The sequence below is a fragment of the Rhipicephalus microplus genome, chromosome 10 (genome assembly GCF_043290135.1).
Source record: "Rhipicephalus microplus isolate Deutch F79 chromosome 10, USDA_Rmic, whole genome shotgun sequence".
Classification (NCBI taxonomy): Eukaryota; Metazoa; Arthropoda; class Arachnida; order Ixodida; family Ixodidae; genus Rhipicephalus; species Rhipicephalus microplus.
Genome location: NC_134709.1, coordinates 64,727,060 through 64,799,148, shown reverse-complemented (window position 1 = coordinate 64,799,148; position 72,089 = coordinate 64,727,060). Strand labels below are relative to the sequence as shown.

The following is a 72,089-nucleotide window of genomic DNA, read 5'->3' as shown; positions in this document are numbered from 1 at the left end:
CTTAACCCCCTCCCAGTAAGCTTTTCTTCACTTCCTACTCACTTCCTTCGCAGCTCTCGCCTCAGCGTGGACTAGGGAACGCCATACAAGTATATACATCCAATACAGATAAGCAAAATACTTGGGGGATAAAAGAAGCCAGGGTAAAAAGCGGCTGATTGCGGTGTGGATAGCGCAGCAGCGACTATGCGGAATGCTACTTGGGAGGTGCTTTTTTCCGGAAGGCGCGGATGGGCGCAAGTGGTGCTCAAAAGGACGTCTTCGGCGCCGCGCAAATCGCCGACGCCATCACTCATTCAGCTGGCCACAATGAGAGGAGCCCGCCGGCGTGTGTTCGGCCAGGCACTAAAAGTGCGCGCGCCCTTAAGCCGCTCTCTGCTGTTGTAAAGTGCGCGTTATGCCGAGTTTTCGATGCACCGATCGGAGCGGCAGCACCACGCTTTCTGTGTGCAGAGCTTTTGTGTCCATGGATCTCTTGCTGCGAGGTGAGAGCTGCGCCTTCAAGATTTTGTACATTGCGTTAATCAGGTTTACAATAGTTAGTTCAATGCCTCGATTACTAGCCCTTGCTCTCAGTGTGTAGAATGGTGCGTGGATGGTTACAAGCGAAGTGGAACACAAACAGCGTGTTGTGTAAATGTGTGTCAAGTTGAGCTTGGATACTTAAAGCTGCGTCCCTTTGTACAAGCAAAAGATAGAACCGATCAAAGTAAACTACACTTTTTTGGCAGGTCGCGAAATTTGCATGTTCTAGAGTGTCGGAGAATTAGGCCCCCAACACCGCTCTCCCATTTTTTTAGATATTTGTGTTTCGATAGATCAGTATACAGCGCAGCATGGAAGCATTGATCTTTGGCAGATTCAGGATTTGTGTGCATTGCGTTCTCTTTCTTACTCCACTCACAATTGTTATCGCCGAAGATGGAAATCGTCTCTGACGCGACGCGCATAACGCCTCTCCTTAGGAAAGCCTTCATAGATCCCGGATTGACCGCCAAAGCAGCGATCCACCGACCGGCAATGACTTCAGATCTCCGCGCGCTCGATGTGCGGGGGACGAGTAAAAGGCCGCGCATCCTCCAACCGATGCGACGTCCATTCATACCCCTCCTTTATGACGGTCACAAGAAAACCGTTACCTCTCTTACACCCCCCTCCCCTTTCAATGCCCCTGCTTTGCCCACTCCTCCCGCCTGCTCCGGAATTACAGCGTTGGCGCGCGTGTTCTCGAGAAAAATTGTCGCCGAATCGTCCCCGCTTTAAACGTTTACTGAGGCGAGCCGCGCGGCCATCAATCTGGTCTTTGTGGACAAGTTTAAAATTTGAAGAAATTGAAAGAAAATAAAAAAGTAATCTAGCTACGAGCGATCACACGGCGTCTCTACGCGGACCTCGCGTTGTTTGCTGCCAAATTTATGGCTATTTGTTTGTTGTGCCGTTCATTTTTGTTTCATTTGTATCTGCCTTCCGTGGTTTGACTGATTGCTCTTGTTCGGTGGTAAAAGTGATGACGACATTTGTACCGCATGGGCACTTGCGTGGACGGTCGGCAACCACCGCGTTAAAGTCATTCGGAAGAGAAAAGTGAAGAAGTGCTGGTGGAGCGAATGCTGACTTGAAGAAACAAAGCGAAAATGTTTTTGAAGTCTCATTTATTTTGTTGTGGCCTTGTTCAATCGTTCAAGTTTGAATTGTTTCGAATCGTTCAAAATGTTTTGACTTGCGACTGCGAGAGCTGCCCGAATGGCAGGCACATCAGCCCTTGTATTTTCTACAAGTTGTAAACAAATGATAAACGTGAAGGTGCAGCTGATGAGCCGCACCGTTTATTGACACAACGAGTACAACAACGGCTGTGGCGAAGCGCCGAGTTCCAGGGCGACATTTTCTATTGTCCCAAAAAGTCTAAACGTGCAATACAAATTGAAATACGAGAGCTGTATGGCGCAAGGTGGATGCCTAATATGGTTGAATGGAAGCTACTTCCGCCTATGAGAGTGCTAAAGTACTGATTCTATCTTGAGTGTTGTATTTAGTCAGATATTGTTTGAGGTACGAGGACTTACCTATGCCGAGGCAAACCTGCCAAGCTTATAGACTGTGGCAGTGTGATCAGTGCGCGACATGTGACTCTCTCAGGCCTGTAGGGTTCAAATTAGCATGACCTTTACAGTGCCGTATGACACCTCATATGAACATGGGCATAAACAAAATAAGCATACAACCATTGATCTAGCCTGGAAGTACTGAGAGTGCTAACTACGCTGCTTTCGAAGTAAGATCAACTGCTGCTAATTGAATTCAAAACTACACAGGTAAACTTTACCAAGGATGCACTAGGGATAGAAGTGCTAGCCGAGAGAAGTGCCAGCCACTTTTGGCCGTCAGTGAATTGACGGTTTAAAATCCGCGCGCCGTGCAGTGAGTGCTATATTTGTAGGGAAAGTTCACAGGAGACCACACTGCTCATCTGCAGTGAATTACGAGTTTGTTCAAATAGTGTTGCAATGACTTATTCAAGTGGCCATGTGAGATCGAGACAATTTCGTTGACAAATCCCAGGCGTCACCCGAAAAAAATTGTTTTTTCTCCCCCTTACCTCTCACCTCTACACCCTCCGCGGCGAGTCTGCCGCTACTAGAAGTCCCAAGGTTAACGTGTACGCTGTAGAGGTTGCTCCGCCGCAGAAGGATTGTTAGTGTGCGGAAAGTAAGCCTGCTGAATGAAGATAAAAAGCGAGGAGGACCGAAACATTATTGCCGAAATCTTGCGGCCTCGGTGGCGCTGATAACACGCCATGGACTCAGGGGGGAGCTCTTGGGCCCTGACGATGTTCTAGGCCCGTAAGATTGGCCATAGCTGTTTCTCCAGATTTGTGCTGAGCATCACGGTCTCCCAGTGCTCGTCCTTTGTAACTGCACGGACCCTGTCGAGCATGCCGGACAAAAAAGAAAAAAATTTATTACCCCTTATGCGCCTGTAGAGCGTGCTTCACTGCGCATATACTCCTAATGTAAAGATGCCGACCTTGCCTCATGAAAAAGCAAATAAACAGGTAAAATTGTATTTTTGTAGATATGCCTGTAGAGCTTGCTTCGCTGTGGATAAATGTAAACTGTAAAGACGCCTATAATTTGCGGGGAAGGAGTAAGTTAACGAAAAGTGCCGGAATAAATATTATTTTGAGAATTCCTTGGCTTCGATGGCGCAAATCTCTCTTCTAGGTGTCAGCCTGGAGCCTTTGGGCCGTGGCGGCGTCCTCGGCCCGTCGAATTGCCCTGAGGTGTTCCTCTGCGTCTAAGCTTAGCAGCATGGTTTCCCACGGAAGGAGGGCCCCACCCGCAATGCACCACTTTTAAAGACGATAGTCTTTCTTTAGAACCTCCGACACCAAATTTTTGGTCTGCCTGTCTTTTTGTCTGTCTGTACATTTGTCTGTTTGTCGGTAGTTACGATTCTTTTGAAGGCATGAAACAGTACCTCAAACTGCCAAACCTATCCGTAGCGCCCACCAATATTGCTCAAGTTTCGGCGTTCATACGTGTATGATTGTCAATTAAAAAGCGATTACTACGCACATCTGAGGTGTCATAACAAGACGTTGATGTTTTTTATGTGTGCCTTTATACTAGAGAAGGCACACACAAGTAATTCTAAAGACCATAGCTTTTATCACGCTGCGCTGACACTGCAACGCGATGCTCAAAACGACAAGTGTTTCATACGCTTTGCTAAAACGACACGGTGATTGCGCCTGCCTTCGCTTAGCGTTCTATTTTTATAACTTCCGAGACAGGCGCACATCGTTCTCCGTGGGCGCGCACGCCTTCCTTCGTTTTCGAAGATAACTGCCAGATGGCGCTCGTGTCATGCGTCGATGCACTCGTTCGCCTTCGCTGCACGGTTAGAGACTATCTAATGCAGCGCTTCTAGAATACAATTCACCAATTTTCTTGAACAAGACATCAAATCAACGTTTTGTTCACTCTCTCCACACGCAAGACTATCGTCTTTCGATGACATTTGCAGTGAAACATGCAGATACGGGGCCGATTTTTTTTCTTAGACAAATGTAATTTCTCTTTGCTAATCAGTATCAGTTGTGTGACTCTGTCGAACCGCCTTTAGACAGACCCCCCAGGATGTGAGGTAAGTCCGCGCTTTCTTTACATAAATTGCACCTATCGGTGTATTGACATAAAAATGAAATATCCTTTGTGCCAGGCCTGTAGAGCGTGCTTCACCTCAGTTGTAGTATTAGTGTAAGGAAGCCAACGTTTGGCTAAAAAGGAGCCATCGCGGAAGAGGTTTGTGACATTTTAATATGTTATTGCGTATTTTTCGCGCAGCACATTTACTATCAGTGTTGTCAATTGATAGAGAGATAGCGTGAAGAAAAAGAGGCAGGCCGTTAATTAAGCTGCGCCCGGGAGCAAGCAGTCGAACTGGGGTGGCCCCTCTACACGACACACCCGGGTCTCGACCTACTACGCCTCTTCCCGAGAGCGGACCAGAGAGAACAGACTGTCGTCACCGAGTCGCCAGTAAGGGTGGTTGGTCACAAAAGAAGAACATATTGGCCAGGGATCCGCGCAACTCCGGCCGCGCGTTCGGCCGAACGATGCGGGAGGTTACTAAACGATCCGGAGGGCGAGCATACTTGCCGGGTGACTCAAATGCGGGGGTCGGCCGTGGGGAGGAAGGTATCGGTCGCTTGTTAACCGCTGTTGCTGAGACCACCAACAATATAATCGCCACGTCGCCATCCATCAAAGCAGGCCGGAGCTCCCCCTCGCATCATAACAATGCGGACAAAAAATGCAGAAATAAAGGAATACACAGCATACACGCAGTAAAACTTGGAAACAAAAGCGGATGATTGCTAAAGAAAGGATAAAGCGGGTGCGCTGTGAGCTGGAATAGCAGGCAAGAAAGGTTCGAGCTTGAAAGCGCTGGTAGTTTGGCAACACTGCAGCGTTTACGTGGAACCTTTTACGTGGCGCTTCTTGCAGAAGAGTGCCCGGGAGAGGAGCGTGGATTATGGAGTGTTTTCTGAACCGGAGCAAGGTTGGCTCCCGAGCTCAGCCGCCCAGCGGTCTAAGGGAGGATGTTGGTGGCGTATAGTAATGAGGCCTCGCCTGGAAAGTGGGTGGCAGGCTCTAGCGGTCACATCTGCCGCACTTGCGTTGAATCGCGCATCTCTTCGCCACTTCTTTCTCTTTTGTTGAACGAGCACCGAAGCCTCAGAAGCCGAATGGGGGGGGGGGGAGGTGAAGAGCGGGTGCGTGACGTCGTCAGGTCACGGTTACGACCTGCGAAGAGTGAACCGCGGACGTGCCCAGACTCCGCGAACGAAATGCTCGTGGAGGAGTGCGCGCTCCGAAAGCAGCTAACGCTCGAACGAGCGGTTGCAGCTCGCTCGGGCTTCCGTGCTTCGTTTTTCTCGGGCGCTCATTCCCTCCTCCACCCATCGCCGCTGTCTTGCACCATGTTTCTCGGCATCAGAGGGAGAGGGAACAGGAAAGTGGAGCAGGCTTCTCGCTGAGTCAGCCCAACTGACAGGCTGATGGATTCCCGTGATTAGCTCTGCCGGGTCCTTTTGCGGAAAAGAGGACTGACCGCAAGAAAGCCGGAGAACAAAAAAAAGGATCAAAAGAAACCTCGGACTCTGACTGCGTGTCTCGGCTCCGTCATAGCTTTCGCCATGCGCCGGCTAGTTGGCGACGTGTGTAGGGTGCGCATTCCCACCGTGACCCTTGGCGGGCGGTCCGGGCAATCTGTCACTGGGTGCACTGGGCTCTAACCCCTCAGCCAAAAGAGGAAAGAAAAACGGTTCTTGTTCGTTGCCTTCTCCACTGCTTTCTTTTTCTGCCACTAAAGCTTTCGTTTAAGAACCACTCCCCAGCCACGTGACCCCCCTACCCTCCATCCTCTGCGGCTGCGGACTCCGCTGGCACTGCTGTTTCCACTTGTGACCTATGGTTCCCCGAGCTCAGGCTGCGGTAGGTGTTACCGTAGTTCCAAGCAGGGTGAAGACGGTAGGCTTGGGGTTAGGGCTAGGGGACGCAGTTGGAGGGAAAGAAGAGTACGGGTTTCTTCTCGGCGACCCTGTCCTGCGACTCGTGCCACCGAGGTGTAGGTGGAGGGCTTCTCACTCGGGTATAGAGGCTAAGGACGCAGTCGACTCGGGCTGCGTCGTAGCCTCCCTGCGAGCACACGAGAGTGCAGACAGATTCCGTGCTCTTCAAAGCGTCGTTTCGCCGCCGAGTCCTTTTTAATGGGCCAGATTCCCGGCATACGTGTTTCTTTGCGGGCGTAGTTCGGGAGCGCTGGGAAGAAAGAGGAGGCGGAGGACTTGCCGCCTCTCTCTGGGAGGCCTTTTTCCCTACTTTCCTTTCCTTCCTTCCGTGCGTACCCTTTCTCACCTCGGAAGGTCCTCACCCTTTCCCTCTGCTCTGTATCTCCAGGTCGTGCGGCGTATAGAGAGGTCTACAAAAGATACGTTCCTTAGCCACTACCTAGGCACACATTGGAAAAGATTCATAGAGAGAGAGAGAGAGAGATAGCTGTCAGGCAACGCAGGAGGATTAGATTGTGCGTCGCCCTCGCTACCGTGTCGATGCCTGCACGTGAGGTAGTTCTTTCTCTACCCTCCCTCTTCGTTTCCGTTACCGCGGGTGATCTGCGATGCGCTTTTCATGAGGCTCGTCACGTGGCGTCCCGACGCCCACGGATCCCTTAGGCGCTGGCACGGAGAACAGCTCTCACGCGCTCCAAAGCGACTTTCCATTGAGGCTGCAATTAACGGCAGGCCGTTGCCGCGGGCTAGCTCAACGAGCTGCCGCATCCTGAAGGGAGAGAGTGAAGGAGAGAGAGTGAAAGACAAGGGGGTTTGACTGCGAGTGAACGAGGGTGGGTGAAGTGTGCTCCCTACGCTGGGCCCAGGGTCCTCAAAAGCGCCGCAGGCGCAATTAGCGGCGGCAGGCGTCGGGGGTGGCTGCGGAGATGGGTTTTGGAGCCCGCAAATGTGGCTCTCCGCTGCTCATCTCCCCATTTATAGGTTTTGACCCCCGTTCCTTTTTTTCCTTTCTTCATTTATGAGCTTGGCGCACTTTGAGATCTTTGCTCCTTGCTGACGAGTCGCGTTTGCCTCGGGTGATTGCTTTCAGGATTTGTCGCAGAAATCCGACTTCTCAGCTTGTTACACAACTTCAATCGCACCCATCGCCAGCCGTAATGTTTTTTTTACTGCGCGTGAACGCACCGAATAAGTCTGCCTTATGGACGTTTATCGTTGACGTTAGTATTATTTGAGACATTCTGTCATTTTTTTTGTGCGTATGCGCTATGCTGACACACGAAGATCAAACTAAATCATCTCGAATCTTCCTGTTTTACCGCGGTGAATATTTTCGCTGATCCTGTATGCCATAGTTCACGCCCATAAATAGTGCGCTGTAAAATATAAAAGGGATAAATAAAGACAAGTTTATATTGTGTCTAGAGATTGAATGCAATGGGCTGTGTGAATGCATTAAATACAACGAGAGACTAAGAGTGATATGGAAGGAAAAATCAGGGAGGTGAAACAGAAGCCAGTATCTGCTTTACCACACTCCACCAGGATAAAGAAGTAGGGTCTGCAAAGACGACTGAGTGCGGATAGATACAACAAGAAATCACACGGGTGCTGAGGCACATAAAATTGAACAGCTATTATAGCCGAGGTGTTTTAAACATCGACGTCTGAGTGTATTGAAAATTGACAGGACCACTACATCTGCAGGAGTGAGTACGTACAAGAAAAGATTCGGAAGCGTCGCGAACTATGGAGCAGGAAAAACAACTTGCACTTTTTCTTTCTTCACAGAGAAGTTGTCCAGCGTACCGTTCCTTGTGAGTCTATTGCCGAGAACTATCATCATCTTAACGTGTACGTGCGGCAGAAATCAGCTGAATTCCACCACTCACAACTGGTCGACTAACGATGAAGATGAAAAGAGCTAGCCCAACAAAAGGGTGCAAAGCGATGGAGCTGATAAGAGGACCCTGAAGAGCGCACAACGAACAATATTAGCAAGATAACGAGTTGGGCCAGTTAACTGACGTTCACTTCGAAAATGTTTGTTATCTGCGCCGAAAAACATGGACACACTGAAGTAGACGGAATAGTGCTTGCACGCACAACTTATATTTTATTTAACAGACAGAAATAGTATAGAAAGACAGACACATGATTCCTTGTACGTGCGTTACAGGGTACGTGTACCTAGACACGTACTCTGTGCGTGTTCGTACTCCTGTCCTAAGTACTTCTAACACACTCTGTGCGTAAAGAGTGCGTGGATCTGGACACGTAGGGCTTGTAATATTGTCTGATAATCTCAATACAAGTGATTTTGTTGCGCCCTGCACTGTAATGCATGTGCGAGGAATCATGTGTCTGTCTTTTATATGCCTTTTCTGTTTAATAAAATGTCAGTTATGAGTGTAATCGCTGGCCTCTCTACTTCATTTTGGTAATGTTTTTTCCCTCTCGCTGTGCTGTGCTTGGAAAAATATTGAAGTGAACTAGAGACTATTAGATAACGGGAAAGACGACTGTGACCATGAGAAAACCCCAAAGCGGTGGATAGTCGACAACAAAGCGCCCTATTTGTGGTTGTCAGTGGCCTAACTCGAACCATCTCTGCTCTGAAAATAAACTTAGAAATGGTGTAATATTACCTAGCCGAAACCTATTCACGACCTAGAAGAAATTCAGGTTTAACATGCATCACCTAGCAATGGCCTAGAAACGAAAGGACCAGATTTGTCTTCGGACTTCAAGCTTAACAGCGCGAAAAAATACACGGTGGATAGGAAAAGAACGTCCTCTTTCCTGTCTGTCGTGTATTTTTTCGCGCTGTTAAACCTCAAGTATGCTGAACTAACTAGCCCAGTCAGCCAGTTTCTTTTCTTTAAAATCGTTTGGTTTCGCTGTTTTGATGCTTGCGTGGTCCAGTGCAGGCTTCGCTGTAATTTCCTCAAACATGCACGTAATTGAACGCTCCAGGGCGTCGATGCTTCTCTCCTTTGCATTCGGGGATTCGGGATAACACCAAGCTTATTATGAAGGAAGCAATTGGTACCCTTGAGCGTAGGCGATTGACGTTATCGTTACCGGCTCAACGCCTTTGCGTTTGAGGTTACACGGGCAGAAGTGTTGGCACTAACTTCTCTGCCTTTTTAGTAGTTGTGAGGACACGTGCTTTCTTCACGTGTGTTTGAAAATATTTTAAATTTTTATAAACTTTTTTTAAATCTTCAATTTTCCTAATACGATGCGCAGACTCATGCTTTATCAGTACGGTGCCCTGGAATTTTCGCAGGACGTCCACTAGAGGCCCAGACACATGCTAAGGTACGTTTTTTTCGTTTTTTGATAGGTTGCAGTGAGGCTTCTTATTCCTTCTTCGTTGAGGTGAAGCAACATTTACACTTGTCTAGTATTTTAAGTCGGTAATTTCACTTGCGAAAATCAAAATAATATTATGAAGCACCTTGTGGTAAAAGATTCCGAATCAGCTTTGACCGTCTGAGATTCTTAATGTTAACTTTGGCTATATACAGTCACCTAGAAAGGCGGGCGCCATGGCTAGGAATGTAACTTTTTAACGACGCCTATAAGTAAATAATTAATTAATTAAATAATTAATTCATCAATCGGGATTTTAGAGCTTCGCAGCAGAGCAGCATAGGCGCCAAACTACCATGGCTGACGGTGGTTATTGCTGAACACTGACGGTTATGTAATGTTATGGTGGTTATGGTTATAAAACACTCGCGGGAGGGTTCTGTTTTCACCACCTTGGGGACTACTTTTCAATTTTTTTTTCTTATCTGCCAAATGCCAAATGAAGTAAAATTAGACAAGCTTACAGGCAGTAGGGCTCCCTACATGCTGTTGATTTCTTGTCTTTCATCTCTTGTTTTTAGCGCTTATTTTTTTCTGTTGAAAAAATTTTGAAACTGTGCGAGAAGACGAAAACACAAGTAGAAAAATATTCAGAACATCACTGCGCTCTAGTTGTCCTGAACGCTTTGTTATTTTGTCTTTGTCTTCTGGCGCAGTTCTAGAAGTTTTTCAGCAATCAACCAACTGCCCTACCAGAAAGTTTTATTGGATGTTTTATGTTGTACACAACACGAAAACGCCCTACCAATCCATCCTTCTAAACTGTACCTTGAACAGTGTGCGTATGACCTGCGTCACGGTCCCGGTGATGACTCGATATCCCGAATCACGGTTCGCATCTCTCTTTATGTGGGCCTACCAATACCCTCGGGTTATATTCACTGCCAACGACGCTGCTAATGGGGGGGGGGGGGGGGGCTTCGAGATTTGACACCACCAATCGGAACGGGAGAACATGTGTATGGGCTTCAAAAACAGAAGAAATCGAACCATTGCGATGAAGTCATTGTCTTGTCCCCTTTTACCACACGTCTACTTTTTACCGCTGCCCATGTAGCCATTTCGACAGTGACGCATCTGGGGAAACGCTGGTAGATACGAGTGACTTATATGAATGAGTGGGAGAGGCAGACGGAGGGTGTTTAAGGGCTGCCGAAGCGTGCGAATATAATCCTCGAGCCATTTAACACCCGACGCGAAACCCTGTCCTCCCCTCATCGAGTGCAGGGAACAGTACGCGTCGAGCCGAAACAAGGAGTAAAAAAGGAATAAAGCAACAAAAAAAGAAGTGTGTTCACGCGATGGAGTACGAGGGGGGTGCTTGTTCTTCTCCCAGCAAAGGGTGTTCTCGTGAGGAGAGGGTGCAACGAGGAAAAGTGACTCTCCCTCAAGAGCGTCGTAGAAAGAAAAGTTTAAGTTGTACTCGCGGAAAAAAAAAAAAAAACTGAAGGCACACCACGGCGCAAAAAAAAAAAGTAACGGTTATACCCGAAAGAAGTGCGTTTAAGTGTACAGACAGAAAAGCGATGCAATCCTTTTATCGTGAGCGAGTATTTCTCCTCGGATTTCTCGCTCGAAAAGCGAGAATCGGCTGGGAAAAGAAGCCGACTCTTTCTGTTTTCCTGCTTCTTCGGTCTCGCGCTAGGAAATAGCTCCCTCGATGTGAATTGTCCGAGTTGAAACTCTCACACGGGGGGATAGTTCACACGGCGTTGTTATTGTTGTTGAAACTTGGCGAAGCGTTTTTCCTGTTGTTGACACTCGGAACAGAATCTATTCGAAGGTATAGCCTATATACTGTGGGTGTGCTAAAGGCATTTCCACATGAATAACGAGAAAATGCCATCGCGTACGTAGTCAAACCCTTTCTGCCAGACATGTGTGGCGCATATCCGTGTACGACGGGCGGGTATTTGCCACAAGTATGTGGGTATGTTTCACAGGCCTGCAATACTTTATATCTACCCAGGAACGGTGAGAACACACATGGTGAATGTCAATGCGTGATGGTTAAGAAAAAATGGCCCCGTATCTGCCGGTTTTACGGCAAATGTCGTCGAAAGACGATAGTCTTGTGTCTGAAGAGAGTGTACAAAACGTTTATTTGTTGTTCTACCTGAGAAAATAGGTGAAATCTATTCTGGAGGCGCTGCGTTAGCCAGTCTCCATACGTGCAGCGAAGGCCATGAAGAGAAGGCGAACCAGAGCATCGAGGCACGTAAAGCACGAGCGCTATCTGGCAGTTATCTTCGAAAACAAACGAAGGAACATGTGCGCGCTCGTCTTGTAGGCGATAAGGTGTAGAACGCAAAGCGATGGGCAGGTGCCACTAGCGTGTCGTCTTAGAAAAGCGTTGGAAACACTTGCCTTTTTCAGCATCACGTTGCATTGTCAGCGCAGCGTGATAAACGCTATGGTCCTTAGTATTATCTATGTGTGCCTCCTCTAGTATAAATCTACACATACAGCATATTGACGTAATGTTATCGTGCCTAAAATAAGCGCAAGAATTGCTTTTTTTAATAAAACTCGCACAAGTATGAACGCTGAATCTTGAACAATATTGGTGGGCGCTGCGGATGTGGTTGGCCGTTTGGAATACCTTTTCGTGCATTTTGGTGTATCGTTAGGGTGGATAATCAGACGAATGTACAGATGGACAGACAGACAGACAGACAGGCAGGCAGGCAGACAGACCAAATTTTTGTGTCGAAGTACCCTAAGAAAGGCTATCGTCTTTAAAAGCTGGCATCGGCTGCATGCGTTAACCGGACGAGTGGAAAAATATTTGTCAGGGTCCCAGCAGGAATCTAGCCGCAGCATTCTGCGTGGAAGTGAAGTATTATACCACAGAGCAATGGAGTCAAGTATTCTACCACAAAGTCCAGAATTCTACCGGTCTCGGAATTGCTTTTTGGGGAGACCCTAATCATTCGCCAAACGTCAATATAGTCGCAGTGTGGGCTAATCTATTATATAAGATATACACATGTACCCCTATAATACAGCCATCATGTTGGGTAAACGTCAATTGTAGGTAAGCGCCCTCCACTGAAGTTGATTTATGCAGCATTGTCAAGCCTCGCGAGCAAAAGCGCTACTTATAAGCTTACCATTTCTGGTGTTGCTAATACCCATGTTGCTGATGGCTTCGTTGGGCAACTCTAAACAACTGGTTGTATAGAAGTTATGCAACTGTTAGATATGAGTCTGTGCGTACATTTGTGCATATCTTCAGCAGTACCTCATCATGTCTCGCGCAATGAAAAAAAATTACAAAACAATCTCCGTCCCTCTGCATGCTTCGTATAACATAGATTCCCAAGGTACGTGGGAATCTGCTGAATTTCTTTTATTTTATCGTCGGTGTTATGGTGCATTTGGTTGTGTAATGTACACTACCACGTGATGTGGAAGAGGGTTGGCTTGGCCCCACGCCACGCGAAAATGAATTTGTACGCTGAGGGGTAAAAGCTTCCCAAGAAAGCGGTAATTTTTCTTGAAAAGGCTTACTGCACCCCGAGACAGACGCACGCAACATCGAAAACATGTCCGTGGCCAGGCTGTATCAAAACAAAACACTGGTAATAAATAAATAAATAAACAAATAAATAAATAAATAATAAATAAAATAAGCGTTACTAATTAGATGGGACCTTGACGTACCAGCGGGTTCTTTAAGGCACAAAAAAGCGTAAATTTGCCGCCACTATCTTTTCGGTTTATAGAGTTGAGAAATAACACAAGCAGTACATGGAAGAAAAAAAGCGTCGGATAAGTGATAATTCACTTAAAGTTTTCCATCAGTGTGGCAATTTATGGACAATCCAAGCCTGTGCAAGCCACTGTGGCCACTGAGTGGCCGAAGTGGGCATCTTTTTTTTTTTTTTTTAACGCGCGCGTCGTACTATATAGCAGCATCGGAATGGAACGCGCACTCACTTCCGACAAGCGGCGCCAGATAGTGTGTACAGTCAAGTTCGCTGTGTGCGGGACAGATGATTAATGACCGCACGGTCGGCCCCAACATCAATCGCTGCGTGTTTCAAGCGAAAACGCATGATATAACCCCTCCCCTTTGCTTTTTCTTCGGTCTACGCTGCCTCGTGCTACCCCGTCGGCAGTATCGATGCATCCTCGGTGCGTTCGATGTTGTTCCCCCAGCCACGCGCATTTTCGACTCAAGCGCAAACGCGCGCGAAGCTACTCACACCCCGTTCCTATTCGGTGCTGTACGGCACTTCGCCTTTTTCGCGCGTTCCATTATATTGTAGTTTTTCAACCGACACTCACGTTTCTTTTCTTTTTTCTTCGATGTTTCCGTCGAAAGGCTCGAGAAAATATGAAATGTGAGACGCTCGTGGCCCAAGGGGCCTTTGGCGCAACCCGAGCTTGACTTTTTAGGTGTTTATCTCATTTTTGATTCTTTATCTTTTTCTTTGTAAAACCATACGCCACGCTTTCGGACAAGCTGTAGTGAAAGTGTACAGATGCGAAATGGAGGGGTTGCGCGGCGAAAACCCGATTTCTCGCTCTCTCTTTCTAGTGGCTCGCTTGGTTGGAGATAAGAGGCGCTCGCTTGGAAGAGTTGCTCCCCCTACGCTTCCAGATGCTGGGATGAGAGGTTGGGGTTATCGGGACGGGAGAGGGCTGGTACTAGGAGGAAAGGGTCTGTAAGTGTCGGCGATGGTCGCGTGCTTAAGTACACGGAAGAGAAAAGGTTTTGAATAAATGCAGCGCGCATACGTCGTCATCGGCTTTCGTCGTACCATAAGTCATGTCTATGACAGCGAACGGCCCGTAAATATATTCGAGCGTTTTCTCCCTTTTTATATGTTTTGTGGCGTGAGAGAACTGAATCGACGGCGGCTTTCCCGTCAACCAAAAAAAAAAAAAAAGGCGTCGTTATCGACGTCTCTCTAAACAGTTCGCCCCCGCTTTCCTCTTGTTCGCTCCCTTACACATTTTCGTATCATGGAAGTGTTTCATGCCGTTGTCCACCAAGTCTTCCGTGACGTATTTCCGTCATGGAAATGACGTCGAAAAAATGCACATGATCGGACGGCAAAGAAAAAGGTTCCATCAGTGAGAGTCGAGCCAACAATCTGTCGGACCTGGGCAACAGCAGCCGGCCACCCTAATTACTGTGCCACGGTAATACACTCTGGAGGTTTTACAAATACACTTTTATAGCACACTTCCGTCTTCAGTAGCGTGTCTTGTTGGGCCAGTTGGTTCGCTCTTACGGTAGACTTAGCGAAAATAGCGGTATTTTTGCAAGGTCTACCGTAACACTTTTCCCTCACAGCACTTTTGCTCGGCGGGGTTGTGTCGGCATCTGGTGGTGGTAACGTGAAGTAATACATCATGGTCATACCCTTGCGAGTAGCCCCTGCAGCACGTCGTTGCTAGACGTCTGTCCCATTTGACGTGTTTTCAATGGAAGAGCTGCAACTTTCGCATCTACACATGGTTTCCTTAACGGGAGATGGTGTATTTTTTGTTTCGAGACAGCTTCAAGCGCAAGCATGGTCATTTCGCAGAAGACCTGGGTTGGATTCCGGCTCATACTCATGGAGGTTTTTATTTACATTCCAACGTGATTCTTCGTCTGTTTTTCACGTGCATTCACATGAATAAATGATCGGTTGACTGCTGAAGCATGCCTACACTCGTGCTCAGAAGCTTTCGAATATGTAGTGCAGTGTGTGTGTAGTATGTATCTGGTATGGACGACGCAGCGAGCAATGGAAAGAAAAATGGTAGGTGTAACCTTAAGAGACAAGAAGAGAGCAGAGTGGATTAGAGAACAAACGGGGATTAAGGATATCATAGCTGAAATCAAGAAGAAGAAATGGACATGGGCAGGGCATGTAGCGCGTAGACAGGATAACCGCTGGTCATTAAGGGTAACTGACTGGATTCCCAGAGAAGGGAAGCGGGTTAGGGGGAGACAGAAGGTTAGGTGGGCAGATGAGATTAAGAAGTTTGCGGGTATAAATTGGAAGCAGCAAGCACAGGACCGGGTTAACTGGCGGAACATGGGAGAGGCCTTTGTCCTGCAGTGGACGTAGTCAGGCTGATGATGATGATGATGATGGTATGGAGCTTATGGTCTGTGGCGGTTCTGCAGAGGTCAAATGACGGTGAGACGGTGGGCGTACATCAATTAATGAAATAACTTCATTAGGGTCGTTAGTTCGCGCTAATTTCCTATACCGAAGCAAGAGTCACAGCCGGCGCCAGCAATGATAAAAGGGTGCAACGCTCTCACGTACAGCTCCAATGTAGCTTATTTAGACGCATATTCATAACAGGTGGATGAAAGCATAACAGGTGGTCAAGAGTTAGTTCTTTTAGTGAACATTATACATCACTTGCCGATAGTGAGACAGCATTTGCTTAGGGGTGCTGACATGTGAGTAAATACGGTTTAATTATGTACGTTTATTTGCGAGTGATGTTCTTCTCTGTGGTTTGTTTTAAATATAGATTTTAGTGATAGATCGAATGTTCTATACATCACATTACTGGGTGCTTTTTTCCCCAAGCTTCACATCAGAAAATCTCTTTGTTATATTACATCCCGAAAGTTGCTTCTCAAGCTCACGTTTACATCCTTGAGACTACTTCGCGCTAATAATAAGCTTGCGAGCTGCGCACAGTTTCGAAGTGTTGGAGTCCTCTTAGAAAAAAAAAGGAAATAAACACACCTGAACGCAATTTAGGTATTCGCGACGCATGCATCCTCAAAGCTCTAACGTGAAAGACCACGCAATCGCTCTCAAACGCATTTGCGTTTTACGAGCTCGATAAACGACGAAGACGGAATGAAGGAGGGGGAGAGAATAAGCAGGGGGCAGCGAGCGAGTGCGCTCCGAGAAAGTGGCGCCAAATGTCCCGGAAAAGTCACCACTCAAAAGGCAATTTTTCTACGCCCGGAAAACAGGTCGGGCAACCCAAACACGGGAAGCAGCCGGGAGGGCGCACACCGCAGTGGAAAGCGAGGAGAAGGCCACCTCGAATGAAAAACGGCCGGGCCTACAAAATCTGTTTCGCTTAAGGCGGCAGAAATGACGCCGATTCGCGCGGGAGAAACAAGGCGGCAACGCATACGTCAGCGACGCAACCAACCGGCCCTGCTTTCGCAGACGTATGTTTGTGTGTGTTGACACGTCAGCCCCCCCTTCCCTCTGTTTCTTCGGCTCGACGCGCGTAGTGAAGACATCCACACCTCCTCTCCCCCAACTTCACCGAGCGCCTTTTCCAATTTCGCCCCCGCGTCACCCATTCCCAGATTGTACGGTGCACGCCCGTATAGCATACCACCGCAGCGGCACTCCGCAAACAAAAACCGCTCCCCGCGCAAGATCCCGCAACCTGGACCTCAAATCATCTGTCGACTTGGCGGGCAGCGAAGCTTTTTCCGCTTACGGGGCTGTAAGAAAAGTCGGGACGCACGCCTGTAGTTCCCCGCAGTTCCAGCGACAGGCCAAACCACTCGGAAGAAGCAAGAACGTACACACATTGCGGTGGCGAACGCTGCAATGCAGCCGCGCATCGTATCACCCCCCCCCCCCCCCCCGGGGGGGGGGGCGTAGAATCGTTGCCGACGCGCCACCGTTCGGAAACCACGACAACTGTCTTCGGTATATACAGAGTAGAAGGGGAGGGGAGTATTGAGGGCGCGACAGACGTTGCTAGTGAAAGCGTGGTTGCCTGTGCCCCCCCCCCCCCCCCTCTTCGTTCCAATCCCCCTAATACCTACACTCCGCGGTGAGTTTAATTATGATCCCGTGTTTCAAACGCGCCGTTCGCCTCTCGCGGCCTGTAAGCGGCGCGACAGCGGGCGGGAGCTTTCCGAGCAAACGTTACACGAGAGGAGAATGTATATGGCGAAAAAGAAATGGTTGTGAAAGAGACGGGGCGAAGAAATTTCCTTCCGCGTTATTAAATCGCGCAGGAGGCACCGTGCGCAATCGCCGACCACCGCACCTCCTGGTGGAAGAGAGTGAAGGCTGTGTGAGAAGGGGGCGCTGCGGTCGCACGCGTCGCGATCGTGACACCCGTCCAGCTATACCACAGCGAGGAAGAAACACGTGGTCTGCCTGCCGTCTCGCTAGCTGGGCGGTTTTTCTGGACCCCCGTCAGAGGCCTTATGAAGGGAGTGTTCTTGCGACGCGGCACACTTTCTTCTTTCGCCACCCTTTTCCTTTTTTTCATCACCCTTCACGTTTTCGCCGCTGCTCGCTCCTCTTCGCGACGGCTCGAGAGCCTCATGAATTTCAACGTTTCCTCGCACGCAATCTGTTTAGAAGCGCCAAGCCATCTCGGCTCGCATGGCTCAGTGAGGGGACGGTCGGTGAATAAATTGCACAGCCTGCGAAACTGTCGTAGCGTGGTGTTAATATCTTGTTTTCATTTTGCACCAAAGTGTCGGGCAAAGCGATTTCGTTCGGCTGCCAATCATTCTTTTCGAGGACCGGCCTTGTAGTCGGTGAACCCCGACTCGTATGTTAGGCCGCCGCTTATTTTACCGCCCTCTTGGTTCGCCGCGTTCCGGATATCGAAAAGAGGTGAATTGAGCAGTCGTGACGCTGATCTTCAATATGGCTGACTGGGCGAGTTGATGGGTCACAATTGCTTGAATTGCATGATTGCATGGTTGCTACGTTGCGCACTCGTATTTCAAGCTGATCTTCAACCTGCCACTGATACCTCGTGGGTTAGTTCAGTTAACAAGGAAACTGATAAGCAGCCAAAGTAAGAAAATCAAGCTTGCAAAAAAAAAAGAATAACGGCAGAGTCATAACCGAGCCTGCCGGGGCGGCGGATGAAAAGCGTGTCAGCCAGGGCGGAGACTTCGGATTTCTTCGATTGCGTAGTCAGCCAAGCTTCCACAACGGTTACACTACACTGAAATTACAAGTTAGGGCGAAAACCTTAGATGCTTCGCGAAATGCGAGATTTGACCAATTAATAGGGGAACCAATAGACGCAAAACACGTTGCCTCCGCTTTAAATGATTACTTTTCATCAGTATTTTCAACCCCTAACATTACACAGTCAACACGAATACCTACCCATTCTCCCGGCGCTGTATCCCCCGAAATAGCATTTAACCCCGAAGGAATCGTTAAACTAATCACCGGTCTTAAGATATCTTCAGCGCCAGGTTCTGACCAAATAACCCCCAAACTTTTAGTTAACACCGTCACAGTGGTTAGTCAGATTCTTTGCCTCATCTTCATGCAGTCCCTTGAAACAAGCGAAATTCCAGACGATTGGAAGATAGGCCGAATAGTAGCCGTCTTCAAAACAGGAGAGCGAACGAATCCAGCAAACTACCGCCCTATTTCCCTGACAAGCATTCCCTCTAAACTACTAGAACACATTATATCTTCTCACATCGCGACTCACCTTGAATCAATAAATTTCTTCTATAATCACCAGCACGGTTTCCGAAAGCACTTCTCATGCGAGACCCAATTAGCCGAATTTACCCACGACCTACTAAAAAGCATGGATGATAACCTGCAGATCGATGCCATATTCCTAGACTTTTCCAAAGCTTTTGATCGCGTACCACACAACTTATTACTTAGCAAAATTAATTCCCTTGGCATTGCACAGAATATTGTTTCCTGGGTTAAACACTTCCTCTCCAACCGTAAACAATTCACCTCTGCTAATAATCATAACTCCTCTAAAACTCACGTATCATCAGGCGTCCCTCAGAGTGCGGGCTTATCACCTCTTCTATTTTTAATATTCATAAACGATCTGCCAACAAACATTCAAACAAAACTTCGACTATTTGCGGATGACTGTGTCATATACTCCCCCATTCACAACTTTGAAAACAGTATTAAACTACAGCAAGACCTCGACACAGTTGCGCTATGGTGCCAAGACTCATCAATGCCGTTAAATCTAACCAAATGCAAATCGATGTCATTTTCCCGTAAACGCACCACTGTTCATCGTACATACTTTATCAATTCGCTTCCTCTCGATTCGGCTTCGTCATACAAGTATCTCGGAGTGCACATGTACCCATCTCTTTCATTTGCACCGCACGTACAGTCCATCTGCTCAGACGCTCTGCGTACGCTTGGTTTTCTGCGCCGTAACCTCAAATCAGCATCTCCTGACGTTAAAAAACTAGCATACTTAACATACGTACGGCCAAAGCTCGAATACGCATCGTCCATTTGGAATCCATCCCAGGCATACCTCGTTAGCGAACTAGAAGCAGTTCAAAACCGCGCTGTCCGCTTTATAACCTCACAGTACTCCAGAGAAATCAGCGTCACCGCCCTAAAACAATCAATTGAACTGCCATCACTCGCGTCGCGCCGCCTCATCTCGCGCCTATGCCTCCTCCACAGTTTCTTTTTCCGACCCCAATCAAGACACGAACTTTTACAGCCCCCAAACAGAACTTCTTCCCGCATTAACCATTCAAACCCCATTGCACGAATCAACGGCCGTACATCCGCAATGAACGACTCCTTTTTCCCCCAAGCAATAACACTTTGGAATCACCTTCCCGACACCATTGTTGCCACACCTGACCGCGCATCATTCCGCGCAAAATTGGAATCCCACTTTGATTCCACCCATTAACCCGTGGCAGTAAATATATTCTACCAACGTACTGTATGTATAATTTGCTTGTGCCTAGTTGTTTGTACTCTAATTCCCAGCCAAAGCGTTTCTTTTGTGTGTTATTTGATTCATTTTTGTTGTCATTTTTGACCAAACTACCATATTAGAACTGTACTGTTTATAATAATTTGTTCAACTTGAATTATACACACTCACAGCGTATTTTTTGCCCCCCCTTATGTAATGCCCTCGGGCCTTTAAGGATGCAATAAATGAAATAAATGAAATGAAATGAAATATTTGAAGTTTTGTGGCGTCGGGCACGATAGAAATAACTAATGTTTGGAACGTCACAATTACGTCACATAATGACGTCATCTTATGTCACCGTAGCTTGGTGAAGCGCTGAGGCAATTCGAAATTGATTGATATGTGGGTTTTAACATCCCAAAATCACCACATGATTATGAGAGACGCCGTAGTGGAGCGCTCCGGAAATTTCGACGACCTGAGGTTCTTTAACGTGCACCCAAATCTGAGCACGCGGGCCTCCATCGAAAATGCAGCCGCTGCAGCCGGGATTTGAACCCGCGACCTGCGGGTCAGCAGCCGAGCACCTTAGCCACTAGACCACCGCGGCGGGGCGAGGCAATTCAAAATCAGTAATCATTTAGGTATTCAGTAATTATTTATTTATACATACTGTCAGTCCCGGAGGGATTATAACAGGTGAACATTCTAAGACAGTTATTTGGTACAGTCAAAGGGGGGAGAAATACAACACGAGCATATTTTTCAAAACGACAAACATATTGGCACTTTGCTTGAGTAAGGAAAAACAAACAAGCGTAACACCGTTTGAAGTTTTCGAGGCTAACATGTTGCTTTCTACTAGTTTTGAGCAAGTTCCTAAGGACGTGCTACCCGTAATGAAAGGGGACAGGTTATATTCTATTTTCTGATCGCAAGTGGGAAGAACGAGAACTTGAAAGCATCTGTGTGAAATTCATAAAGAGCAAGGGTATTAGAATGATTATGGCGGGCAGTTCTAGCTGCGGATAGCCTTATGTAGCGAGACTTGCCTGTGTTCAGATGACTGTGTAATAGTTGATACATTAGCTTTGAACGTGCCAATTTCGCCCGGTTTTTCATGGTTAGTATTCCGGCCTTCTTGAGCAATTCTGTAGGCGAATCTGCCCGGTTAAATGCGTTGAAAATGACCCTAAGCGCTTTTCGTTGAACACCTTCGAGCTTGCTGGTAAGTTGTTTTTTTTTTTGTGTGTAGGGGAACCAGACAGTGTTTGCGTAGTCCAGGATGGGGCGGATAAGTGTATTGTAGGCCAGTAACTTGTGTCTGGTGGTGCTTGCTGCAATTGCCTTTTTATAAATAACAATATTTTATGTGTGGATGATGTGATGTAATGAATATGAGCGTCCAAGCGTAGGTCATGTGACAAAATAACACATAGGTACTTACAATTGGCGACTTTAGAAAGTGAGGCTGAAATAATGACGTAATTAAAATCAGATGAATACTTTTTCCTAGTTATGGATAATAGCGCGGACTGTTTTTGTTTATGTGCATTTGCCAATCGTTGCACCAAGCTGAATCTGTTTCTAAGACTATACTTAAAGCGATATTGTCATTGTAAGAGTTTCTTTCTTCGTACAGGATGCAGTCGTCTGCAAATAACCTGCATCCAACATTGACAGATGAAGGCAGATCATTAACAAAAAGTAAGAATGATTCGGCACCGAAATGCAACCTTGCGGTACGCCTGAAGTTTCCGGCACGACTGAACATTAGACGTGGTTTATTTCTACGAACTGCCACCTGTCTGTAAGAAAATCAGTGATCCAGTCAAGAATTTGACCCTTGCGAAGAGTAAGTTGCAGCTTGAAAATAAGCTTGATAGGCGACACCCGATCGAGTGCTTTTGAGAATGGCAGTAGAATAAGATCTATTTGTTTCTGATGATCGATACTTAATGAGACGTCATGGATCATTTCAATCAGTTATGTTACTGTGAACATGTGTTGAAAAGATGGTATTTTGTGCTCTTCAAGGTGTTTCGTTATGTGCTTTAAAATAATGTGTTCGAGCAGTTTACCAACCATGCATGTTAATGAGATGGGTTGGTAATTAAATAGGTGTGCTTTTATTTCCGGATTTATGTATGGGTACATCCAATCTTGGAGGCAGTGGAAAACCACGTGATGTGCAGAATGTTTTCTAAAGGTGTCGAGGCGTGGTGAATACATCGACCGAGAATAAAAACAGAAAGATGATGCCGTTCGTCATCGATATGCCTGATTGATTGATTGATTGAGTGATATGTGGGGTTTAACGTTTCAAAACCACCATATGATTATGAGAGACGCCGTAGTGGAGGACTCCGGAATCATCGAGATGCCTAAAGTGAATGCATAATGGGCCCCGTTAGTTTTTAACAATTATACAGCATATCAAGCGAATGAAGGCACGCACTCAAAGACTTCGCTGTTTCTCTTGGGCACGCCATATTTTGAGGCGAAAGCCTTTAAGGTCTTATACTCGATTCCGTCCGCACGTGTCCTGGCACGATGCAAGCTGTGGAACAGGGACGCATAGCAAGGACGCCGGTCGTGTTGCTCGCGCCTCTTGTAGAGCGCGCGCGTCTTCCTGTAGCTGAGCCACAATCCGCCCACTCGTACAAGAGCCGAGATACATGCATCTAATTCTATTCTGACTGACCCCGTCTCGACAGGCACAGTCTGTCTGTGAACACACTTTGCAATTTACAAAGTGTCCTAGAAGCTTTATTTCATCAATGGCGACCCTCTGCTGGTTCCAAAATGAAATCTCATAGTACTATGCTAAAAAAGGGTGCTTAACAGTGCGAAAATGCCATGAAATATGTTTCTTGTGCAAGTGGTCTCATCTTTGAGGCAAAACTGTTCATGACGTCCTGCCACGTCACAGATATCGTGTGCCTTTATTTTCACTTTCACACCACGCCCATTTTTTCCGACGCCAGGTTTTAGTTGATTGGATATCCGAACATTTTTTCGTTCTAGTATTTTGTCAGTCGATGTGATCCGCCCCAACATAACCTACATTCAGAAGAGTGCGAGGCAATACATAGGTGCTGGGGAAGCAAAAAATACTATGCCAAGGAATCAGTAAAGTTAGCTTTTTCACACAAGTATGCATGCTGCGAAGAAGCACGCGTCCGGTGTCGATGCGAGCACTGGAAACGAAAAAATGCGGTGAATAGAACACTCACTCGAGATATTCCGCAAACTACGAGACGACTTTGTGCGGAGAGGCGAGTAGAAATTTGAAGCAGGGCCGTACTCTGCTCTTCTGGGTAAAACAATGATTAAAGCAATACTAAGTAGCAAGCACATCCTGTGTTTGAATTCCCACTGCTAACATGCAGCGCGCGATGCCCGAAGGGTTTATACGCCATAAAAAGAAAAAAAAAAGTGAAATGCCCATGCGTAGTAGGTATTCTGTGCGTGTATTTATGTGTGTGTGTGCGCGCTTTTTTGCCTGTACTCCATCCATGTGTCTACGTACATTGGTGTGATGGTCAATTGACATAGTAATTACTTGGCGTAATTAGTGGTTATTAGTATATGAGCACTGTGCTGTTTCATTTTTTTCCCCGTAAGATATGTGTTTTTGTAGTCATTCCCAGTATTTGGGGGCAGCGTGGTTGGCGCCATTTCGCGGCAGCACGAATGGCATAACTTAATAGGAAATAGACAAAAAAAAAGCTTAAGCATTCAATGAAGCTAGTTAGCATAAACGACTCTGAGTTATACACCGCAGAGACCCACTGGTAAAAGTTCTCGTAAACTAACTATATCATGCAAAATACCGTGCGATTTCTAGGACAATTGACCACTGCCCTTTAGGAACACATAATGTGCTATTGAAAAAAAAAAGAAAAAAACACACTCTGCGAAGCAACGTACTTCGTAGTACTACACTTATTTTAGCATTAGGTTCAAATGCAGGCTCTGCTGTATAGAACAAAAAGTTCTTTTGGATAACAAGCTTTTTTCGTCAGATATGTTTTTCGTTCGCCCATTTTTCATTCAATTGCGGCAGGTCATCACCGTCTCGTACGAAAGATGGTGCTGCGTAGACATGTCGCCGATTCGTGGTCCTCAGAATAAACTTCATATAGCAATGCACTCGCACATAAAAATAAAAGTGCATGAGCATCATTGACCCTTATTAGGAGTGTACTATAGGGAGGGCATTTGAAATTTCAGTGTGTGCTTAGCATTAAAAATTCGCAAACAAAACAGCATTTGCTCAAGCATGATGAAAAAGGCTACACAATAACGCAACACCTGTTGGAAATATTCAAAAAAATATTTTAAAACGCAACTAAAAAGGACAAAATACCATAACGATGGAGCACAAAAATACCAGTGATCAGCAACAGCAGGAGGAAGTTGATATGTACAGACACCTGAAGTTTTTCTGAATATTTGATCTTTTCATTCTTTGCAATAAACATTTCACTGTACTGGTAGAGCGTGTGACTGAACAGTATGTCGCAATAATAAATTACAGCTTTATTCGAAATATTCGCATTGTCATTGTAAATTCCATTTTTATGGCAGTATTACAGCAAAGAAACGAAAAAGCTAAAAAATTATCTCTATTCATCACCGATCAAAACGAAGCGGCGTAATAACTGCAGTAGTATAATTTACCACAGACGTACAAAACATCACGAAAATATCGTTATAGCACTCCGTTAATATTCTGATTTTCAGTAACCTAAGGTTACCGAAATGCTTCAACCCTTTGAAAGCATATAAACGTAAATCATCCCATATCAATGTTTCGAAGTTTGCCGCGCTATACGCTGAATAATATGGAATCTAACGAACGTCACATGGAATCTAGTACGTCACACATGTGTCGGGCGGTCACTACTAGCTATCTCAATCGACGATCTTGCGTTTCACTGTTTGCGGGCCACCAAAAAAAAAAAACTCCTCGCAGTGTCGCTCGAGACGCGAAATTTAAGACGGTCGCTGGTGCTGCGCCGTCTTCAGTCCTGCTCGTCATCGGACTCGGTGCTCGTCGTTGGCGGACTCTTGTGGGATTCCGAGGAAGCGTCGAACCGGAAGCGCATCGAGCCCAGGAGGCCGACGTGTTCGTCCTCCAGGAAGGCGACGTAGTCGGGACCAGCCCAGGTGTTGGGCCGCGCCGCGATCACGGCAAGCGCCATGACGCACAGGAAGCGGCTCCACGTCACGAACCTGCGTGTAGATCGAGGTCCTGACTAATCGCGGGCGGTGAAGAGTGATTTGATTGATTGATTTGTGGGGTTTAACGTCCCAAAACCACCATATGATTATGAGAGACGCCGTATAGTGGAGGGCTCCGGAAATTTCGACCACCTGGGGTTCTCAACGTGCACCCAAAGCTGAGCACACGGGCCTATGACATTTCCGCCTCCATCGGAAATGCAGCCGCCGCAGCCGGGATTTGAACCCGTGACCTGCGGGTCAGCAGCCGAGTACCTTAGCCACTAGACCACCGTGGCGGGGCGGCTGGTGAAGAGTGTAAACTACAAAGTGACAGCACTTACGCACGATACGCCCCACATAGAAAAAAACACGACACACACAAGTGCTATGGGCTGCTTGATCATTTCGGCTGTCTATACAAGTCCAAGTAATGTAAGCCTTACTGCGAGTGTGCTCACAACGAAATTTTTAAGCAAGTGAACAGTGTTGATAAGGGTGTATCAGATACGCGAAGACTAAGACATGGTACTAAGATGAATGCAGGGACAAAGACGGATTTGTTAACACTTTATAACTTCAATAATAAAATAATTAAAATTTGGGGTTTAACGTACCAAACGTGATTATGAGATACACAGTTGTGGGGGGTTCTTTAACGTGCTCCCAAACCTGAGCACATGGATGTACAGCATTTTCGCCTCTGTCGAAAATGCAACAGCCAGGATTCGATCCCGCGACCTGTGGGTTAGCAGCCGAATACCATAACCATTAAACAACAATGGCGGGACCGTTCGGTAAGTTTCTGGGTCCCCCAGAAAACAATTTAATTCAGTTTTACCGATTGGGAAGTACAATTTACGGCGTCATGGAGACTTTTGCGAGAGCCTCATGTGGCGCCACCAACTGCATTTTTTTTACGAGTTTTCTCGCTTACCAAGTGCCTTGTCACCACAACCGCGGTATTTCCTGGTATCTCCAAAAATTATTTTGCTAATAGGAACTCTTTTTTTTGTTTCTCTTTGAAGGGATAGACGTTTCAGAGTGCTTGACACTTTTAACCACCGATTTTTTTTTATCTACAGGACATACCAGTGTCATAACATTCCCCTATTTGGAATGTCACACACTAGGAGAACGTTCTATGGACGGCTGCTATATAAGTTTGCTGTGTTAAACGACAAATAACTCGAAATTGTCCCAATTTTTTCCTGCGTACTCTGCAATTTTCTCGACATAACTCATAGAAAACATTTAACGACTTTAAAGAACTGATATGCGTTTTAAGGGTTCATAGGCGGTTATACATAGCAGCATAGCTATGGTGTACAGGGAAATAACGCTGCGTCTCCTGTGTTTTACTGTCCCGTCGTTCGCGCTGTTCTTGTGAACTCAACAAGATTGCACTGTTCCTTTGAATATTTGTGCGCAGTCGTCATGACGGATCGTGATTCACGTTGCTCGCATGCTGAACCGAAGGACGCACGTTCTCTCCCGGCTGCGGCTGTCGCACTTTGATGGGAGCGAAATGCTTGAGATCCATGTGGCATATTAGGGAATACCGGATGGTCGAAATTCCCGTAGTCCTTCAATTCGACGTCTCTCAATCATATCTTGGTTTTGGGACGTAAACATAGGCCTACAGCATTTTCGCCTCAATAGAATCATAATTATGAGCCTATTCGTGCTGCACTACTTTAGGCTGTTCAATATTTACAGTCGGCTGATGAGTCCCTAGTGAATATTCCGCTCGCACACCAGCTGACTTGTTCCCAAACAGTGCGCTGGTAAAATATCGAGGTTGGTCATTTTGAAAACAAGTTCATATCGTCCTGTTCTCATCTAAATGGCAAAACAGAGGATATGGGAGCGAAATGGAAATAAGTAAGAACGGAGGTGCACAAAATAGAGGAACGAACAATAAAAAAAGTCACACAATTTTTTACGACCTTGCCTCTCAAATGACTGGAAAGCGAAAGCTACCGCATTTCTTTCTTACTTTTGATTGAATTAATCCTACACTCACTCCTACCTCAGATGCTATCTCTACCCCACACCTGCTCTTGCACTGCCCCCGGAATCAGAGCCATTGTACCTGTACATTGAAGAGTTACTGTCCACGCTACCTTTAGGTAGCATGTACAGTAACAGTAACGCGGTTCGAGATAGATAATAGTGCGCTTCAAGTTGTAAAAGACTATGTCTACTTAGGTCAGGTAATAACCGCGGAGCCGAACCACGAGATTGAAGTAACCAGAAGAATAAGAATGGGGTGGAGCACCTTTGGCAAGCACTCTCAAATTATGACAGGTAGATTGCCACTATCCCTCAAGAGGAAGGTATATAACAGCTGTATCTTGCCGGTACTTAGCTACGGAGCAGAAACCTGGAGACTTACAAAGAGGGTTCAGCTTAAATTGAGGACGACGCAGCGAGCAATGGAAAGGAAAATGGTAGGTGTAACCTTAAGAGACAAGAAGAGAGCAGAGTGGATTAGGGAACAAATGGGGGTTAAGAATATCATAGCTGAAATCAAGAACAAGAAATGGACATGAGCCGGGCATGTAGCGTGTAGACAGGATAACCGCTGGTCGATAAGGGTAACTAACTGGATTCCCAGAGAAGGCAAGTGGTTTAGGGGGAGACAGAAGGTTAGGTGGGCAGATGAGATTAAGAAGTTTGCGGGTATAAATTGGCAGCAGCAAGCTCAAGACCGGGTTAACTGGCGGAACATGGGAGAGGCTTTTGTCCTGTAGTGGACGTAGTCAGGCTGATGATGATGATGATGATGATGATGATGATGATGATGACAGTAACTCTAAATTCCGTTAGGTAGCAGTTCTGTTAGGTACCTTCAGGTAGCATACCTAAAGTAGTAGTAGTAGTAGTAGTAGTAGTATTTTTTTTACAGTAAGCCGGATACAGAACTCACTGCAGGGGCAAAGGGCTAAAGGCGAACAGCCTGACAAAGGCCCTTGTCCCTCCGCAGTCCGTGACAGTGCAAAGCTTAAACAATATATATATTCAATACATTGGTTTCAAGCAACCTGAAATTGTAAACACAAAATTCAAACATAAATAGCATAAGAAGTTTACATAACACATTTTAAGAATTAGAGGTCACTCTCGTTATAATTCACAACTAAACAATATCAATGAAACAACTCAAAACAGACACAAAATGCATGCGGATACAATGAATCCGCTGTATACACTCGTATAATTGACATAGAAGTTTATGAACAATTTAAGCATTTGCAGAGGCATGAGACTCCATTACGTAGTTTCGATAGTGTAGACCGGTGGTTATGAATAAGTTCTTTATTTGTTTCTTGAAAGTCGCACTACTAGCCCTAAAGTTCAATTGATCTGCAATGATATTTAAAACCTGAGGTACCTGGTAAGCAATACTTTGTTTTCCATACTTGGTTCTTGTTCTAGGAGCTCGTTTCTTTTGTTCTCGCATACTGTAGTGTGGTCTTTCGGTGCAACTTTCTTCATATAGCTTAGTCTTTTGTATTAACTGAAGTAATTTAAAATCATATAATTGATCAATTCTGAGTATGGAATGTTTAATGAATAGTGGAGCAGTGCGCAAGTCTTGTAGATTCCCCCTGTAATTTTCAAAGCAGCGCAATATTTTCTTTTGTATAGTTATTAACTTATGGTAATTCCCTTGTGATGTCGTTCTCCAGACTACCATCCCATAACTTACTTTAGAATGGAAGAGTGCATAGTACATACTTATTTTTAACCTCAATGGGATTAAGTGCATTGTTCTAAAAAAACAACCAACTATTCGCACTAATGCGGTGATCAGATGATTTACATGTGTATTCCAGTTTAATTCCTCCTGAAACCATACACCAAGAAACTTTCGTTCCCTAGCACGTGCGATGCAATTTCCTTCGAATTTTACAGCTATGTTACTATTAGGTTTGTTTATAGGTCGGAATATCATATAGGTTGTTTTTTTTTTGCATTCAAGCGCAGTCCATTTTGCCTTAACCAATTTGAAAGATTGCTTAGATAATTATTTACACTGACCTCAAGTGATATTAGATTGTCTGATGAAAAGAAAGTTACTTCATAGACTTACTGTATATGCTACCTAATGTTAGCCCCGCCGCGGTGGTCTAGTGGAAGGTACTCAGCTGCTGACCCGCAGGTAGGCGGGATGCGATGGCTGCACTTTCAATGGAGGCGAAAATACTGCAGGCCTGTCTGCTAACATTGGGGTGCACGTTAAGGAACCCCAGGTTGTCGAAATTTCCGGAGCCCTCCCGGACTACGGCGTCTCTCATAATAGTGTGGTGGTTTTGGGACGTTAAACCTTAGATAACAATCAATCATCAATCAGCTACCAAAAGTTAGTGCGTAGAGTAACGAAAGAATAATTTTATAAGCAACCTTTAAGTTGCATATTCAGGGTTAAAAGAGCAGCATGCCAGCGATATAGTATAGACGCCGGCAAAAACATTTGTTTTTCTAATAAAGAATCTCTATCTCTCTCTCAACGTTACTTGCTTGAGTGACTGTACAGAGGTACTGCATATGCTACCTAAAGGTAGCTTAACTCTACGGGACCTTCCTGCATCTTACAAGGTTTTTGCACAGCGTCCGAGATCAGGCCACCTTTGACCTAGCGACAATCTAATGCGATCACTTCCTCACATGACGCCATGTTATATGATGTAACAGTGACCCCACGATGCCGTAAAAAATTGATAACGTCCTGTGAACTCTCGAAGACGTCGTATATTGACGTCATCGTTTGAAGAATTTTTCGCATCACTCGTGTGGACACCAAGAGTCACTTGACGCGTTTGATAAGGTTTCTACTGCTCACGCCCCCACTCCCCTCCCTCACGCGAAAAATATAGAAAGTTCAATTTAACTTCTTAATCATGTCCAAGCGTCATATCTTTCTTGACAGTTCCATATTGCGGTACGTCATGTGACCACCGCCGTGCGCCGTGTGTAAGAAAGAAGGAAAGCTCAGATCACAGCAGAGAAGAATAAATAAAGAAAGGAAAACAGAGGCAAACGTTAAATGCGCAAACCAGCAAAATAGAAAGACGTCATGGTGTTTCCGGCTCGCCTGCTGCGTTTAAAATACGCCATTTGTATGCCGCCCTTCCGGGCCCGTAGGTGTATATATTTAAGATGGCGAACGTTTTCAAACCTGCTTTAGCGTAGGATGGGCGGGGCAGTTTTGAAGAGAGAGTGGTGTGCCCGCAACGGAGCTCAGGAAGAAGGGTGTTTGAAACAACTCGCAAGCTGGCGCGCGCCACTCGAGAGTTCCTGCCCTGAGCCGGCCCTTAGCGTTTCTCTCTCACCATGTGCTGAGAGAGAACCGGGAGCGAAGCTCCTGTTGCGGTTCGTGGTGCGGCCGGCACGCTTTGTTGAGCCTCCGTCGTGGTGGCGAGAAGACCAGTTAGCAGCTGTGCTCAAGTGAGCGGCAAGCCTTAACTGTTCCTAGGAACTCTTGCGTGCGATGGCAGTCTGCGTACGTGAGACTCGGGCTTTAGTGAGCTCGACTCAGGAAAAAAAAAGAGTGAAAAACGTAGAACGACGTTACGTGTGCAAACGGAAACTTGGGAGGCCTTAGGACAGAAACCTTTACTGCAGAAGGTCTCAAGACAAAAAGGTGCCCAGAAAATCAGACGCCATCTGTTGTTTGGGAAGGAGATGCCATTAGGAGGAGCGGATCCTGAAGTGAAGCTTAGGAAAACCAGAAGCGTAGTAGGTGTGCGAACACCCAACCAAGGTATATGCTCTTTGATGTATAGGTTATTACCGAAGGAGAAACTATATGGGCCAGAGTTAATTAATTTGTTGGCGCTGTACGGAGCCTCTGTAGATCTTATACATAGACCTAACGCACTACATGAATTGAACGCTTTACTGACCATTATATGCGTCATTCTACACATTGAAGGAGATGCGGAACAGCGAAAAAAAAAGAACTAGGTCTATATGCGCGTTTCTCTCTTCACTGGAAAAATGAAGGTTATGTTACCTTCTTATTAATAGATATCCTCGCTTCCTTGCGATTGCAATGTGGCAGGCTTTAGCTTGTCAAAAATTAAAAAAAGTGCGAGTAGTGGTATGCTATAAAATGTAACCTATGGTTGCTGAAAAAAAAACTATACTATGAGTAACCATGTGCTACACCCAGGCAATGTGGATGCGTAGCAGTTAGTAGTAGCCATTGTAGTCGTCGTAGTAGTAATATAATTGTGGAAGCTTAATGTCCCAAAACCACCATATGGTTTTGAGAGGTCCCATAGTGGAGGGCTGTGGAAATTCTGACCATCTGGTGTTTTTTAACGTGTACTCAAATACTAGCACACATGCCTACAGCATTTTCGCCTCAATCGAAAATGTGGCCGCCGTGGCCGGGGTTCCATCCCGTGACCTATAAGTCAGCATCCGAGTGTTTAAGGCACTAGACCACCGTGGAGGTGGTGGCGGGGGCCGTGGTGGTGGCGGTCGTCGTATTGGTGGTAAGGAAGGAAGGAAGTGAGAAAGGAAGGAATAAATCAGTGAACGGGGGCTTTTTTTTCATTTTCACGGAGTTGCTTGTAAAACTTTCCTTGTCGCTGGTCAGGCTTTTTGGGCTTGTTTACATTTATTCTGCAAATATATTTATTTCAATTATCACCACCTTTACCGCAAGCGTGATTGACAACCATCTTGAGTAGTTTAGTGTCGAAGTGAAACGTACGTTGGGGAAATAAGCAAGTTACGTTAATCATGAATTGGCAAACGCGCATTCAACCGAGTGGATACTACCTCGGAGGTGATGTTAAAAAGTAAATACACGCTTTCGTTCATGATTGCGCATATTTTAGTAGTTAGAACTAAAGTGATTTTTTCAACTCCTGGCTGTATTTGATAATTTCGTTTAAAACTAAATATTTTCCAGAAGAGGAAAATATGTTAAAAATTTGCTTCTTTTGGAACTCTTCGCAAAAGTTGCGCTGGTTATGTGGGGATTATTTGCTTGATAGCTGGGTAGCCTCTGGCAAATCCAGCATGGAGACACTGACGAAAATTATTTCGGAGGCCAGTCACATCTGTGTAGCTCAGGAACATGCTCATAAAAAAAAACAGAATGAAATGAAAGAATCCACGTGCTACTCATTTGAGGTCCGCGAGTGGCATGTTTATGAGTTCTGCTTTGAGACTCACTATACGAACGAGTGAAGGTCACCAATAAGTTCACTCACCTATCGACGTCACCCAGGTGCCGGTCTGGATCCGGATGGTCACTGACGGCGCGAATACGATCCACGAGAAATTCCACGCTGGTTGTCAGACTGCGCCCACAGAATTACAATTTTAAGCTTAATATACCAGTCAACGAAATTAACTGGCATAGCATTAAACGCGTACCTCAATGACAGGCCTCAATGACGCGCGTCGCATCTATATATGGGAGGAGAATGGCGTGAACGGGGGGTCAGCTGAGTTCTTTTCTCGGAGTCGTTTCTGTAGTGGCATGAATGCGAAGCGCCAGTGGAATGGAAACGGGACCGTGTCGGTTCAAAGCAGAATAGTTATACTAATTGCGCCCATTTCCGCCTACTTTTTTGTCCATGTTTTCTTTGCACAGAATTTTGTTTATAGGCCAACTCCGGCGATATTTCGAGGTCCATAGATCTCAGTGAAATTTGCTGGGTACGTTTCTTCGCACGTTCCCGGCATTTATGCCAAGTTACAGGCTTGACAGATGCCTGATTGTTTGTCAATGAATAATAAATATTGACCCGAAACGCTCACCGGGCTTGCCAGAATTATTGGCAACGCTGTCTCCGTGACGCCACGTTTGGCATGTCAACGGAAGTGACGCAGCCTATGGCATCGCTCCTTTGGCCGCTACAGCGTTTATTGGGCTGGCCACAAGGCAACGCCGGCGGTGTTTGGCACAGAGAAGCTTCCTCCCTTCCTCTGTGGTGTTTTGCCGGCGCTTCGCTGGTCTGGCTTTGACAGTTTTCATACTCTGCCCTGGAGGGACCATTACACGAATTCCGGTTCTTACCAAATAGTACGTCGTACGTCGGCAGTGTGTCCGTCTGAGTTTTGGTTTCGGTATTGCACCTTCTTTGCTTCCCGGTATTCCAGCTATTAGGCTCGTGAAAAGAGCGTTTCAGGATTATATAATTACCATTACCCTGACACGGTAGAAAATTCGCCGGAATCGGTCTTAAGTGATGCTATCTATGGTACGTACTGAAACCGCGATGTGACTTAGAGGTACGCCGTTGCGGAGGGCCCCGGAAATGTCGATTATTTACCAGTCTTTAACTTGCCCTGAGATCGTGCAATAAGTGGGCCTCTACCATTTCGACTCCATCGAAATTCAACCAGCGCAGTCAAGGTCGAACCCGCGACCTTCGGTTCTGCAGCTGGGAACCGTAACCGCAACACCACAGCGGCAGACGTTAAACGCAGGCTTCGCATCGGTGTTCACTATTTCGGCTATCTTACGGACCGGTTCCGGTGTCACTATACCGAGCTGCTAACCTCACCGTTTCATACTTTTAACAACTAAACGAAAAGTGCACCGGTAGGCTCGTAGGTAGTAAAATGGCGTGTGGCTGGTGCGTTACGAGAGAAATGCGGCGCTGTTGGTAAGATATGAGGTAATATTTAGCGCAATGAAACAGGAGGACGAGAAGGGAGGACGCAACACGCGAGCCAACTTTCAACAAAATCATTTTGTTGAGAGTTAGCGCACGTGTTGTGTCCTGCACGTACTTGCGTTTTATTGCACTGAATATTACCTTATTGGTGTATTACACATCGCCTGGCTTTTTTTTTTCACTTTAATGCCACAACAATAAAAAACATGGCTGATCAGCCTATATTGAAATGTGTGTAACATGAAAGTGAGACGTGTCCTTAAAGAGGTAGTTGAGCGTTTATTGTGTGCGCATTGTTTCAGCAACAGCAAGAAATTGTAAAGTCACGTTAAGAACGGCACGTAGCTCGAAACTTGCAGCGCACACCTTAAGAAGGAAGCACGTACAAAGTTAGCATACACAGGACAAATGCGTACTAACAACTACAGCTCGACACTTGAAGCGTGCTGTTCAAACAGAAAAAAGGACGCATGAAACCAGCGCACAAGTACACACAGGACAAGCGTGAACAACTGCCACAGTTATTTCTGCGTCGTGTGTGTGCAGCCCGCTCCTTTCGTTAAGATGGCCGCGGCAGCGAGAGAAGTGACCTTCGTCCTCTCCTGAATTGTGAGTTCGGTAAGCGCGCTTGCAGGAGAGATCACGCTGCGTGGAGGTGGCGCTTCGTGGAGGTTACGACCTTTACAGCGCGCCCAACGTGAGCCCGTCGAGTCGCGCCATCTGGTCGCTGGAAACGAAAACGCGCTAAAGTATCAAAGCCCTGAGGACCACCAAACGGTGTATAGTGCATATGAATAGCTTGCAGTTAGCCATGGAAGAAGGAAATATCCTCCATGCAGTTAGCCTTCCCGCCAACACACGCTTCACCACGCGCTTAAAATCGAAAGGCTGATGGTTCAATTGCGCGTGATAGGTAACTTTTCTTTTAGTTTTTTTTTCAATTTGTTAATATATATTTTACAGTGTCATTTCCATGACGCAAGTACGTCAGCGGAGCCATGGTGGAGCCCCGCATAGGAGATTTTCGTGTTTAAAAAAAACGAAAACGCTTTCTTAGCAGTCCACAATGGCGACGCCCATCAGTCGAAAGTAGAATCACCCATACTAACGCCATGTGGTCTCGCCACTCGTGCACCACGCGCCGGGCGTCGGCCACGCTGATGGCGCCCCCGTTGTGCGTGTCGCGAAGTGCAAACTCCTCCTTCAGCAGGCGCACCTCCGAGGGTTTGAGCATCGACACCAGCTCCTTCTGCGCAGAGCAGTTCCTTACAACTCACATGCGCCCGCACTTGCCAATCAATGGCCGTAGGCGTCCAATAATTAGGCTTATACATACTGAGCTTTATAACTTAGTTCCGAGTAATCCTGGAAGATGACAGAGGCATTAAGAAAAAATTGGCAACCACGTGGACCCGTTCGCAGCACAAAGCTACAGGAAAATCTTCGTGTATTTTTTCTAGAGAAGACTTCCTTGTTAGAAAACAATTGTCTTTCTCCGAATGTCAAATGTAAGACGAAGGCGGTTGCGGTAGCAGTTGAGCTAACGTCCTGGTTAGCTTGCTTCCTCGTTAGCTCAAATGATAGAACGAACCACCTTAGATAGAACCAGACCTGGTCAGTGTCGTGGTAATAAGCGCGCACAGGCTTTCCCTTCAAGGGGGGGGGGTGTAAGGTTTGTCGCAGTGACCCCCTTTCCTTATCATGTCAACGTATGGTGGTGACCTTGCGCCCCCCTCTCTATATTGTCAATGTAGGGGGCTGACTTTGCGCGCCTCTCTCCAAGATTCCCCCCCCCCCTCCTCGTGCACGCCTGCAGTGGGTTCGTGATACAAGGGTGCCGTGATAGTATCTTAGTGATACTTTTGTGTATCTATATCGATGTATATTTGATGATGCATTTGTATCCTAGTAATGAAATACTTTTGAAGTGTGTCCATTGTATCATGATAATGCGCAACACTCTGGCATCTGGTTACAGTTTTGTTGCAAATTAGATGAAAGTTATCAAAGGGGAAGGATAATTTTTGTATTGAGCCAAGCGAAGGCGGCTGCCGGTCGTTGACACGACAATGGCGGCTTAGAGTTTTTCAGGTGCACAGAATGGCACATATGTGGCAAAAACGCCTGATGCCATTAACAAAAAAATCGCGGAAGCAGTGCTTTTCGCCTCTTTTGATGACAGTCGCTGTCTCGTATAACCGCTGCAGCACCCCCAATTTTCCGTTCGGTACCTATTGTCGACCCGACAAGGAGATGTTGTGGAACTTTCCGCCATATGGAATTCAACCGTTATAACAAATACACGGGCCTGTCTCATTCGGTAGGCAGACTTCCCTCTTTGGTGAATGTTGTGCTAATTCCAAATGAACCATGCTTCGATGAAATCTGATTTGAGAATCTGCTAGTGCAAGCAAACTTAAACAGCACCCTCCGTTGCAAAATACGTGTTGTGCGTGTAAGTCACTGAATTCACTGGCGGTCGTTACTGGTGCGATTGATGCAAGTTCAAATGCAGTGCAACATTATTCATAATGATATACTGTACTCTATAAATACCACCGGGAAGCAGCAGCATCCTGTAAATAAAAATTATACTCCAGTATCTCTATTCCGGAATACCTTCTCGTCTTTCTGCAAATGCATTTGCGCAGTATCTGTTACGTGCAAGAAAAATGTATTTCAGTATCTGTTCTCCATGCTACCAGCACGTGTACTTCGATATCTGTATTCCGGAATACTGTTCAGGGTATTTATGCCGAGCACTGCCTCCAACGCTCCTAAACTTTCTTTCAGTTCGAGCACTGCTCTTGAGAGGCGCAATGAGAAGTGGTCCATTCCTGTAGCCACTCGCGAAGTGGAACGCCAAGAAAACAAAGCCTCGATGGCCACCACATGGCAGGAAACTCAATACGAAGGCTACACACTTCTCTTGTAAGGCCAACGCTCCCGAACCACTGCTACTGCAAATTTCAAGTTATTCGCTGTTCTTCGTGTGTCACATTCTAATATGTTGCTGTCGCAGTACTTGCTTCGCTCTTGCTGCGAAATTTGCTTTGTTCTTTCTGTTTTGCTTTTTTGTGATGCGGCGACCAGTTGCTTCAGAGGCTGGTCAATAACGTTCCACAGCGCAGAAGCACATTTTCTTGATTTCGAGCTTCCGTATATAGGTATACTTGTCGCACCCTCGTGGGAATTTGAGACTTGTGCGCGATGTGCCGCTGTACCATAAAGTTCGCTTAGATGTGGTCCAAGAATTTAGGGCTCCTACCGGCAGATCCGCGCTGAGCTGTGACAAGAGCAGGAGCTTACCATCTTAAGGCGCCGCTGGTTCTACTTTTCCGAAGGGCTCGAAATGGACACAATAGCATGAGAAGTGAGTAGCAACGGCAGCTTGCTGAAAGGCGAATTGCAGGTTTACAGGTTTACACACACTCTCGTGTATATATATATATATATATATATATATATATATATATATATATATATATATATATATATATATATATATATATATATATATATATATATATATATATATATATAGAGAGAGAGAGAGAGAGAGAGAGAGAGGCTCAAGACGAGATGCACCTCGTGCCGTTATATGCAAATGCCGCGGGCTGTTTCACCCCGACGTTCCGTGGCGCGTCTAAGTGCGCGTCAGCTGCTCGCGTCAGGAGCTAGAGCGTGCGCTGTCTTTGCTCTTCGGTCCCTACAAATCCTGCTTTTTTGTCTATTGTATTTTTCGTTAAAGCTCGCTCGTCTCGTTCGGAGAGTGCGCGTTCTCGCCTTTGCCTTTAGAGCCGCGTCAGCTTTTACCGCCAAGACGTCCGCTACACGCGACGTTTTCTGCTCTTTTTTCTGGACGCGTCTCTTCATGACGCCTTTTTTTCTTGGGATACCGTGAAAGTGAAAGCAAGGGTTTCTTTTTCGCAGCAAATTGTCTGTTTAGTCGTAGCCGCATCTAAAGATTGAGAGCCGGACCAGGTGTCTCCGAGTGAAATCCGTAACAGTGCTATCATTCACCTGTGGGCAAAGCATAAGACAAGCCAAACGGCGCAGCGGCATCAAGTTCGCTCATAAACAGCAAGGTCGCTTTACCTCCACCGCGGTGGTAGTAGTTGCGTTACTCTGCTGTACTGATGACAAAAATCATAGGGTGCGATGCAGGCCATGGCAGGCGCATTTTCGACGCACACGAAACTGTTGCTATATATATATATACACACACACAGAGGCCTTCGTACTTAGATTCAGATGCACATTAATGGTGCAGGCGGGCCGAATTCGGACTTATCATGGAGTCGGACGACTAATCCGCCGATGATTCGCGTGCTGGCGCATTTACGTGATGGACAGGAGTCTTAGCAGACAACAGCATCACTGAGCCGCAGCACTCTGACCGTATACCGTGGGCGCTCGCTTGCTCCCAGTACCCGCAGATTGGTCTGAGAGTATTCAGCGACATTGTGTCCGACAAAAAAGCGAAGCTCGCTTCTGATCAGTATTGTCGACAAGAGCAAATTCTTTCGGGGAAACGGTGTTCCTGGCTGAATGGCTGTGTGGGAAGACAAATCTGCTTTGCAGAGAGCTGCTGTGGATTGGCCTCGCTGCTGTCGCGCGAAAGGCCCCGCGTACAAAGGGAGGATACAGTGATGCGTCCATATATCTTGGCAGTTCTCGTCTTGTGCGGATAACAGGCACTGACAATGCATATTGCACGGCTAGCACATGCTTTCCGTCTCTTGGTTCACGTACTAACCCAAGTTCAGCGTTCAGACACGGCCCGTACTCTGAGAGAACCTCTTGCTGCGACAGCGCCACTCTGTCTCCCGTAAAGAATCTCTCGCGTGCAATGATTAAAGTTACCACACCCGTTATTCTGCAATCCACAAATTGACGCGCATGAAAGCGATAGACATCTAAAAGGCCGTCCGGTCTGAGCAAACGGTCCTAGAAACAAACTGAACCAAGTGCCAGCAAGCGAAGAACTGAGGTCTGCAGCGAAGACAGCCGTACGGCTATAGAGCAGAAAAAAGGTAAGCTGGTCGCCAAACACTGCTGGTTTGGTTTCTAAAGCCGCAGCTTAACTCCGGCGAAATTACACAGTGTAAAACAAGTTGGCAGTATCCGTGCCGAGCTCCGCGGACTAGGCGCGGATAAGGAGAATTGCGGCTTTGAGGTCACGTGACTACCCGTCCACCCTTTCATATCCGCATTCTCTCTGAATGTGGCACAAAGAACTCCAATTGGTCGAAATATCGGGAGTCGTCTACTACAGCGTGCCTCATCAGCCTATCGCGGCTTTGGCACCTAAAGCCCCAGCCATTATCATTATTAAGACTACTTTACGTGGCAGTGTGTATTTATATTCGCTTTTTGCCGACATTGTAAGGCCAGTGAATGTTACGAAAATTCTCGGAGGGTGCTTGTTTTGGCCCAATTGGCTCGATAAACACTATAGTATATGTGTACGTAGGGGATGTAGCTCAATGATATAAGCAGAAATTTCAACCATGAAAATAAAGAGGACGAAATTTGCGGCTTTTTCAAACTGTAACGTAATAATTACGGCACGAATTGTAATGAACTAAAGTAGACGAATAAGTAAAGTGCTTGAGTCAACAATCTTTAACAATGCTTTAACATTGAGCTACGACAGAGGGTGTTCCCTCGTTAACTTTGCTGGTTATTCATATGCATTCAAATCTATGGTAGTGTAAGACCAGAGGCATTCGTAGCCAAGGCGGCGAGTGCGGAGTGCTCTTTGGCAGAGGGCGTTAGATGGCACATGACCATTGCATGTGGTAGCCGCTGGCCCACAAAACTTCGCATGGTATATACCCAAGGCATCAAGTAAGCCGGGATGACGAGCTCGATGTCTCTAAAGAAACGAAGAAAACGAGTCCTTTGAATATTGCTTTCGTTCTTATTAGTGGGATATGCGAGTTCGCGAAGAGAACATAACGGTAAGACATCTGTAGTTTAAGGAGACGATTTCTTCATCGAAGCATAAATTTTTTCATCAGAATGGAACGAAAAGGAAAAACGAAGAAAATGGTATTTTTGACCAAAACCAAAACGTAATCAAAACGTTGTCTGTGAATTAGTTCCGGAGAGAAAGCGAGATAATTTTAATTGTTTTTCGGATCTCCGATAGTTGCTACATCTCCGATAGTTTCTGCAGCGACTCCAGGTGCTCACAAGAAAACCGCCAGCGGTTCGATTGAGATGATATAAATTATTTTCATTGATTACTCTAGCAGATGACTTGTCCTTATATCACGTGCAAACTTACTCTCTGGTATCCTATGTATCCAGTAGAACTCGTTGAGTTGAGCCATAACCTCGCAGTTTTTAAGTTTCCAGGCACAGTCAGAAATCTTGGGTTCTGGTCATCAAGAAACGGACTGGGAGCCGCCCAGCGGGGAGAATAACGTCATGAACAGCTATGGCAAAAAATAAGTCAATCCGCACCGAACGCGCAGCGCACACACAGCGATAGCTGGATGAGTAGTTCGTTATAAACTCTTAGGACAAATACTACAAGCGCACTTTAAACAATAGCGCATCCAGTGCGCCATTACTCGTTACTATGCGTAGAATCGAAGTACCCACTAAACATCTATAAGACGTTATGCTCACTTTGTTGATGCTGCGGTTCATGACGATGGCGAATTATGGCTGAACCATTCGTAGGAGATTAGAAGCGTTAAACGGCGCATCCTTTGCGCAGTTCGCGTGGCGTGACGCCTGGCTGTTACCTCACTCTATCTCTCTATGTTGCATATTGCCACGTGCCATGCCGTTCTGCGCAGCTGCCACTATAGAGCGACAGCCGTCGCGTCATTTAGATAGGCTAGAGCGGACTGCGATTAACTTCCGATGGGTCCATCGTATCAGACAGTGCAGTATCTGATGATAGGTGTGCGCATGTTCTGTGTTGTCTTCTCAGCGCTTAAGTAACTGGCAGCGCGTAAGCTGTGGGTTGTTCTTTGGTGGAACGGCAGCTGTGCATGGGCACGCCGCTCCGATCCTGTTAGTGTTCCTTTTATGTCCTATGCGAGAGGCACAAGTACGCCTCCTTACTAATAAAACTTGTCTGCCGCACCCTCGTCTTCTGTGGATTCCAGTGACGACGACGCACGTGACAATATACTAACGCACATAGACGTTTTATTGAAAAAATATATAAATGAAACATGTGAGAGGCAACCCTAGTCCGGGTTACCTATGACGATCTCGGCGACCTCCCGGGCCCCTTGAAATAAAGCCTGCTGGAACTCGGGAGGCCCGTCGCAGAGGACATCGTTCCACAGCTCTTTGGTGTGAATAGGGTGTAGCATGATGGAAAGAGGAGGAAATAATTTTAAAGCACACCCCACCGTCGTATGGGGAGCTGCCACATCCCGCGCAACAGGAGTCTGCTAAGCGGTCAGGGTGGAAGTTATACAGAGACAGGAGGTTGAGGAAAGTGTGCATATGGAGTTGGCGGAGTGCCACCTCTTCCTCTGGTGAGAACGACGCTGGCGGTGGGTGCATTTTGCGTCTAGCGCTGCTGTTGTACGTTGATATGCCTCTATATGTGAGTGGAGGGCCCACTTGATCTGGATTCTCAGCCTAGCCATGCCGGCAGCTCAGTGGGCAAGTTCCGGAGCGACCGCGTCAGCGCGACCATTACCTGGCAGGGAAGCGTGACCAGGAGTCCAGAGGAAGTGGATACCTTGAGGCTGGATGTGTCTGCGTTTGGTGTCTTGTGTAGGATGTGGTGAGCCGCCTTGGAGAAGCCGTGCCTCTTTAGGAAATCTCGGCAGACTTGCTTTGAGTCTGTTAGAATATACACCTGTCCATAAACGTGAAGAGCGCGTCGTACAGCAAGCGCGACACCGAGGACTTCACCGTCTACAGGTGTAGAACTCCGCAAAGAGGCGGCCGTAAATTCCTTGCCCAACAAGGAGACTTTGTAGCGTCGTTTTGCGAAGTCGTTTGAAACGCCAGCGTAGCTTTGCGGTGAAATAGTCGACAGCCATGTCAAAGACCCAGGCTCATATCCGACTCATTAAAGATGTTCTTTTTTTAAGTTGGTGTAACAGCAATTACGGATACTGGCGGTGGAAAGGGGTAGTGATTCATAAATATTAATAATTAGAGGACAAGTGAGCGCCGCAACTGTTTGCATCAAAGTGTGACATCTCGGCAGTAGCTCACAAGGGAACGGATAAGGAGGCACTAAAAAGACAATGAAGAAGTAAAGATTGAGAGGAAATCAAAAAATTGGGAAAATATTAGAGAAGTCCATCGACGAGACCCCGATCGGTGAGCGGTCATCGAAGAGAGAACATCGTGGATGAGACAAGCATTAGGCACGAATTGATTGATTGATTGATTGATTTGTGGGGTTTAACGTCCCAAAAGCACGCTATGATTATGAGAGACGCCGTAGTGGAAGGCTCCGGAAATTTCGACCACCTGGAGTTCTTTAACGTGCACCCAAACCTGAGCACACGGGCCACGATTAGGCACGAATCTGCCGAGCGTCTTTCTCCAGCGGCCGCGGGAGACAATGGCGTAACGAAAACCACCTGTTCTGTTCATCTCATAAAAGCCTTGGCTGTAAAGTATCTTACGTCGGTGTGTCGCTGTCTGAGGAGCTGTAGCGCGAAGCGGGTGAGCACCTGTGCCCACGAGATGCAACCGTCGTGGTCGCGGTCGAAGCGTGCGAAGTCCTCCCGCAGCAGCGCCACCACCCCTGGCGGCAGCGAGCCGCGATCGTCCCGCGCACCCGCGTACAGCCGCTCGTGCAGCTCCACGAAACTGGGCCAGGTGAGCACGTCGGCCGCCATGCGGCGCTCGGAGTCCATGCCGACGGCATCGAGGGCACTGTGCAGTTCGGTGTCGCTCAGCAGCAGCTCCAGCGTCTCCTGCACAGCCGCGGTTCACGAGTGACTCGCTTTAGTTTGTATTCCCACTCTTTTATAAAGTGTTTGTGACAGCAGCTTGAAGCAGCTTGCGTACTATCAGCGTTTAATGAAACCCGAACAACAGCAAGCCTTTGCGATAGTGTAGTGCGTGCATGCCGTCCAGTTATCACTATTGAAAGGCGCGCGCATCCTGTTTGGCAGCTTTCCGCATATATGCGTGCCCGTTCGTAGTGATAAGTGGATGACGCGAACTATAGTATCGCGAAGGCTTGTCGCTGTACAAGTTTCATTTGACGCTCATGGTACGTATGCTTTCGCGTTCCTTTGTATTCGCGTTGGGTGCGACCTGGACTACAGGGGAACGCAAGATCGTTCGTACGCAAGTCATTAGGGGCCCTGTCACTAAAGCTCTTTTATGAGGTGAACGTGAACGAGTTTCGAGCAAACCACCTTCAAGAAAAACCGGCAGGCCTGCGCGAAAAACGGAGCGCAGTCACAGGGAAAGCTGGAAGTGTGCCTTTCCCATTGGAAACCCCCTGGGGCCACTCATTCAAGCACGTTTGCAAGATATCCACTACTTTATTAATTGATTCGGTGGCTGACGACGACGAAGAATTATAGCTGAACCCTTTCTAATGCGTTGGAAGCTATCAGCAACCCACTGGCTACGCAATATGGATAGTGTGACGCCTTGTTGTCATTTTACTCTTCTAACACGCTATTTCGCGTATGTTAACGTGGTGCCTTCCCAACATAACGCATTATTAGGATTTCTGCATGCAAGAGTTTCCGAGAACCAGCATAACTATGTAGTATACTGAGTTGCCAGGAAAATAAAGGTCGGTTCATCTCGGGGACGTCCCCGAAAACGTCCCGACTGCCACTACACTTCTTTCTTCCGCAGATTGTTTGAAGTCGAGACAAGCTGGGGGGAGGCCAAAACAATGAATATCACATCCGAAAAGATTGGATGAAGACCATTTTCTAAAAGTCTAGGATATGAACATTCCTTCTCGCAAGGAACAAATGAACGTCGGCGAAAAGCTTGTTCTGTGTCGGATCTGCAGTAATCGATGTTTTCGCATGATTTTACATGCACACAAACACGCGGAGGTCATTTCGACTTCAGAACAGAAGGTTGCGTGTTCGAATCATGTCTGGGTCACCGCTTGTAGCGAGAGGCAGACAGACGCGATTAATCCAAAAACACGACCTTTTATTTAGTAAATGCATTTCTCTATGCGGCACCATTGATGAGACGCAAGTTACCAGTTAACGCCTGCGTGCTTAGAAAAAGTAAGTAAGCATTTAGAGTACTAGACTCTACTATGGGAGAGCATAAAGCCTTTCTGTGGGCCTCACACTTGATGAGGCCCTATCGACAAAAATTGCGCCGTGTGTTTATAAAAATGTTTTAACGACTCAAGGGGGCTCTGAAACACTTTCAACTAACCATGGAATTAATTCACTGGAAGAGCTTATTGCCTCACGCCGCACAAATTTCAAGAATCCGTCCAGTGCAAGTAAAGTTACAGAGGTTTGTCGCATGCTGCAATTGCATTTTCTCTTTTCTAGTCCCGACGAAAGCGCTGGAAGCTAAGCAGGGAGAGATGGCAGGGCCACAGAAAAGCGTCACGCACGCCTCGCGACCTTGAACTCTTTTTTTTTCTTCGAATGCGCGGCTTTGTCAGTGTGATCGTGCGCGCACGCGTGAACAAGTACCGGCCTAACGCGGCGATCTGTGTAACAAGCGAGCGAGCCATGTTCAAATCAGCCAATGGCTGCTGGATGGGTCGTTCGCGTGTGATTTTTGGACATATAACGTGGTTTGTCAAGAGAACAGAAAAGAATTTCCATCTGACTTTAATGATTTATTGTGAATTCCAGGACGCGTGCTGGCTATAATATTTGGCTCGCGTGTTGTCGGGAGCGTCTACTGCATGGTGATCGGCAGCGTTTTGTGACCATGCTGAAAAAGTGTTGCAGGGCCCTTTTAAAATACTTCTTACTCTACCACGGGAGAGTATTAAACCGTCCCTCTGGCTGACGTCAGCCATTACAGGATCAGCAGCGAACGAGTGCCCACCCAATATCTCTGTAATTACAGTCCTGTAGGGGCCGTAACTAGCCGTACTGTTATTTGTTGTAGGGTGCCTTTGCGTTCCTGGTTGCAGTTTGAAATACACAAATTCTCTGGCAAATTTTTCGAGAGGCAGCATCACTAAGTTGAACCAGCACTAGCAATTTCACTGATAATATATATAGCTAACTTTGCAATTAACCTATCACTTGAATTAACGCACCGCGCACACCAACTCAGCCAGTCAAATCACACCATTAGCAAAAACAGAGGCATATATTGTTTTCCAAAACCTGACTATATAGTGTTCAGTCGCTGTGCGAGTGATTGTGGGCTGACTTTCAGGATTGGTCAATCGCTTACTTAGAAACAATGCTAACGATATATACTCTGTTTCATGCATCAGGTGCAACGCTGTGGAGGCTATGCGAGAAGTTCAGTCAGCAACGTGTGTGACTACGCGCCTCTCGTGGTTGGCTTTCATCGTTGTGGACGCTCGTGCGAGGCAAGCACGAACGCGCTCGCACAACGTTGCGAAGGGCGACAAATAAAACATCAAGAGGTGAGAACAAAAAGACGCAAAGTACCAAAGCATGTTTATTTTACAATAATGTTAAGTAATGAAGTTTTCAACATGGGCAAGAGAGATGGAAGGACACAACACTCGCTAATTATGGTGAAAGGATCAATCACCAACTAACCCATTTATTTATTATTAATACCAAAGATCACGTGAATGTTGCGTAATTGGGTATGGTTTGGGAATGCTTATTTGTTATTTCGTCTTTATTGTTCTTATTGAATGAAGGAGAAGCGTTGCCTTCAAAGAGTGGTGGGACGCTAATGGTGGGTTATTTCCCACTACTGATGAAAGCTACCGTTGCTTCCATCGCGTCTACTCGAGTTAAGCAAAGCATCAAGTCAAGGGAAAGCCAAGTAAAGACGCCCTTGACTGAATCCCGAACGTGCGCTTCGCCGCTTATATACACACCGTTTGCATTTGAGGGAGAGGAGTACGGGGGAGAGGTACACACCCCTACTGCGCATGCATGACTTGCTGAATGCCCTGTGGTGTCTTCTACTTTATTGGCTCCTGGAACGACGGCTTTGCGGATGCCTTCCTGGGCCGGTACGAGCCGCGAGCATGCGGCATGAGACGCGAGACAGGAGCATGCGCAGTGCGAGTGTAGACGGCGCATCCGGCGCCGAAGCGCGACATCGAAGTGACCAAGGAGGATTAAAAAAAATTGCTGGAGTGGAAGCTCCCGCAATGCCTTGCCAGCAGAAGTGAAGCCATCTTTTGCCACTGCCAAGATGGCGAAAACATGCTCTTTTCTGATAGTGCCCACTTAGAGATCAAGTGCTTTGATATGTTAGTGCAAATTCTATGATAGTTTTATATTAAAAGGCAGTTGTTCCCGACGAGATAACACACAGAAACGAAAATGGGTGACTGAATTTCCCAAGTACTTTGCCTCCAATCAGAGGCTCACGAAGGAAAACTAGTAACACTAAGACGCACTCGGAGCCTATGTGTCCCGAAAAAGTTTCCACGTTCCAGTCATTGGGCGTTCGAGAGAAACGCTCCGTTATTAATCGCTGAACGGTGATACTTTATCATGCCCCTAGTAAGATGGCCGCCGCAGCCTCCATCTTGCCAGAGGCACGGCTTTACTCCTAGGCAATGGTTTCCACTCCAGCAATTTCTTTAATCCTCCTTGGAAGTGACTAGGAAACGCTCCACATTTAAAACCATCATGGTGTAAAGACACTACCATACGACGTCAGTGCGATATAACTTGAAAGGTCACCACATAACACCGTCACTTGCTCAAAAACGAACTGATCACGTTGGCAGTGCAAAACTACGTTAGTTGAAAAAGATTTCGAAGGTGGGTGGAGTCCGCCTCGGTTGGTCCGTCGCTATGGTACTCGGCTGCTCACGTGAAAGTCGCGGGTCCAATGCCTTGTCGTCTAGGTAGAGGCCCGTCTACTATGCGATGTGAGTGCACGTTAAAAGAACACCAGATAGTCGAAATTTCCGGAGACTTAAATTGCGTCACCTTTCGTAATCATATCATGGTTTTGGGACGTAAAAACCGACATATTGTTAGAAGTTGGGAAGAGGGGAGGAGGAACACGTCAACTCGGAAGGAAAGAAAATTGGCAGATCTCACGTACAGTGGTAATCTGTGATATGCGAAGCACGAATAAGGAAGGTTGATATGTCACTATTTGGACGTGTCATTTACCTTCGTCATCTATTCACGTCACCTGATACCAAATTTGGTATATGTGGAGCTGACGAAATGGCCGCGAGCGCACCATGAACGTGATATGTTGCCATGTTGTTACATGACACGCATGTCATGATTTTTATGTTAGGGTCTGTCGCTTGTGTTCGGCATGCAGTCATTTCATACCATACCAGTTTCGCAACATGTCATGTGAACGAAACCACCGCAAGAGCAGCAAGACCACGAAATGTAAATCATAACATTCTTGACATACATGTCATGATTTTCGTGTTATGACTAGTCACGTATAGTCGTCATACAGTCATGTGCTGCCGTACCAATTTTGGTATCGATAATATTATCGAAACGGCAAAGAGAGCTAATTGTAGGCGGGTAGATAGATAGATATTGATACCATTATTGAACGGCCAAGTGAGCTAATTGTAGGCGGGTAGATAGATAGATATTGATACCATTATCGAAACGGCCAAGTGACCTAAACGTTGTAGGCGTGTAGATAGATAGATAGATAGATAGACAGATAGATAGATAGATAGATAGATAGATAGACAGATAGATAGATAGATAGATAGATAGATAGATAGATAGATAGATAGATAGATAGATAGATAGATAGATTTATGAGTAATACAGGCCATGAAGACTGAAAGAGTGCCTTTGGCCTTCCAGTCATTTTAGGTTAATCCGCAAGAGACCCTGTGAGTTTTGGCTTCAGCACTAGGAGTATCAGAAAAAAGGAAGTGATGAAGTCTGTACGGGTTCGAAACAGAAACAGAAAGGGGTTTATGAACGAGTCTTTAGAGGTAACCATAAATCAAGGCAAACTGAAGCAATTCTGATCGGAAGTGCGGACAGGATGCATGTTAAGAGTTAACTGCAATTTTGCGTGGTAAAATGCACGTAAGTAACAGTTAAAGGGAGAACAAGAAAAAGTCTGACCTGCAAGTGAAAAATAAAGAGATCCGTATCTGCATGTTAATCTGCAAATGTCGTTGAAAGACTATAGTCTTGCGTGTGGAGAGAGTGAACAAAACATTTCTTCAATGTTGCGCAAGAAAATCGCTGAATGGTATTCTGAGGGCGCTGCGTTAGAGTGCCTCGAGCGTGCAGCGGAGGCGATCCAGTCACGTGACACGAGCGACATGAGCGCCATCTGGCAGTTTTTTTGGAAAACCAAGCGCGTGTCTTTGAGACGGGTGTGCGCACCCGTCTCTAAGGTGATAAGGTGTAGAACGCAAGGCGACAGGTAGGTGCCACCACCATCTCGTCTTAGCAAAGCGTTGAAAACACTCGCCTTCTCGTGCAAGCGTTGCATGGTCAGCGCAGTGTGACAAGCACTACGGCCCTTATAATTACTTATGTAAGTTTTTTTTCTAGAAAAGACGCACATGCAGAATATACACGTGTTGTTATGGTGCCTCAAACATGCGCAATAATTGCTTTTTAGTTAACAATTGCACAAGTATGAACGCTAAACCTTGAGCAACATTGGTGGGTGCTGCGGATGGGTTCGGCCGTTTCAAGTACTCAGTGCCGTTAGAAGTGGACAAACAGACAAATGTAAAGACAGACAGACAGACAGACAAATGTAAAGACAGACAGACAGACAGACAGACAGACAGACAGACAGACAGACAGACAGACAGACAGACAGACAGACAGACAGGCCAAAATTTTTGCGTCTAAGGTCCCCATCTTTAAAAAAAACCGGAAAAGGGCACTCGGAAGTTATGATGTCCAAGAAGTTACCCAGTGGAAGCTAAAGATGACGTCGTGCTTATAAAAAATGTTTAAAGTGCTGGGTACTCTACTATGGGATGATATTTGTTGGGCTGGAAACAACTTTATTGTGAGTGACGTCTGTGTAGAGAAATTTATTCTCACAAACAGTGAACATGAATTACAATCCAACAGAACATTGCGATGGAACGCAGCATGCACAAACACAGCAAAAGCTATGCCATTCATTAAAGGGCCAGTGAACAGGCTCCGAAACGCACATAAAAAGCTCGCGCATTTTTTCTGTGCGTGACCAACCTCCTTTCAGTGACTTCAACTCGGCGATCGGCGACGTGACGCAGTACGCCGCTTGTCGATTGGTCTAAACGGGGCTTCAACAGAGTAATGAAGTCAACGTCACCGATCGCAAAGGGGACGTCACTGCGCGTGGAAGGGGGTTCGTCACATGCAAAAGAAAAAGGCGCGAGCTTGTTTGGCGTGTCTAAAAAAAAGTCGGACCTTTAAAGAAACAATTTGAATTGGTTTAACGAAAGCTAAAAAGGCGTCAGGTAATGGTTACAAAAAAACCAGTATCTATCTATCTATCTATCTATCTATCTATATATATATATATATATATATATATATATATATATATATATATATATATATATATATATATATATATATATATATATATATATATATATATATATTAAGTGTGAATACACTTTATAAGCGACCCCAAACCATCCACCGCCGTCGGCGGCGTCCGCAGTCTTCTCTCTCTCTCTCTCTCTCTCTCTCTCTCTCTCTCTCTCTCTCTATATATATATATATATATATATATATATATATATATATATATATATATATATATATATATATATCGGTGTCAGTAATGCGCCTTATATATATATACCAGATGGTAGCGTTGCCTCCGGGACATCCATATATATATATATATATATATATATATATATATATATATATATATATATATATATATATATATATATATATATCGGTGTCAGTAACGCGCCTTATATATATATACCAGATGGTAGCGTTGCCTCCGGGACATCCATCGCACGACCCGCTCTCGACGGGAGACTGAGAGAGAAGGCGGGCGCGCGAGAGAGAGGGGTGCGCGAGCAGCTGCAGCGAGCGAGGAGAGCGGAGGAGCAACAACGATATCAGCGTCGCGTCCGTGGCTTATTCGGTAGAGCGTCGCGCTGCGGCCCGCCAAGTCCTCTTTCTTTTAAAGATAGAGAGAAGACTGCGGACGCCGCCGACGGCGGTGGATGGTTTGGCGTCGCTTATAAAGTGTATTCACACCTAAAATGAGACCCACGAAGATGCGCTACTCGCGTGCGCAGTTTTATGCGAGGTTTCGGATGGTTGAAGCTCCTCTCATTCGCTTGCCTGGCGGTGATTAACCATCACTAATACGGCAGCCTGATCTTTTATCGAGGTAACTTGTCATTTTGCGCTGCTACTAAATACGTTGACGACGTTTCAACTTTTGGCATGGAAGAAATAAAAGAGAACAGATAAAATCGAGCAATGTGGACAGAAATGCAGTCCTATGCTTGTGAAATAATAAGTAAACAGTGCAAGCTACAGTCACTGTATATGCTACTTATGCTTACTAAATGTAGCACGTACAGTAACTCTTGTGCAACTGGAAAACAAGTGCTACCACGGGGCGAACGCAGATTGATTTCTTTCATTCATCTGAGTTTTGTTTTTAGGGGTGAAGGTCCTTACGCCATGGGTCGTATGTCCCGTGTCGTAGTCGTAGTAGCCACCTCTCGTTTAGTCTTTAGAATGTCCTCAGGATGGTGGTACTTGTCAATTATAAGTATATCATGAAAAGATGCGAGGTGGCGGTGCTAGGAGGGTTTACTAGATGGACGGAGGAATGCGCGGACAAACGCGCGGACGGACAGACAGACAGACGGACGCACGGACGGACAGATGGATGGATGCACAGACAGACAGACAGACAGACAGACAGACAGACAGACAGACAGACAGACAGACAGATGGACGGACGAATGGACAGACGTATGCAAGGATGGACGAACGGACGCACGCACGATCGGACGTATGGATGAACGAATAGACTCATGAACGGATGGATGGATGCACGGATGGATGGAGGGACAGACGGACGAATGCTTCGCCCCACTCATTATTCCCTCCATGGATATGCTGTGATTTTTTCTATATTGTTTTCTCTTCTCCTTTCTATTCTTATTGTCACGATCACTTTTGCTTCCTGTCCCTTACTACACTATATCGTACATGGCAGTGCTGTGATTTACGGTCTCACTTCCCCACTTTCCTCCTTATTTGGAAACAGCAGGCCTTCAAGTTGTTTGTGTGCACTACGCATGTTATGTTCATACGAGAGAAGTACATTACGAGGTGATAAGGTGTAGAACGCAAGGCGACAGGTAGGTGCCACCACCATCTCGTCTTAGCAAAGCGTTGAAAACACTCGCCTTCTCGTGCAAGCGTTGCATGGTCAGCGCAGTGTGACAAGCACTACGGTCCTTATAATTACTTATGTAAGTTTTTTTTCTAGAAAAGACGCACATGCAGAATATACACGTGTTGTTATGGTGCCTCAAACATGCGCAATAATTGCTTTTTAGTTGACAATTGCACAAGTATGAACGCTAAACCTTGAGCAACATTGGTGGGTGCTGCGGATGGGTTCGGCCGTTTCAAGTACTCAGTGCCGTTAGAAGTGGACAAACAGACAAATGTAAAGACAGACAGACAGACAGACAAATGTAAAGACAGACAGACAGACAGACAGACAGACAGACAGGCCAAAATTTTTGCGTCTAAGGTCCCCATCTTTAAAAAAAACCGGAAAAGGGCACTCGGAAGTTATGATGTCCAAGAAGTTACCCAGTGGAAGCTAAAGATGACGTCGTGCTTATAGAAAATGTTTAAAGTGCTGGGTACTCTACTATGGGATGATATTTGTTGGGCTGGAAACAACTTTATTGTGAGTGACGTCTGTGTAGAGAAATTTATTCTCACGAACAGTGAACATGAATTACAATCCAACAGAACATTGCGATGGAACGCAGCATGCACAAACACAGCAAAAGTTATGCCATTCATTAAAGGGCCAGTGAACAGGCTCCGAAACGCACATAAAAAGCTCGCGCATTTTTTCTGTGCGTGACCAACCTCCTTTCAGTGACTTCAACTCGGCGATCGGCGACGTGACGCAGTACGCCGCTTGTCGATTGGTCTAAACGGGGCTTCAACAGAGTAATGAAGTCAACGTCACCGATCGCAAAGGGGACGTCACTGCGCGTGGAAGGGGGTTCGTCACATGCAAAAGAAAAAGGCGCGAGCTTGTTTGGCGTGTCTAAAAAAAAGTCGGACCTTTAAAGAAACAATTTGAATTGGTTTAACGAAAGCTAAAAAGGCGTCAGGTAATGGTTACAAAAAAACCAGTATCTATCTATCTATCTATCTATCTATCTATATATATATATATATATATATATATATATATATATATATATATATATATATACATATATATATATATATATACATATATATATATATATATATATATATATATATATATATATATATTAAGTGTGAATACACTTTATAAGCGACCCCAAACCATCCACCGCCGTCGGCGGCGTCCGCAGTCTTCTCTCTCTCTCTCTCTCTCTCTCTCTCTCTCTCTCTATATATATATATATATATATATATATATATATATATATATATATATATATATATATATATATATATATATATATATATATCGGTGTCAGTAACGCGCCTTATATATATATACCAGATGGTAGCGTTGCCTCCGGGACATCCATCGCACGACCCGCTCTCGACGGGAGACTGAGAGAGAAGGCGGGCGCGCGAGAGAGAGGGGTGCGCGAGCAGCTGCAGCGAGCGAGGAGAGCGGAGGAGCAACAACGATATCAGCGTCGCGTCCGTGGCTTATTCGGTAGAGCGTCGCGCTGCGGCCCGCCAAGTCCTCTTTCTTTTAAAGATAGAGAGAAGACTGCGGACGCCGCCGACGGCGGTGGATGGTTTGGCGTCGCTTATAAAGTGTATTCACACCTAAAATGAGACCCACGAAGATGCGCTACTCGCGTGCGCAGTTTTATGCGAGGTTTCGGATGGTTGAAGCTCCTCTCATTCGCTTGCCTGGCGGTGATTAACCATCACTAATACGGCAGCCTGATCTTTTATCGAGGTAACCTGTCATTTTGCGCTGCTACTAAATACGTTGACGACGTTTCAACTTTTGGCATGGAAGAAATAAAAGAGAACAGATAAAATCGAGCAATGTGGACAGAAATGCAGTCCCATGCTTGTGAAATAATAAGTAAACAGTGCAAGCTACAGTCACTGTATATGCTACTTATGCTAACTAAATGTAGCACATACATTGATTGATATGTAGGGTTTAACGTCCCAAAACCACCATATGATTATGAGAGACGCCGTAGTAGAGGGCTCCGGAAATTTCGACCACCTGGGGTTCTTTAACGTGCACCCAAATCTGAGCACATGGGCCTACAACATTTCCGCCTCCATCGGAAATGCAGCCGCCGCAGCCGGGATTCGAACCCGCGACCAGGGCATGTTAAAGGACATTGTACAACTGGAAAACAAGCGCTACCGCGGGGCGAACGCAGGTTGATTTCTTTGATTCATCTGAGTTTTGTTTTTAGGGGTGAAGGTCCTTACGCCATGGGTCGTATGTCCCGTGTCGTAGTCGTAGTAGCCACCTCTCGTTTAGTCTTTAGAATGTCCTCTGGATGGTGGTACTTGTTAATAATAAATATATTATGAAAAGATGCGAGGTGGCGGTGCTAGGAGGGTTTACTAGGTGGACGGAGGAATGCGCGGACAAACGCGCGGACGGACAGACAGACAGACGGACAGACGGACGCACGGATGGACAGATGGATGGATGCACAGACGGACAGACAGACAGACAGACAGACAGACAGACAGACAGACAGAGAGACAGACAGACAGACAGACAGACAGACAGATGGATGGACGGACGGATGGACAGACATATGCAAGGATGGACGAACGGACGGACGCACGATCGGACGTATGGACGAACGAATAGACTCATGGACGGATGGATGGATGTACGGATGGATGGAGGGACAGACGGACGAATGCTTCGCCTCACTCATAATTCCCTCCGTGAATATGCTGTGATTTTTTTCTATATTGTTTTCTCTTCTCCTTTCTATTCTTATTGTCACGATCACTTTTGCTTCCTGTCCCTTACTACACTATACCGTACATGGCGGTGCTGTGATTTACGGTCTCACCTCTCCACTTTCCTCCTTATTTGGAAACAGCAGGCCTTCAAGTTGTTTGTGTGCACTACGCATGCTACGTTCATACGAGAGAAGTACATTACGAGGTCAACAAATAAATAGTAAGGGGCTACAATAGGCAATACCCACGCATTAGAAATAATTAACTATCATTACCTGCCACAGTCCACACAAGTAATCCAACCAATACAGTGACCATAGAATAGGTACGAATAATGCCATAAGTACGGACAGTGCATGGTTGGCACAGCTGTGCCATTTGCGCCGATCTCATAGGGTTATTTATCTTCGCGCCAAGCTGAGCCAAAACCACGAGATATCTTGAAACGGCACCATACTGCGCCGGAATGTCCGACAAGCCTCAGATTGTACTGAGCTGCGCTAAATGTAGTAAAAAATTGAGGCCGCCTTGGTCCCCAGCAGTCAGATCATCACCACCCAATGCATCTCACGGGCGCACACAGTAACGGTAACCGACCCGCGACAGAAAAGAAGGACGGCAGTTCTAAAATTTTCTCACCTCGTTCCAGTGCGCGCAGAGCTCTTTATAAAGGTGTCATTATTTGGCAGATTCGGAAGCTGACGAACTTTGTGCCCGAGCACTTCACCACATCGGGGTTCTACCGAAAGGAACCTCCCAATGGAACACACGCGCTCCCACTGAAGCAAATGGCTGGTTGTCATTGAAGTGCACATTGTAAATTGCAAAGTGTGTTCGGTAAAATCAGGGGCCCATTGTAAAGCTGAATATGGCACGTTTAGGCGGGGTTGGTCAGAATGAAACGCGATGAGGGCATCTTCTTTCTTGCACGAGTCAGCACGCTGCTCACAGCGACGCTACACTAGCAAAACGCGAGCTATGCATGCTCCAAAACGAGGCGCGACCAACGCGACCGACGTCCATTGGCGTGCCCACACTTTCGCCCGTGGAGTCGATACCATGATAGAGCTCTTGTGGATCTGCCAATGCAACATACAAAGAGCACTCTCAATCTGCTGCTAATGGAACAGACTCGCTCCGCTTCGAGCGGCAAAAGTACTACCGGAAGTGCTCTGCATCTTTGAATGGATGGCACAATAAGACATATTTTTTTTCGCAGTACAGTATTTTCTTGGGAAAAAAAAAGCGTAGAAATATCACAAAAGGCTGTTACTAGTAGCTGTCACGGATCACAGCACATTGTCCCCTAAGCGAAGACTTCGTCATTGTTTGGTCTGTGGGATGGTTCACCACATAACCATAACTTTTATTGGAACAGCAGTGCTGAGTGCCTTGCGCAGGAGTTGGCTGATGATTTGTATATATATATATATATATATATATATATATATATATATATATATATATATATATATATATATATATATATATATATACTATCTTTTAGAAGTGAGCCATTTTTTGTTATGCTATTTCTAATTTGCAATTCTGTGCTGAAATGCGCCCCCCCCCCCCCCATAACCTGCTCCAAAATTGGGCTCCCGTGCTCCAAAAGCAACATTTTGCGGCTCCAGATTTTGCTCGAAGTCTTATTTAGACTATTCGACGCTTGTTGTACCCCTGACAAAAGGGCCTCACTGTAGCCCTCGTTAGGCTAACCCGTCAAGGTGGTCCAGTGCTTATATAGTTCGACTGCTGGCCCGGAGGTCGCCGGGTCGAGTCTTGGCTGCGGCGGTGACATTTCAGTAGAAGAGATGTGCTGGAAAATCGGGTGCTTTACCTCAGGGCACGTTAAAGGACACAAAATTTTCAAAACTTCCGGAGCCACCTCCCCCTTTCGGCGTCTTTCACAATCATACGTATTTATACGTAAACCCCAACAATCATTTATTAATTGCTATTGAGTCTTGTACACAGTTCCGGGGATGCGATATTGATAGGTATACTATCACTGATATAACATTGAATTTTACCGGCCCCGGAGTGTAATAAAAAGTCGAATTGTTTACTCTTTATTTAGCAATTTGATCTCAATGCTTTCCTACTTTTTGTGTGGAAATCACAATCCAAGAAACTGGAAAGAGCATTATCGGAAGTGAGTTGTAAGTTTACCGTGGCAGAAGTTTGGTTGTGCATTATTTGTTTTGTTTCTTTTCTTTACCTGCGTTGTTTTTCTTTGTGGTCAATATAAACACTTGTTTACTCTTTATTTAGCAATTGTATCTTACTTCTTTCCTACTTTTTTGTGTGGACAGCACAATTTAGGAAACTGGAAAGTACGTTATCGGAAGTGAGTTGTAAGTTTACCATGGCAGAAGTTTGGTTGTGTATTAATTGTTTTGTTTCTTTTCTTTACCCACGTTGTTTTTTTTTATGATCAATATAAACGCTTGTCGCACGTCACAACCAAGCATAAGTCAGTAAAATCACTCGGCCTCACTCACTCACATTGGGCCGAAAGTCTGAGTGAGTCTGGTTGAGTAATATTTTAGTGAGTTTGAGTGCGAGTGAGTCTGGTTGAAGAAAATTTTAGTGTGAGTGGAAGTAAGTTCGGCTCAAGAAAACGTTGGGGAGTCTGAGTCCGAGTGAGTCCAAAGCGCAAGATATATTTCTTGAGTGAGTCTGAGTGAGCTCCTATTACCTTTGCTGACCTATTCCTTTGTCAACTCATCTTCAACCTTACTATCAGCCTTACTTGGAGTCACGTTTACACTCACGTATACTCGCACGTATTGCTAAGATGTATCGTTCATACACCATTTTAATATTTATTGATTAGTGGCCTGAATCAGGTAGGTGGATAAGTATAGGTTGTTTCCAACATTGCAAGAAAATTTTCCTTACTTGTTTACAACCACTCATAACCCGTAATACAAGATACTAAATCAATAGCCACCAAGAAGAGCACCGATTACGTGAGATGTCAGTGTTAGAGAGCGTTAACACCAGGGTCGAACAAGATAGTTGTAAGATAACGGACTCATGATAACACTTTCTCGGACTCACTATGAGTCGGATCGAACCGTGAGTCGGAGTCATATAGCGAGTCGGGGTGATTAATATTTTGGTGAGTTTCAGTCCGAGTGAGTCCAGTTGACGAAAATGATCTTGAGTGTGAGCCGGAGTGAGTCCGTCTCAGGAAAATTTCGTTGTATGCAGCGAAGTGAAGAAGCTGGGCAGAATCGTCTTTGTTTGGAAAATATTTTCTTCGAAATGATCATTTGTTGACCACATCCCGCGCACACTGTGTATTTCGAAATGTTGGGAACGGTTGACGGAACAATGCCCAGTTCCTACACTCAGAGAGCGGAATATTGCTGCCGACGGAACTGTGATCTGCGTAGTGTATTGCGACATAATCAGTTACCTTTAGCGAACCGGTCTGTAAACCCCATCAATAACCCCAAAGGTTGTACAAATTAGCCCGTCTGTGATTTACGTTACAAAAGGTACATTAACCAAGTTAACTTCGCACTTACAATGTCGCTTGAAGGTGATCGCTGAAGCACACAAATCTCTTTGTGGAAGAGCGCAATATATATTCAACCATTACCTTCACTTCTACAAATAGATTGTTGGAATTTCGTCAACGCATGCGTAGGTTACCTCGCACACTCGCTGTTTTATTGAACTAGAAAATGTGAAGGCGAAAGCTTTGTATTTCTCGTGGGTCAAGAAATTATCGTGATATTGCGGGACCTCAAGATACATCGCGAAAAAAACGTGAGCCTGTGTGTGTGGCGTCGGCGCACTGAAATACACGTGAGGTCATTGTAACATGCTGTCAGTGAAACATCACCACAATAGAATACATGATAATGGCGTCATATAATGACGTCATGAAACACCTTCATCACTTGGTCAAAATTTGGCTGGTCCCGGAAGCAGTGCAAACCCATAGGTACAGAAAGTGTTCTGGTGGCAAGGAAGACGGGGTGTGTTGTATTGTATACCGTGTCTTAGAAATATACAATCTTGATTAGGAGAGGATCGCTTTACTCTTTGAGTCGTCTGAGGCGAACGTATAGGGTACTGCGACTTTTATAGCGAAGTTTTTTGAACAGGGTCTCAAACACGTGGTCCGCGGTCTCCTCACGACAGCCTTTGTCCGATATTTTTTTATGACATTGTGTTTGCGACATTGCTAAATGGTGCTCGCATTATTTACTCAACTATCGTGGTTAAGAACACTTCATTCAGGGAAAATACACAGTTAAGCGTCTGTTTTTCCGCGAAGCATCCTTTGCAGTCACCTTGTGTTGGAACACAACCGTAGAACAGTCTATACTCAAAATCGACGTCCAAGTTAGCGGTACAGATATGGTTCTCAATCCTGACGGCCAATCCCCATCAGAAACGACCCACAGATGAGATTTGGGAAAGGACATTGTTATCCTATGTTTGTTCACTCTCCTACTGCCTCCCCCCTTCCCCACCCTTGTTGCCAATATTTTAACAGTTCCGGCTCTTTGCAAAGCCGAAGTTCGTTACTGCGGCCCGGGAGCTGATGCGAGTTTGAGACACCTGTTTTAGTTCTGGGAGGTGTACATTTTGGCGACTGCAGTGGCATAGGTGGACTTGGGAACGTTACCCGAACACCGGCGTATTAAGATACTTGTGTCGTTGCAATCGTCGTTGGAAGGATAGCGCAATCCTGTGAGCCGTGGGCCGTGGCCGTGGGACAGCCTCGAAGGTACACTCACGCATTTCATGCAGGACCAGGAGTGGCGGTCCAGGAGCGCCCCTCGCGGCTGGTTCGGCAGTCCGGCGGCTCGCAGGCAGCGCAGGTGGTAGCTGTTGCCGCAGATGCGGCACTTGAGCATGTCCTCGAGCAGCGTCTTCGGGTGGGGCGGGTGGTGGCCGTGCGAGTGGCACACCTCGCACAGCGGCTTCTCGACGCGCGCCTGCGGCGACATATATCGTAAAACACCGGCGTACAATAGGCTATTCGATCAGGACGTCTTGAGGGGCTAGTTGGTTCATTCTATTCAGGTAAAAATTGCGCTGAAATAGAAAGGACACCACAAAGAAGGAACACTTAAACAGATCGAGCGCAAACTACCAACTGTTTTTTATTGACTGTAGAACGTCGATAAATAGGGAACCCGTACATAGCTGCGCCGACGCGTCGAGGATCAACACGTGCTACTTAACGCACTTTATCAATCAAAAAGGACACTTCTGCACCGTAGAGCGATACCGAGGCCTCACTTACACAGCTATCACCTTTCATGTTGATGAAGAAAGCTTCCAACACCTCACGAGCACACGTATCTCTGCTATGTCCCAGTATCTTAGTCTCCTGAAATAGTGGTTCACATCCACATGCTGCGCAGTGAGCAGGCAAATTTCCCATTTCACTATTTTTGATTGACAGCTGGTGTTCACGTATGCGATCATTAACGCAGCGGCCTGTTTGGCCCACGTAAGATCTGCCGCAGGAAAACGGAGTCTCATATACCACTCCCACATCGCATTGCACCACCGGGTTGGCATGCTTCTTGTTACACAGGCTAGTGCGAATTTCGAGCGGCAATGAGCGCACTAGCCTGTGTAACAAGAAGCATGCCAACCCGGTGGTGCAATGCGATGTGGGAGTGGTATATGAGACTCCGTTTTCCTGCGGCAGATCTTACGTGGGCCAAACAGGCCGCTGCGTTAATGATCGCATACGTGAACACCAGCTGTCAATCAAAAATAGTGAAATGGGAAATTTGCCTGCTCACTGCGCAGCATGTGGATGTGAACCACTATTTCAGGAGACTAAGATACTGGGACATAGCAGAGATACGTGTGCTCGTGAGGTGTTGGAAGCTTTCTTCATCAACATGAAAGGTGATAGCTGTGTAAGTGAGGCCTCGGTATCGCTCTACGGTGCAGAAGTGTCCTTTTTGATTGATAAAGTGCGTTAAGTAGCACGTGTTGATCCTCGACGCGTCGGCGCAGCTATGTACGGGTTCCCTATTTATCGACGTTCTACAGTCAATAAAAAACAGTTGGTAGTTTGCGCTCGATCTGTTTAAGTGTTCCTTCTTTGTGGTGTCCTTTCTATTTCAGCGCAATTTTTACCTGAATAGGCTATTCAAAGAGGGAATTGCGGCTAGCTGGCCGTAATTGAACTCGTTGCATAATGAGTGCAAAACAACAATCATTGCAGGAATGAGACCCGTAAGCAGGACTGGCGTCCGTCCCGCTTACGTGCCTCTTCGTTCTGTGATTATTGCATCGCACTTGATAAGACGCGTGCAATAGAGAGAGTAATAGAGTCAGGGCGTATTTGTCATTGCGATTTTCTTGGCGTTTTGCGGATAAGTGGGTTCGTTATCGGCACCCATCCTTTTCCAAACGCTTCCGGTGGAGCACATAGTACCAGTTTTCCGAATAACCACAACTTTTGCTTTAAAGTTACAACTATACGAATTCGATGGTTGTGGTTCAAATTAAGGGCTATATTGGATACACGTGACATAGGTGAATGAGTTTTCAGTGACGCATGAAACTGCTTCAATGGATGTTGTCGTCACCGTGTTCATTGAGCTATTTTGTCTAACCTCTTATTGATAATATCCAGTCGTCGCGTCATTCCAATGATACTTCCAATTATGCCTTTGACTTTCATAATTCCATCATTCAATTGACCCTCTGCCTTCTTCGGCTGCGTTCCGCATCTCTTTGTATCCGTGTGGCATGGCACGAGATACAATGATTTTTCAGCTAATCTCGATCTGTAAACCGTTGAAGCGCAGACTCAAAATAGCGTTCGCCGTGGTGCCATGGTGCACGTAGCGGTCGCGGTGCTCTGTTGCTGACCCGAAAGTCATAGGTGTGAGCCCGGCCGCGATGGTCCTATTGTCATGGAGGCGAAACGACGGCGCACGTTAAACAACACCGGATGGTCGGTACTTCCGAAGGCCTCCACAACGGCCTCCCTCTTATAATCGTATAATTTTGGCTCCGATATTTTAATTGAGGGACTCAAAATGGTAGAGTGATAGGTTGGTAGTAATAAATATCTCACACAGTAGCGCAAAGAATTATATCGACGGCGAATGCACGGGGTCACATCCGGTTTTTCCGTCATCCGTGTAGTTATATTAGGTGCTTCAATGGGAAAACGAAGGCACTAAAGGTGACTAGCCCTGCTCACGTAACCGTGTCCTTTTAACCGGTGCGAATGCACTCACGATGGGCAAGTCCTGTTCGTAGTCCAGATAGTCCACGCCTGGTGACGCGGGCTCCGTCGTACCCGGGGAGTGGTCGCCAGCGGGGTGCGTGTGCCTGCGGTGGTGCTTGCGGCCTCTGCGTCATGTGTGGGACAAACGTATAAAGTGCAGTTCGGGGAACTGATCTAGATTACGATTTAAAATCACACCCACATTGCCAATCAGCGAAGCGGATTATGACAATTATCATTGCGACCTTTGCACCATCATCCTTGTAAGCGAGGAGCCTCACGTCTTTCATATAATTGGGTATTGTGAATTCGTTGCCGTGTAGAATGGTAATTTCGGTTTTATCTTCATGCAAGCTGGCAGGCTTGCATACAAGCTCGCAGCCTTTTTGGTGTAGGTGGAGTGTCCTCCATCCTCGCCACTTAGCTCCATCTTCCGGTCATGTTTTCACCCAACAACCCGTCTCCGCATCCTTCTGCGGCGCCAGCTCCAACGTACGTCGCGGTGCCTCTCGTCTGTGTTCCCGGCACATCCCTCTGCCTAGCCTGACCTGGACGTCACTCATTGGCTCCGCATGCATTAACGTGTTAGTCAAACTCGCCGGTTGGACCCTGCCATGATATTTTATCTTTACTTGAGAAAAGCCGCGCGTGTCTGGAAGGATACTCATGAAACTTCTTTCTCTTAACGGTCAATTGAAGGCTCACAGAAAGAAGTACTTGCTCCTCTTTTTCTTAGAGAAAGAATTCAGTAGAGGGTGTCGCTCCATCTCACCTCACAACGACGACGCAGACAGTGTCAGCTATAGCGAGTTTCTTGATTAAAAAAAACTGACTGCTCGCGCTGCAAAGCCATTCACTGGCCGCACCGTATATGGGCGCCGAATCTTCATCTCTAGGGTAGTGCCGGTGAGAGATTGCTCCCGTGCTTGTTGAACAATAAATATTTTTTAGCGTGCGTGTTGCCTAAAAACGGACTGTGTGGCTCTATGTCTAGTCGGAGTTTCCTGTCTCTCATTGCCTAATTGCAGCAATTGGCATGTTATAGTAGGAAACACCGATCCACCACTGTGGGCTTAGCGCCTCCCACGTTTCTCACTTGCGCAACGCGGCGATGAGCGCCAACGTCAACGCCGCCACAAGTGTAAGCGTTAGCGCCTGCTGCTCCACATCCACACATGGTTCCCTTTAGTGGGAAATGGTGTAATTTTTAGGCGCGAAGCTCCTTATAACGGCACCTGTTCGCCCCTCGTAGCCATTGTAGTATGTAATAAATATAACATTTTGACCTCCAAGGCGGTGCCGGAGAGAGATTTCTTCTGTGCGTTGTTGGACAATAAAAGATAGTGGTCGATGTACATGCCAATGGCTGCTAATCAGGAATGAGAGACAGGAGCATTCGGCTTTTAGTTAACGTGCACGCTGCGATCACCATCAGCAGCCATTGGCATGTACATTGAGCACTATCTGACAAGAATGGGTTGCTACGTTATACTCGCTGGGTGTAACCTCCTTAGTTTTAGAAAGGTTTAGCGAGCGTTGAGCCACAGTGCCATGAATACAATGAACTAGTTAATACCATGAATGAACTCGAGGTGGTTAAAGCTGGGAAGTAGATACGAAGGGCAAGCCGTAAGAAAGAAAAAGCCGTATTCTCCTGTCTCTCGTTTCCCATTAGCAGCCATTGGCATGTACATTGAGCACTATCCTAGGAGGATTAAAGAAAAATTGCTGGAGTGGAAGCTCCCGCAATGCCTTGCCAGCAGAAGTGAAGCCACCTTTCGCCACTGCCAAGATGGCGGAAACATGTTCTTTTCTGATGACACCCACTTAAAGATCAAGTGGCTTTGATATTTTATGTAAATGCTATATTAGTTCTATATTAAAAGATAGTTGTTCCCGACGAAGTAACACGCAGAAACGAGTATGGATAACTGAATCTTCAATAAACTTTGCCTCCAATTACAGGCTCACTAAGGCAAACTAGTAACTATAAAACGTACTTGGAGCACTATGTGACCCAAAAAAGTTCCCACATTAAACTCGTTGGGCGTGCGAGGGAAACGCTTCGTTTTTAATCGCTGAATGGTGATACTTTATCATGCCCCTAGTAAGATATCCGCCACAACCGCCATCTTGCCAGAGGAACAGCTTCACTTCTGCGCAATAATTTCCACTCCAGCAATTTTTCAAATCCTCCTTGGCACTAGCTGACAAGAAAAGGTTGCTACGTTATACTCGCTCGGCGTAAGCTCCTTGGTTTTAGAAAGGTTTAGTGAGCGTTGAGCCGCAGTGCCATGAATACAGTGAACTAGTATATACCATGAACTCGAGGTGGTTAAAGGTGGGAAGTAGACCCGAAGCGCAAGCTGTAAGAAAGTGTACGTGTGCCACCTCTCGTTTAGTCCTTGGAATGTCCGCTGGATGGCGGTGCTTCTATATGGGGAATATATGATGAAAAGATGCGAGATAGTGGTACTTGGGGTGTTGAATAGATGGACGAATGAACACACAGACAGATGCACGGATGGACGCATGAACGGACGCAGGGGCGGATGCACGGACGAATGCAGGGACCGACGCACGAACAGACACACGCACGGACGGGCGGATGAACGCATGGACGGTCACACAGACGGACGCATGGACGGACGGAAGCAAGAACGAATGGATGGGCGAATGCTTCATCCCACTCTCCATCATTCACTCTGTGGACATGCTGCCAATTTTTTTTTTGTTAAGCTGATTGGGATATGCTTATCCGCGGTGAACATTCCCGGTATTTTCATCACCGTTGACGCCTGATAGTCCATGTTTTAAAGTGCTCCTCTTAGTCTAACCTTGCCCCGCGTCAGGCGTAACTGACAGTATCTCTCGAACAGTATAATAGATGGCGCTGTATCATAGAAGTACATATGAACTACAGTTGAGTGAGAATATTCTGGATGGCACTGTGCGGGTGCTTTCCGATTGGCTGCTGCGCGGGCTGTGCCTGGGTGCGCGGGGAACGAGTGCCTCTCTCAATCTCCTAGATCGTGCCCGTACTTATCGGACCACTGGTAGGGCATCGACGAAGTGGAGTGGCGGGCGTGAAAGGCCGCGGCGGCTCGTTCTATTTGAAAACATGTTATTATGTTTATTTCATGTTTATTTCTATTTAAAAACATGTTTATTTCTACTTTAAAACATATTTTATTTAGCGTGTAAATAAAAATAACTTCTCTATTTAAAAACAAATGGCTCCCTTGGCCTCATTTGCGTGCCTCTTCTGAATTTTCTGGATTTATGCCACAGACCCTCTGATGTGTTGCTTTCGCAAATCAATTGCAGTACTTGAAAACAAACTTCGAGTTTACACACCTTTAAGTAGAGGCAGACCATATTTCTGATTCATTAATTATTCAGCACTGTTTGGTGAGAACGCGTCACACACTTCCCCTTTCTCGCGCCCGTCCCTCTGCGCAAGCATTGTTTATCATCCCCGGAACGATTTCGCGATCAAAAACCAATTTTTGATCTTTCCTAAGCACTTAGCGTATACACGCTTAACACTTAGCAAAAGGAGACTCTGGTGCATTGGCACGTGCGTAGATGGTTTCGCGCATCGCCGGCACCTCACTTACAGGGAAGATCCGAATTTGCTGAGCAACTTTCGTCGTTGCGAGGAGGATGGCTGAGACCAGCGTTCGTCGATACCGGCCCTGTCGGCGTTCGTGTAGAGTAGGTCTCCGGAGAGAGCGCCGGCTGGACGGCTCATCGTGGGAAGCGAGGTTGTTGTTGTTGTTGTTGTTTCCCTGTGGAAATGGCTCGTACCCAAAGAAGGGGATTGGCCGATTTTAAGGTGAATTTGCCCTAAACTTTCAGCAATGTGTCATTCCTACAATTTTTTTTTTGTAACTTAATTTTGATTTGAAATACCACGCTGAATGCCGCTCCCCGCGGCACGCCCACGCTTCTTCTTCCTCTTTGGCGCTTCACGTTATTCTTATTATTCGTGTTCTCTTTTCACTCATACCCACCGTGAGGGATTGGCCAGGAATCGAGTGGTTTTATCTAACATTATGAAGTTGCGGGCACTTATTGTTCTCGTTCGTCTGTTGACTGAAGCGCCCAGCCACTGTGGCAATTGGCCAAGAATCCAGTGGTGTTATAAAACTATTGCGAAGCTGTGCGTACTTATTGTACTCGATCATCTGTTAACTGAAGCGCACAGCAACTGGGGTGTTTGGCCGAGAATCGAGTCTTTTATTAAACACATGAAATTTTAGAATAAGGAACTTGTTGCAGCGTGAACATAGCACAGGTGCACAAGAAGAGAAACAACAGCCATTGTTGTTGCTGGTAGCGTTAATGCTCGGCCAATACCCAGCACTGGGAATGAGCAACGCCTCCAAGAAGACGAAGTAGAGCTGCGTGTGTTGTCTTCCGCTTTATGTTCTTGTGTCGAGTTCACGCTGCAATCCGCCCCTCATGACTTGACAACCAGCCCACTTCGCAACTCTTGTCCAGAATAAGAGAGGTTACAGAATCTAAAAAAAAACGCATATTCTGCATTTGAGTTTGCTCGCTTGGAAGAATATGGTGCTCCACTAGAAGGGCAGAAATGCCGATTACATCTCAACGATGCAGAGTCCTACGCCACCAATTTTTTACCTCCAGAGGTCTGGCTTGGGTCAGCCATTTTTATGCCCTAATTGCAAGATCAGGAGTCTTTGCGTCATTAAGTTTTAACAGGACAAGGGCTCTCAGATTAAAGCAATCGTTTTTTTGTGGGATTACCTTTCCTAAAGACTGGCATATATATGTAACTTGTGGTGGTTCTTTCTTTTGTAGCTACGGTACTGGCTTTTGGCCACCGGAGCAGCAGCAGCAGGTAGATTTCTACAGGAGGCCAAAATAACCGAAACTTAATGTCAGTATCATTATTGGTGACTTTTGTTTATCATTATATTTTTTTCTTGTTGATAGTGTTATTGAGTTATTTCCTAACTATTTACTCCTAAGCTTATCAATATAGCTATTTAAATCTAAAAAAATCAAGTGTAACTCTTTGTCGAGTTCCCCCACGGACTTTTACTTTTATAGGTCGGGTCTGGCTCAGCCACGGTTATGCCTGCACTGTAATGAAAGTGAATCTCTGGAGAACTTCTTTTTGACTTGCCGAATATTTAAAATGCCAATGAAAAAGACTACTTGAAAAGCCTCTACAAAAGTTGAACTTCAACTTTTCACTTCCTATGATTCTTTCCTTTGGTGCAACCATATTCGGTTTTAGCCACATGAGCGGTTTCAATGCTGTATGTAACTTTTTACGAGAGTCTAAAACAATTTAGTGTTAAGTGTAATTTAATCCAGTTGTCTTATTTAAAGTTGTGTAAATTTCTTTTTAGGCTTGTTCGTTGATTTTAGTAGTGTAAAGTTTTTTTTTTAGATTTGGTCAGTTTATATTAGTCTGTAATGATTAAACTATTCATTTTCAACCTATTCCCTCAACTGGTGAATTAGTTTTTTTAAACAAGGCAGCGTCCGACTCATGGCCTATCCCCCAGAGTGAGCCTAGATTTTGAGGAACCAACCAACCAACCCTTTCTGAGCCCGATCCGCTGGGGTGAGTTGTGCAAGGCTACTGAGGAATAACCAACTGACCGCCCGACCAACCGCCCGACTAACAAACATTGTGTGCTTGCACTTGTACACAAGGGGAATTTGCTATAAAAAATAATAAGAGACGCATAAGAGGAATCTTTTTGAACATTGCCTATTCGCGGTATGAATCTCGACATCAAAACGTCAGGTTTGGTAAGTTATTTGCTCAATCACTCGATATCGCTTAGTCAGGTAATTATGTGTCTCGATACATGAGGTATTTTTTTGATGTACGTGGACCAGATATCTTCACGCCTATCTCACATGAACCAAGGACACCGGAAAAGAGAGTATGGTGATCACTTAGTCATAAACTGCCACGATGTGCTCCTGTTTATATTGCACCTGTCGAGATACATAATCGAAGGTTCTTTTTTCTTACACTGTTCTTATTCGAACTTATCCAGAACGTTTGGCTAGTAGAACATTATTCTGGGAAAGACGGTTTTTCGGAGTATCGTATCTCTTGAGCTTGTGTAGAGCTCCCTTTTCCTGTCAGTATACGATAGCGCCTAATTGTGCAAGTGTTGACCAAAAAAGCTCTCCGTCGAATAAGTTCAGCGAAAAGTCTGATAAGTGAGAAAGCCGGCCCTTATGTATGTGGCAATAATGTTATCAGCTTGCTCTCTCACTACATCTTTCTGCGACTGAGGCCAAACAATCAGGGAGAATAAAACATTTCCAGAAGTGAATCCGTTTCGATATAATTGACGGATCATGTTTACATTCCCATACCTGCTTTAACAGGACTTTCCTGGCGATTCCGTGTGCGACTCCAACTAACTTGCGTTTCCCGTCTTCTTTGGACGCTTCACCATTCGTGTGTGGGCGTCAGTTTGGTAACAATGTTTCCGAGACTATGGCACGACTGTCCACGGGACGCAGCAGAGCAGGGTCATCAGTACGGGTCAACAAGATTAATTCGGGTGCCTCCCACAAACTTTTCTTCCGTGCGCAGGCGGGTACGGCTAGCCGAGGCCGTAATGACATGACCCTGTTTGACCACGCCTCCGCTGACCTCGGCAATCCTTCACGCTGGACATCCGGTACCCCGCGCGGGCGCTCTTTTTTGTGCGTTTGGGTACACAAGAACATTCGGTGAAGTCCCGTTTGGTCTTTGTGATTATACTTGGCCATCCTCGCTCATTACAGAAGCGTCACATCGCTCGCACTTTTCGAGATTGTGCCGGAAAGTGTTGTGGGGCACAAACTGCGTTCGCGAAGTCTTCCAAAGGGCACCACTTACGGACCTCTTCCTTCGTTCTCCTTCATGCCTGTTACAAGCTGCCACTCTAGCGTCGCCGGCGCGAAGTCGGCGACTGGAATGACAGCAGGTTGGTTCGTTCCGTACGCAAGCAGGGACAAGGAAGAGATCAGAGACGTGAGAAAACAAAACAAACTTTACTCTAGTGATATTGCAGCACACGGGAGCTAATGGAACACTTCAATACAACTAACAAAATACGTCGACACTTGATACAACTGAAGAAATATATAACAGAAACAATAAATCAGCTTACGCGAGAGAACTAATACAAACTACACAAATAACAACAATATAATTACGCAGGAGAAAGTTCGAAGATATAAACAGGTGAAGGCATACGTGTGATGACCGGCAGCGTTGTGTCCCCGACGATCGGATGCGAGAAGTCGAAGAGAGTTCTGGCACGACTGTGATGTCGGCGGTGTTGCAACGCTGGTGGCTCCGGGAGGCTAGTGCTTGCAGGTGACTTCGAGCAGGTTGAGCTAACTCGAGGTGAAGTCCCGATGTCTACGTTGCAGACGTTAATATCGCGTCACAACTAGACGAACGGCTAAGTTTAGGTGGCCAGCCGATACAGAGCCACACTAAAAACTTCTAGAAGAGATGCTTGTTGATCTGTTTCTACACCATATTGGTCAGCGACTAGTCTGCCTAGGAGGGCAAAATCCTGCGCTTAAATCCCCCTCGTGTCTCCTCGCTCTCTTCCTTGGGGACAAGAGACCTCTACCTGGGTCCAATCATGCGCGTTTAATTGATGGAAACTCCGCCCCAAAAATATTTTGACCCCACCCCTTTTTAATTGGGAGAGGGCCCTCAACTAGTGAGAGTGACAACCTGGCGTTGTTGTCATATGGCTTGGCCACCAGAGCGTTTCCCACGCTTTTCCCCGTGGGAACGGTCAACCGTTTGGCTCTCAGCCGGTGCGTCTCGTAGTCTAATCCTTGTTCGGGGTATACCGCGGCCTTCTACGACCTTGCAGACGCCGCCGCAGTTACAAAAGGATCAAACGTCGGCGGCGACGTTCTAAGAAGAGCACCCCATTCTGCACTTCCCGGCTCCCTTTCATGTGCCGCCGTTCTCACGGTCAGTCGGGGAGTACGGCGCCCGTTAATTGCCGTGACGCGGTGTCGCCAAAAATGGCCGTCCGTGACAATGCCCCAATACAAATAGTCCACGAAAAAAAAAACGTGGAGAGTGGGTCGTTGAATTAGCCTCTTATTAAATCGAAGTACTCCGATGCCCTTTCGATCGCAAAAATTGCCGTCGGCTTCAGCGCGAATACGAGTGATTCAAAATATTATATAAGATGACGTCACAGCACTGCGTCATTGCGACATCAGAGTTTCCCCAAAACTATTGACGTCATTATGATGTAAGTTGGCGCGACCACGTGACATCACCGCTTTGGCAAAGGTAGGCAGATCTCGGAGGCACTGTAAAAACGAAAATTTGAAAGGCCAAACATAATGAAAAAACACAAATTTTTGTCTTGTTTAGTCAATTTCTGAGTGATCTATCCATATGCAGTGTGTTGGGAGCGTCCGAGTGCATTTTTTATGGTCTTCTGCTGCGTATTAGTGTTCTGCTCACTTTTTATGTTCCGTAACACTGCTGTTCAAGCGCTCTATAATTAATAAAAAAAACGCTGTGACATACTACAACCTCGTATTTTTCATTGCCCCTCCTGCTTGGACCGAATTATTGGGATTGTGAACCTGTAAATAAAATAAATAACACTGCACATAACAACCCATGCCCCCCTTCTTGGAGGCAATATTGAAGCACATTGGGTGCAGTAGGCCTTGTAGGAGGAGGACGGGAAGGGGGATTAGTGCAACCGACTGTGAAAAAAAAAAAACATAGCTTGCACTAAGTTGAAGAAGGCTTGGTCACAGCAGAGCTGGTCTTAGTGATTATACTTGGAATTGGAAGTGGGTAACATCAACGGTACATAACGTTTACACAACTCTACACACAAATGAAAGGTACACAAAAACATACAAATGAAAGCAACGAATGGAAACACAAGTAAACACGAGCGCTGCTTCGCATACCCACATGGTTCCCTTTACTGGGAGAAGGTGTAATAATGTTGCATTTGTTAATCATTTTGGGTCCAGTCGCTCCAGGCCTCTCAAGTATCTGTTGCTACTGCAGCGAGAATGAGCATTACTGTAATGGTCGTTGACTTGACTTGCACATTGCTAGCACAGAGTTGCACCAAAATGACAGCCCACATAACTTTGCATGATGTCGATTTTTACTGCCGATATATTACCAAGGCTGCTCAGATGTGGAATTACGTTAAACCAGAACATTATTTTCTAACACGTTGTTTTATATAGTGACGCTCATTTCATGGGTGTAATTTGAAAGCTAGCTAAAAGAGCTTGTGTCTCTTATCAAGCACTTGAACATCCTAAAGTGCCCTGCCCCACATTTGCTGATTAAGCAATATAGATGTTTGGGTTTTAAGAGTGTGACCATGCACGATTACCTCTATCCAGGAGGTTTTGCTTCTCGACGCGACCAGGCCCATCAAGCTACACTCACTTTTCTAGACAAAACGGACCTGGCCACCCATTTACAGACATGTACGTTTTTAGTGTTTACTTACGCTTGTGTACATTGGCTTTCCTTGGCTTCCCTATCTTCTTTTCTTCATCTCTCCTTTTATCATCCTTGCCTCTATCTCTTCCCTTTTTCCGAAAAAGTAAACAGGCGTTGTGCACCTCCGGGTGGCCAGCTGGAAATGCATAGCTCTCTTTCCTCAGTGTCCTTGTGTACCCATGTATTGAAATAATAATAATAATAATAATAATAATAATAATAATAATAATAATAATAATAATAATAATAATAATAATAATAATAATAATAATAATAATAATAATAATAATAATAATAATAATAATAATAATAATAATAATAATAATAATAATAATAATAATAGTAATAATAAACGTCATGTATTCTTTTTAGAAGACATGAGCATGGTCGTTGTAACAGCGTTCGACACTATCAGTTTCTGACCCAATGAGATATCTTATTCCCCCTATTAGCAGCTAATACCTGGTTTGGACAACAGCTTCTGTCAAACCCCACGGGACATCATTTTTGAATAATCTTATTTTAGCTTCCTTTACTCTGTGACTGGACATTTAGAAACCTTCAAAGAAACCACAGAATACAGTGTCGAGAAGGGCGTCAGGGCTGACGCTTCAAAAACAATCATGTTGCTCGTTCGATTTAGCAATCAAAAGTGCAGAGTGGATATTTAAACAAGTTTTTTCCCGACTAGCAGGCATTGCTATGCTTACTTAAGTTCCAGAACGTTCCATGAGCATCCCTACTTAACCGGTTGCGCTATATACAGGGAATATTGCAACAAAATGCCTATCTCACAAACAACCAAACATGGTTACTATAACAACAGTGACAAACTCACCAGAGCCAGCGGCCCGCAGTTGCGAAATATAGCCGCCTGTGAGGCCCCGGGCAGCGAAAAACTTTGGGGTGAGTGATTTGATCAAAATGTGTGATACCACCGTCATTGGGAAGAAGGCCCTTGCCGCATTTTATATATGGGTCATTTCTGAAGGGGATATCACGTCAGCTGAACAGAAACATATTAATACTAATTCTCATAGAGAGTGCATTTTCAACGCCGATTCTGAAATACAAAAGTACCTGCAATGATATGTTGAAAACATGGATCACATAAAAAAATAAGGCA

General features: G+C 46.0%; 1 protein-coding gene across 1 annotated transcript; it reads right to left on the bottom strand.

Annotated features, from left to right (window-relative positions):
- Positions 1-24,616: 24,616 nt before the first annotated feature.
- LOC142774430 (PHD finger protein 24-like) lies at positions 24,617-61,561 on the bottom strand. The gene is made up of 6 exons (XM_075874785.1): positions 61,454-61,561; positions 58,973-59,173; positions 42,603-42,896; positions 35,088-35,227; positions 32,563-32,652; positions 24,617-25,339 (listed from the first exon to the last, which is right to left on the bottom strand). The coding sequence occupies exons 2-6, from the start codon at positions 59,090-59,092 to the stop codon at positions 25,129-25,131; spliced, it is 855 nt and encodes a 284-aa protein (XP_075730900.1). The 5' UTR covers positions 59,093-59,173; positions 61,454-61,561; the 3' UTR covers positions 24,617-25,128.
- Positions 61,562-72,089: the final 10,528 nt, after the last annotated feature.

Coding starts and splice junctions, on each gene's coding strand:
- LOC142774430 (XM_075874785.1), bottom strand. CDS start 59,092: ATGCTCAAGTGCCGCATCTGCGGCAACAGCTACCACCTGCGCTGCCTG. Junction 35,228..42,602: donor TCAGACAGCGACACACCGAC/GTAAGATACTTT, acceptor TGCTCTGCGCAG/AAGGAGCTGGTGTCGATGCT. Junction 25,340..32,562: donor CACCTGGGTGACGTCGATAG/GTGAGTGAACTT, acceptor ATCTACACGCAG/GTTCGTGACGTGGAGCCGCT.